At 41.4% G+C, this 72,089-nt stretch overlaps 3 protein-coding genes and 1 long non-coding RNA gene across 4 annotated transcripts in view; 2 read left to right on the top strand and 2 right to left on the bottom strand.

Annotated features, from left to right (window-relative positions):
- Positions 1-6,866, bottom strand: part of LOC307044565 (extracellular matrix organizing protein FRAS1-like) — a gene marked incomplete at its 3' end in the record, with an annotated part of 110,332 nt that extends 103,466 nt beyond the window's left edge. The window contains exon 1 of the mRNA XM_079689875.1: positions 6,182-6,866. Within this exon, the coding sequence (XP_079546001.1) occupies positions 6,182-6,269 (88 nt within the window). The 5' untranslated portion in view covers positions 6,270-6,866. The remainder of the gene's footprint in view (positions 1-6,181) is intronic.
- Positions 6,867-18,206: 11,340 nt separating this feature from the next.
- mrpl1 (mitochondrial ribosomal protein L1) lies at positions 18,207-32,406 on the bottom strand. Its single transcript, XM_079687621.1, has 9 exons — positions 32,259-32,406; positions 28,378-28,486; positions 27,958-28,225; positions 25,858-25,941; positions 25,438-25,509; positions 22,030-22,141; positions 21,754-21,854; positions 21,247-21,328; positions 18,207-18,362 (listed from the first exon to the last, which is right to left on the bottom strand). The coding sequence occupies exons 1-9, from the start codon at positions 32,287-32,289 to the stop codon at positions 18,259-18,261; spliced, it is 963 nt and encodes a 320-aa protein (XP_079543747.1). The 5' UTR covers positions 32,290-32,406; the 3' UTR covers positions 18,207-18,258.
- A 346-nt stretch (positions 32,407-32,752) lies between these two features.
- On the top strand, positions 32,753-55,827 carry cnot6l (CCR4-NOT transcription complex, subunit 6-like). The gene is made up of 12 exons (XM_079687620.1): positions 32,753-32,912; positions 35,404-35,525; positions 36,527-36,713; positions 38,279-38,364; positions 38,785-38,874; positions 39,047-39,115; positions 41,817-41,974; positions 43,108-43,262; positions 48,339-48,490; positions 51,495-51,722; positions 52,000-52,202; positions 52,906-55,827. Exons 2-12 carry the CDS (start codon positions 35,414-35,416, stop codon positions 53,125-53,127), a joined length of 1,662 nt encoding a protein of 553 aa, XP_079543746.1. The 5' UTR covers positions 32,753-32,912; positions 35,404-35,413; the 3' UTR covers positions 53,128-55,827.
- Positions 55,828-61,452: 5,625 nt separating this feature from the next.
- On the top strand, positions 61,453-66,175 carry LOC307043401. The gene is made up of 2 exons (XR_013809369.1): positions 61,453-63,866; positions 64,581-66,175. It is a non-coding gene; the product is annotated as an uncharacterized lncRNA (long non-coding RNA).
- The last annotated feature ends 5,914 nt before the right edge of the window (positions 66,176-72,089 follow it).

Here is a 72,089-nt window from a genome sequence, read left to right as displayed (position 1 = left end):
GGAGCTGTAATAATGGATATATTGCACATGTTTGCTGTAATTCATTATTATAATACATGGGCAGTATGATTGAATCTTGTACCGTAAATGTTGTATTAAATAAAGTTAATATTACCAACATTAGATTAACGTCCCTGTAGCTTCATATTGCACTAAGAAGCTTATTGCACTGTATATACTGCCGCCTCGTTAATATAAAATCCATCATAGTAACAAATAATTACCATGCTGTCATGAACGCGCGGTGCAATTACGTGTACACAAATTGACGTGCTTGATGTGAACAAGCATTTTGGTTTAAATTGCGCATGCGCTATGAGCGCACATACGGGTACTAGTGATGGGATTTATGGCTCTTTGAAGGGAGCCGGATCTTATGGCTCCGTTCCTTTCAAAGAGCCGTTCAAAAGAGCCGTTCAAAAGAGCCGTTTTTTTTGGCGGGGTTACTTGGTTTGTCTGTGAAATAATCACCAGGATAATGATTGACTGTATTGCCAGACCTAATGTCAATAATCTGCTTTGTAAACACGACACAAGGTGGCGCCATAATATCCATGTCATTCATGTCCGTGAATGTACTACTTTGAATTTACCCTCCGTATGTGTTAAGTAAATAAAGTTGCCTTGCCTTAAATGAAATTCACGCAACTCTTAATATTAGATACTGTGTTTTTAAGTGGCGATGGAGATCATTTGTTGACCCTGCTTTAAAGGATATTTTGCCTTTACAAATGGTGCGCTTTTTTGGTTGAAGTGCATCCAAATGCTGCTGCGTTTTCGCGTTTGGCTCATTTTCCATCCGAAAAACACGTCGTCTACCTGTCCTGTAGCCTACCACTTGTTATGACTTCTCTCTCTCGCGTATTCCGTTAAGACCCACCCCATCTCACTCCTCCTGCTGAAACCTACTAATCAGAGTAGGGGCGGGTCTTCACAGAATACGTTTGGGGAACAAAATCAAGCTTTTTAACAGGCGAGTGGATTTTGGCAGGCAGTGAGTGCGGACTAACAATTGAACGATAACAAGAACGGCTCTCACCAAGTACGACTCGGTTCCCCTCGTTCATACCAAAGAGCCGTTCAAAAGAATCGGCTCGTTCGCGACCGACACATCACTAACGGGTACTTCTCAGGCATGCTGGGTAATCTGTGACGTTTCGCTCTCTCAAAAATTGGGCCATTTTGTCATCCATGCGCCAATGAGCAACTCTCATAGGAATTAATGAGGCCCCGCCTTCCACGCTGTATCCAGTTCTTATTATACATCCATGGGTTGGGGCCGAGGGAACCGGGCAGAGTTTTTTGCCAGTCAACGTGTGTTAAAGTTGAAATCTTCTGGACAAAATGATAAAAGTGCCGGTCAAAGGTCTTCTTTGTTATTTATTGAGCTTTAAAACAAATGAATAACGAATCTATATAATATAATAATAAAATACATGGAGCCTCTCTTTTTCCTCACTCTCTTCGAACTGCGTCAGTGTCTGTCTCATGCAGCAGCTGATCCAGTAATGAGTGACCCGGCCGACAGTAAAAATAAACATATTTATAACTAGTTTAGGTAGTCTGAGAGGTAATTAAAATAGCTAAGGGTGATGATCTGACTTGAAGTGTGTGTTTTGCTCCGTTCACCGCTGCATCACAGCGGGAGGAGCTGCAGGTGAGCAGAGCTGCGTGTCTCCGTCCTGTCAGATTAGACTTCACTCGCGTTTATGTCCATATCGAGAGAAAGATAAATAATCGGAATTCACTGTGCAGTTTACTTTGACGCGGGGGTGAGCAGCAGAGGTGGGGAGGGGCGGGGCTATTGCCTCATCGTTATCAGAAAATGATCGTATAGGGTTTACACAAGGAGCCGTTGGACCTCCCAGAGCGTTGCGTATGCCGTTATATCCACCTTGGGACCCCGTTATCGTTTCCGCAGTTGTTCACTGTCATATTCGGTCGTCCTAGTGTGGCCGAATGGTCTATATGACACTAAACAGTAACGCAAACGACCGTTTTCGTCCTCGTGGGGCCGGGGCCTTAGCCGGGCCGGCTAAAATGATTGGTCGTGCTTTTTACAGCGCTACGGCTTCCACAGATGAATTTTTTTTTCACAAAGCTAGACTGAAGAAACCTGTAAAGGGGGAAAAGTACAGCTAGCACAATGGAGGTAAACATTTACTGTAATGTTTCAGATCCACAAAACATGAGTACAGCTTTACAGCGAGTCTGTTTGTAATGCTGCTGCTTCATGTTGTCATGCAAATTATAATCTGATTTATAAATCAGCTGCTGGAAGATCCACAGTAGTGAAAGCTTTTGTCAAAAGCCAATTAACACATTTAAGCAGCTTTAAGTTAAAGTGACATGAGTGATGAGCAACTGTAATTAAATTTGCAGTTTTAAAAAGATGTGTAATACAGAATTTGCTTCTGCAAGTACACAAGTAGGGATTTCTGGCACAAAATACCTACTTCCAAGGTGCATGGAAATACTTGGCAATACAAATAAAACACCTTAATTGACCTTTCGCAAAGCCACGCCCCCCCTTGGTTACTGTTGCTAGTCCGACAAGCTGAGAGCCAGATGCGTTAAACAAAGCCATAATGGAGGGTCTCCGTAACGTCGGAGTCGCCTTAACAGACTCATTTTGGAGCAATAACGCAGCAATATCCTCCAGGTCCCGACAAAAGGGGCTACAATACGCTATTGAGGGTTATATCCACAGTATAAACATTAGAAAAGAGGGAGGCACAACATCAATAGAGGCACTTGCATACAGGTCGCAGTGCAAGAGTGAAAAACCACATGAGCTGTATGTCAAATTTGACGGAATTATTATTATTATTATTATTATTTTTGGAATAAAACAATACAATCACAAGAGGCATTCAATGTTGTAGTTTGTCTAAAGTTAACTACCGTTTCCTTGGTGGCTTTCTGCATCCACCTTGTTGTTCCTTTGTGGGGGTCGGGGTGCCCACTTGTGCAGCAGGATTAGGGAAGTCGGCAGTAGGCTTTCCATTAACAAAATGCTACAAAGATTAAAGCAAAATATAAATGAATGATTGCCTGTTGGCTTTCTTGTTTGTACTTTGACCACAGGTAGACTAATAACGGAGCTCAGCTGTTCAGACATTGTTATGCATCAAGTGATATACGTGGTCAAAACGACCTATAAGCACACAGCTTACAGCTGTAGTTGTGTGACTTTAGCTAACGTTAGTTAGTGAAATTAGTTAATTAAATTAGTTAGTTAATTTGTGAATGTAATCTTTGCTAGCTAGCTAGCTACGTTAGCACGTATTTACCTTGGAGCAAACGTATTTGTGTTTGTTGATATTCGCCATATTCAGCTGGGCATGGGGCCTGCCGCATTTCTTTATCCACTGGCGGCATCTCGCCTCTCGGGTTTTGGGTTTAGGAAACGGGTAACATATCACCCCTCCCCTCTAAGCTTATGGGATATCTGCTATCCGATTTGCAAAGACCATAAGCACAACGCTTCACCATTTTCGCAATGAATTTGAACGCTAAGCTTGTCGGACTTCCAAAGGGAGCCGCGCACGTGATCGAATATGATTGGACAACGGGCATTTAGGGGCGTGGCTTTGCGAAAGGTCAATTGTGAGTCTTGGCGTCAAAATAAACCCTTTTTATACTACAATTGATTCACTTCTGTTCATAGTGTAGTTTAAAAGTACAACATCTTTGTCTAACTTAACATATATTTCAATTATTAGACACTTACGTTACTCTAAAAGAAGCCACATACAGTGTTGCAGTTCAAGTCTTCGTTTTTATGAAACCATCACCAAGAATTCAAAATGATAGCTTGAAACTGCAACATAACTCAGTCCTTTTTGGAGTGGCTATTCACATCTTTCATGTTTTGGTTCTGACATAGTCTGAAGAGAAGAACTTTAATTTTAGAGTTGTTCCCCTCAGACTTCCAAGAAATAGGCATCAAACAACACCAAAAACATGAGTCATTCTACAGGCCTGCACATATTTGACAATATTATTTATATTGGGAAAAACTCTACTCTTTCGAGAAACCTTCTCTTTTTAGCAAACACCAAATTTAAACCCGACAATACAGAACTGCTGCCTGACTCCAACTCACAGTAAGCACTCGTTCATTTAAAAAAAAAAATGCTAGGATATTTTCCTCTCTCGTATCATACAGGGTACATTTAACTGCTTATGATGTTGGGGAAGTGGCACCTTGCACCAAAAGAGTATGGTTACTTCGTATTGTAATAGAAGATTTGGCACCAAGCCCTAACTCACAATCAAGTTGACTCCAAAGGTGAGTGGATTGGATTGGTTAGGGATAATAATCCTGCAGATGCTCAGAGTTACATGTAAATAAGTCTAAACTGAAAGCCCAACATGACGTAAACGTGTCTTGACTCCAAACAGGAAGCGCTCTCTTCATCGCAGCATCCAACCTGTCCATCGAGCAGCATGCACTTCATGAAAGTTTGAATTTTACTGAAGTAAGTGATGCCAAGAAATTGGATGCATGCCGAGATGGATGAGAGAAGATGCTAATGGTTTTGGAAATGAATACAAAAAAGCCTGACATTTTGCCACAGCACGTGACCAGAAACACATTCACCTGCCGGATTTTGAGCATGCAACCCGACTCTTCCCCACAGGCACCCGACTGTGATGTTAACAAGCCCACGTTTGATTCAGTGAAACCTTGAATGGGGCAGTTCAGTAAAAGCTGCTTTAGATTCTGCTCCTCACAGTCTTGTGCATTATAACTCCCCTGATGGGAAAACTGTAGCTGTGCATGGGCAGAGCTTTTAGATGTGATGCAGAGTTATGAAAATGTCAATGGCACAGAGGGCCAGTAGCTGCAACACTTTTCAATATGTTTGGATATTTAAGAAAATGCACAACAGGCAGCTGCTGATTATCATCCGTAAAGCAGATTATTCTCACTCAGCTCTATGATTAGTTTTGGTTGATAATGCCTGTGTTTTTTTAGGCAAACAACTGAATTTATTCCATCATCTTTAAATTATACCTTCTCAAACTAACTGTGAAGCACTCGACTGCTATCCCATAAAGTATTGATGTCTAGGATCCATAAAACAGTTCATATAAATTGGGTTTCTTAGATTTAAAGCATGTCTTAACTACATCGAATATCACTGAAAGATTATTTAAACAGTAAATATTCTACTTTTTAACATTCAACTCAAAAGTGCAGATGTTTTTACCTGCTAATAACAAATGAATCGCTTGCAAAATAATACATCAGATTATTTTGAGTACAGGGTGCTGTTTTCAGGCCACTATGAACAGCTAAACTCTACTTGATGTAAAATAGAAGAGAACATTCTCTAACATGTGCTCATTTGAAACCCCTATTCAATTAAATTGTGGCTAGTGAAATGGTTCAAGTTGGGGTTTGCCAAATGTTTTCTTGAATGTTCAGTGTCTCTGAAGTTTGACTTCACTTCTGTCTCACTAAGAATGGATTAGCAGGTCAAGAGATGTAAAATATGACCTCAAATTTGATTTTAATAAGGAAAATAACTTTGCATACATACAACAGCTTATTGCAATGCTTCAGTGTCCTGACTACCAGAAATGTATTCACTGAAATGCTGATCTAACAACTTATACTGCATTAAACCATTTAAAACATTGTTTACTACTTTCTGGCTAATTTGACTACTCTGAGTATGGATGTGTCTTCTCAGCATCACTTGATGATGAATACATACAGGTGCTCCTTCGGAAATCCTATAACATGACTGACTGCTTGTGAGATTCGAATCTTTGATTTCACTACTTTTCTCTTTTGGGATACATTTCAAATGGTGAAGCTTGACTGGCAAACATTTAAATCTCTGCTCTGTACCCTGGGAAACCACAACCTGCTCAGGGGGTCCCAGCAGCTAGGGTCCTGGCCCACTCCAGGGGTCCTCCGGGGACTTCCAGGGTGTTCTGGCAAACTTCAGGAATAAATTACATTCACTGCTGCCAGGGTCAAATGAAACTGTTCCAAATAAAAAGGTAAATAAAGCCTGGACCGACTTGTGATTGAGTGCTGAAAAAGTGGCCCACATAGAAGTAAATGTGAATGTGGGGTGTCATGTCAGAGTGCATGGTGGTCCCTGATAACCCTTGACCTACATAACAACTGGTTTGGTGAAAAGAGAGCAAAAATACTAACCATTTATGCCCCGGGGGACGGTGAGGATCCCAGCCAGAGCTCCAGCCAATATCCACCATGAACCCATGGTCGCTGCCATAAAGGGCATTTAAATCCAAATCCAGTCAGGGGGGGGGGGGGGGGGGGGGGAACGCGCGAAGTGTGATGGTTTCTCTGTTTAGTTCGTGCAGTTCTCACTGTGCATTATTCATTTCGCGATGTAGCAGAAAACCAGCATGAGAGATCCAGGGATCGGTGGAGTCGGAGCGCACCGGGTCCGGCTCCACAGTGCTGCGCTCCGGGAAGGAATGCGGCGCAGTCCCGAAAACCTGGATAAGTATCCACCTCCTGCTTCTCCTTCTCCGCCTGCTCTCCGCTCAGCCGGTCGGGAACAAAACTCAAATAACTACCAGATGCAAGGTGCTTCGTCCTCTCCCCAGCACTAGAAGCAGCAGCCGGGACGCTTTTAAAATCCGAGGCGCATGACGAAGAGAGACGGGCGGACAGCGAGGGCTGCGCGGTGTCTGAAGTCACTTCTTGCAGTGCAGCGATCTTCTTGTGTTCCCCCCTTCACTCACTCTTCTTCTAGTGTTTTTTCTTCTTCTTCTTCTCCTTCTTCTTTTCTTGTTCGTCCTTCCCTCTCTCCAGGGGGACGTCCCACGTCTCCTCTGCTCCACCTCCACCACCACCACTCACCTCGCAGATAACATAATCTCACATGATGGGGGACTCTGCTCCTTGGGGATTAAAAGGGGGAAGGTTGTTGTTGTTGTTTTTATGAATAAGTGTGAAATGATCCGAATTCTTTATTTTAACCCTCAAAATCTGAGATTGACATAAATAATTAATCATCTGTGAAGTTTTTTCTCACTTTATGTACTCAATGTTGTCTTGATTTGGTCAATGGAACTTTAGGTTTTGTATCATTTTCTAAATATTATTATATATATTTTTGCCCTCATGTCAAAATAATTCATTTTTGTGACTCCATGCCTCTTAAAGTGATGTCATAAACAACTTTTTTTCACTTTAAATAAATATAAGGAGTTTTTGTAGTAACCTTTGTATCATAAAATGTATTACTTTTTAGGCAATGTTTTTTATACCAAAATCTTATTTTTGCATTTCTGCAATTAGTGGCTATAATGTGAGTCTCTAGGCAGTTATATAGCCTTAACATATTTTATTTATTATTGGTCCATTATATATTTATAAATATTCTTTTATGAAAGCAATGATTTTGAATTATGTGGTACTTATGCTGTGATGTATTGTCTTTGTTGTATTTGCAAAGGACCTTATAGTTATTCTATTCTCCTTTTTCTAAGGTGTGTAAAGTAAAAACATCTGTAGAAATGAAACATTTAGAGGGAAACCAATTAATATATATAACTGATTAAGGGCTTTTTATAACTTAATGAGTTATTAATAGTCAAATTTGGTCTGATGTGCTTAATTTCCAATTTATCTAATTTATTCATCCTATGATGTCGCTTCAATAATTTAAAATGTTTAAATATTGACTTTGTAATCACATAGACATCACTTTCATGCCCCCGGTGGCAGTTTATGGTTACTTTATCTTACCAAAGGCATTTATTGGTTACCATTAACATATTTTGTCAATAAACAATATTTTGCATTACTAAAAGCATAACTCGGGGGGTTGAAATATATTTTTATATTCAATTATACCAATCCTATCCTTGTCGGATTTTGTAGAGCGCTCCGAGTGAATATTAACAACACATTGCATACATAAAGAAATACAATATGATATCTGGTGGGATTATTTTTCATTTCTAGTAGCTGCAGGGTGTTTAATTCAGCTAATGTTTGTTTAATAAGTGTAGAGCATTATGGGAAGTGTGCAGTTTTCTGTCTGAGAGTGTATAATGTTTAATCAGAGGGAGTGCAGGCCTGAGATTCCTCAGTGTCACATGGCAGTAACTTGATCTCCCCTCGGCCCTTTTGTCCACTGCCAAAAAACTGGGATCAGGATCCGTTTTGCCTTTGAACAAGTTTTATTTTCTTTCCGCTGATTTAAAGCTGCCGCTGTCTGCAACCCTGAAACTATTTATAACCAGGACCACGGTCTGGGTAAACCTTGACCCCCTGTCTGGGAACCTGCCGAGTCAACGTGACCAGAAGTCAGTCAGAGTAATGAACTGTTATATCCGTCATCGTTTTGAAACTCCATGTGGAGTCCACTGAAGATTTAACTCACACTCAATTCTCACACCCAGGTCAAAAGGCCATGGTTTCACCTAACTATCTCTGCACTTATGAGCACAGAGCCACTTTAACAATCTATATTGCTATAGGGTCAACAAATATTCATAGATATATTTCTACTTTCCGTTGAATTTTCTTTATTTGCATAATGTAAATGGGCTTTTTAATTATCATGATAAGGAGGGTAAGGAAAACTAAAGTATTTCCTGAAAACGACCCCGGCTGAGTCCTAATGAACCCCGACTGTGAAGTGTTTTGTATAGTTAAGGGATTGCTTATAAGAAATTCTGCAAAACCCTTTCCTGTAGTGTTCTATAGGTTTGTGTGCATTTGGGAGGTCTGCAAAGGCTAAAATCCCAAAGTTCCCTTCAGAGAGAGTTTCTCTCCCAGACACTCCCCGCCTGCCTGAAACACCTACATTGGACTCCTTTGTTTTCTTCTGTAACATAGCGACGTCACAACGCAACACTCAGGATACTATTGGCTCGCGCTCCAACACATTGTATGTGATTTCGAAGCGGATTTCGAAGCGGATTTTGAAGCGGCCAGCTAACCAATTGGGCTCTGGTTTCAGACAGAGGGTGAAAAGAGGTGCTGCAGCACAGGCAGTATGAGAAAAATAAAGACCTTTTTGAACATTAAAGCAGGGAGACATCTCACAGTATAGAGGAACAAACTACAAATATGGAACTGAAAATGAATATTATATGTGCTCTTTAAGACCACCTTAGCTGCCCATTTCGAAACACATGATACCCATTTGGAAACACATGATACTGGTTTTTTTTGTTTACAAGGTCCAAAATCACGACTGCCTCAAAGGGCTTTGGAATACAGCCTCCATTTAAAAACCATCTAATGGAAAACACATAAATAGGGTTAAAAGTAAGAAACTTCAGGAGGAGCAACAGAGTGTGTAAACATCTTCAAGGACAAACAGACATGCAAAGAAGTCTGAAACAACAATAATAAAGAGACAATGGAGAATCAGAATGACAATACACAGCATAACAAACAACAGAAAACGTGTCAAAAGGAAACAATGGTTTCGTATATTTTAAGGTTACATTGTTTCTTCTTATAGTCTATTTTTCATTAGCCTGGTGCACACAGTGGCTGCTACATCAACATATAAATTAAAGGTCCCCTATTATACTGTTTTTCATCAATATATTATAGGTCTCAGATATATACAAACATGTCTCTGAAGTGTTTGGCTCCAAAAACCAAACAGATCATGCATTGTAGCATCCCATAAACCCCTCTGTTTCAGCCCTGTTTCAAAAGTGCTAATTCTCTGTCTTTTACTTTAGATGAAAATAAGGTGCCACTCCTCACGCCCCTCTGATAGATATTTGGTTAAAAAGAACACAATGGTGCTCTAGGAGGAGATTCCGGGGATAAGGTGGGGGGTACCTTGGTTGCAGTGGCGAGCCGTCAGGGCCCTCTAGGCCCTATGTGAGGGCCTAAGATATTCCAAAAACAATCCTTTTATATATTTTTTTAGTTACATTTTTCATTAGTTTTACCAAAATAACTTGATTTAATTGTATTTAAAATAACATTTCCAAAGAAATAAATCCTTCGAATCTGCCTGTTCAGTTTCTGTTGGAATGTGAAGGGTTAAATGCCGTCTCTGCTGCAGCTTTCACACCAGCGCTTTTCCCTTTCTAGCTCCGAGCTAGAGCTTTTCTAGTTCAGCTCCGGTTTCCCTTTTCTGCTCCCGCTTTGTTCACACCACTCAGAGCCGGGATGGTGCTGCCGATGCTGCGTCATGACGTCACCGTTTACATCGCTGATTTGCTCCCCAACGGCGCTCACAACAACAACAACAACAACAACGGGGGACTGCGTCGGGTCGATGATCGTGTTGCTTTTAAAGCAAAGCCAGATTAAATTAAATAACGACTTCTCCAACCTTATACTTTTCAACCTGTGCAGCCCATGTATGGATTCCATCCGATAGCTGCTATAATACAAAAACAAAATGTCTGCCTGCTCTCCACAATGATCAATAACAGCGAACGGATGGTCAAAGTAAGGCACAAATAAACAGAATCACACGAAGCCTGGTTAGTGTTGCCTGACTTTATAAAGTGTGTTTCTTTTATAAGTGTGTGGTTGCCTTCTAGTCACTTTGCTCAGCGCGACTGCTTGTAGGCAGGCATGACGAGACTCTTCAGTCGACCCATGTCGCCTCGATGTAACGGCTCGTCCACACAGCGGCGTGCGTTGACGCTTCACCATTCACTTTGAATGGGGTGACGTCACTTTTTGCCGAACTGCATTTTGGGAAGCGACGCGACGCGTTGATGGCGTTGCTTGCTTCAAAAGTTGAGCAATGTTCAACTTTTGACGCCTCGGCAGAAGCGTCAGCCAATGAAATCCCGTTTATGCAAATCTGCCAGTACAAGCGCCAGCCAATCAAACCGCGTGTATGCTGGGAGAGACTACGCAGGTCATTTCCTCATATTCCAAAAAATGGCGGAAGAATTCATTATAGTGGTAGTGAATCACCCGGTGCTGTACGATCAGTCTCTGTTCATCTACCGGGATACAAACCGGAGGAGCCAGGCATGGAGGGAGGTGGCAGAGACAGTGGGTGAAACTGGTAGGTTTTCGCCTGTTTGGGGATTTTATATCCAGTTTACTTCGTTTTAACATTGCTATTGCTTTGTATGTCGGGGCGGGAGATTCATGTGATTGGTTGTTGGTCGCGTTGCTCGCAAAAAATCCCCAAGCTTCAGATAGGCGCACGCCGCTGTGTGGTCGGGCCGTAAGAGACGTAAGCGCTCCGAAGCTCTTGCTTCTAGACCGAAAGCTTTTTGGAGCTGGAAGTGAACCGGATTCCGGAGCTAAGAGGCGGCGCCGCTGTGGTGTGAACAGGAAAAAACGGTACTTTTCAGGCTCTAGCTCCGAGCCGGCGCTGAAAACGCGTTTCACGCGTGTGAAAGGGGCATGATAGTTATGTGAAGACGGGAGAGCTTGTTGGTCCCTCTGTAGATTCACAGAGGGCCAGCTATAGTAACTCAATGAGAGAGTAATGTCAAATGACAGTACAATTGACCAATCATATCTTCCCTCTAAATGGGTGGGCTTTATTTTCGCGGACTTTATGACAAGTTCCGCCCGCTGTGAGGTTTATACATGTGTATAGATAGAGTGGTGCAGTGACGCGTCCTAAAACCCGGAAATAAACTGCGCTCGGATTCCCTCTACAAAAAAGCAATGGGATTTCTCCATAGGATCTTGGAAAATAGCTCAAAATAAGGTTTGTGGAAAACGAACCTGTTAGATAAATGCACATTTTGTTCAGCCGGATAATATCCACATGCCTACCCTGCTTTTATTATTTTCGAATCATAAATCTAATCGATAGATTTATGATGTCAGTGATAGTGATGACATCGTTGCGAAATTATTAACCGAGTCATTTTCAAGATTGAGTTACAATGATAAACTGGAGTGGCAAAGGATCAGCGGAATGACCTGCCATCAAGTACTTCATCCAAAAGGACAGGAGGATGGACTTTGTGTTTTAGTGATTTGATCATCAAAGGTAGGCCTAAGTCATTTTCAATGTGGGCCGCCGTGCCGACTTAATTCATTTGTAATTGTTACTTGGCTGTGGGTGCCCTGTCATGATAGGTGTTTATATAAATGGTGTTGTTTTGTGTGGTAGAGGGTCGCTGTCATTGATGCGTTTTGCACCCCGGGCCACTGTTTTGATATTCCGCTGAAGTATACGCACTGATGTAATAACTCTTCTTTTTTTCGAAGGGAAGGGGGGGTCAGAGGGCCTAGGTATAAAAGCCACGGCTCGCCACTGCTTGGTTGGTTATTGGCTAATGGTTACGGAGCCTACACACGGCGGCGTGCGTTGCCGCTTCAACGCTTCTGCCCATTCACTTTGAATGGGGTGACGTCACAATTTGCCGAACTGCATTGTGGGAGCAAAGCGTAGCTTCTGTCGCGGTGCTCGCTGCAAAAGTAGAGCAATGTTCTACTTTTGCCGCCTCAACGGAGGCGTCAGCCAATCTAATCATATGCCAGTACAAGCTCTAGCCAATCAAACCGCGTGCTTGTGTGTCTGGGGCGGGAGATTCATGTGATTGGTTGTTGGTCGAGTTTCAGCCCCCCCCGCCGGCAAGCGACAACGCATGCCGTCGTGTGTAGGAGCCGTTACGCAACCCAAAAAATCGTTATGACATCATAAAGTGGCCAAAATCTGATCAGCTCATTTTCAGACCGGTTTTTATATAAATGGATCAGGACAAAAAATGAGCCTATCTTTTTTCCTGAAACTTTCAGAATCTCTTTACACAGAGGGGACACGTGTTTATGTATAAAATACATGAAACAGTGGATTTTGCATAATAGGTGACCTTTAAAGTGGACCTATCATGCTATATTTGAATAATATAGTGTAGGACCATACCTATATAAGGCATATTTATACTTTTTATTTTTCAAAATACCAAACAGATCATGCATTTTAGCCATTCCTCATTTTGCTCAATTTAACACTGTCTTTGCATGGGCTGATTCTGTGAGAACAGCACCATCTACAGGCCTGGCATATGTAATAAAGCGTCTCCAGCGCTTTCGAACGGCAATGTCCGTGGCTGTCTCCTCCTGATTGGTGGAGTTGGACCAATAGCCGTAGCGCCACTTCTGTGACGTCCTAGAAGTGTTCAAATCTGGATCAGTCTGTATCAGATCCATTGCAGCCCCTTTTTAAGAGATTTGGGTATGGAGGAAAATAGAGAGGGTTGTGTTTTCTGACACTTGGTGAGTTCCCTGGAACAACGGGGACACATATTCATGTATAATATAGACGTACAAAAGTGCATTCTGCATGATAGGTCACCTTTAAATATTCATACCTTTTTATTCAAGATATGAATATTGGCTCAGAGAGCCGGGCACACTGATGAACTTTTCAAGGTGATTATTATAAAGGAATTCTTTAAAATACACATCAATAACCATGTTTTATTTCTACGGGATTGTTGTAAAATACTCTTAGGTTGCCATTGTTCATCTTTCCGAGGAATTCAGCTGCAACAGGTGGCAGGAATATATTCAGACATGGGTCAGCAGCACAGGCTTTGTTAATGCTGCCTCCTGGTGTTGAGATAACAGTACTGCATGTAATGCTGCTGTGAGTGCTCCAAGACATTACTCTGCCAGGATTTCCTTCCTTTCAGTAACAACGGCATTATGACGCAAAGTACATGTGGGGTTATTTCCAAGGGGGATCACCGTCAGTGTTGACATTTTTGGATGGGGGTTAAGGTAAGGGCTTAGTGCAGGCCACTCTCGTGCTTCCGCACCAAAGTGAGAAAAAAACAAGTTCTTGCTTATTGCAACCATAGAGCTTACAATAACACAATAAAACAGTGGAAAGGGAGCCGATAATTATCAGCTTTTAACCATTGAGCATGAGTTTCATGCTTGAACTCATGATCTCTTGCAGTAGCTCAGTCTGTATAGGGACTGATGCGGACGAGTCAACTATATTTATCAATCAAGCCTAATAAAACCAATCATCGAAATAAAATTCAAGACTGCCTCTCACGGACTTAAAAACTTTTATGTTAATCACGGCCAAAACTGAAGTGGTTGTACTCGGCCCAAAGAATCAACGAAAACATTTTTTAATCTAAAGATATACTAACTATGGATGGCATTAATCTGGCCAGTGAGACTGTAAGGAATCTTGGTATTATATTTGATCAGGATTTATCCTTTAACGCCCACATAATATCAATCTCAAGGACCGCCTACTTCCATCTACGCAACATTGCCAAAATTAGGCATATCTTGCCTCAAAACGATGCAGAGAAACTAGTCCATGCATTTGTTACTTCAAGGCTGGAATAGTGTAACTCTTTATTATCAGGATGTACCCAGAAGTCAGTTAAGTCGCTTCAGCTGATTCAAAATGCTGAAGCTTGTGTACTAACCAGAGTTAGGAAAAGGGACCACATTACTCCTGTTCTGGCTGCCTTACACTAGGCTTGTTTGAGATAAGCGAGACCTGCGCAGACCTGCGCAATTTCGATCAACGTCTTGATAGCGCGTTGCATGATGGTTAGTCATTTTGTCCGACTTGCTCTGGAGGCTCGCCTAGATGAGACGTTGAAATCTCGTGGGACAAAGACGCTCGCAGCCTTGAGAGCGAGGCACGGCGAGGCGGCGCAGTTCCTCTCCACGGGCTGCGGAAGCGAAATGCTTGATGGGAAACGACTCGCTGGTATCTCGAGCTGAGCGCTCATTGGTGGTTTTTACCACGTGCTCGTGATGAAACTCTCCAATTGGCTCGGCAAAAGTTTGTTGTTGTTTTGTGTTAGTTTTACGTCGCCCCCTCCATTCACATTTTTCATAATTGTTCCACAATGTTTATCATCATGAGATTAATATCTATATATGTTATACTATACTTGTACTGCTTACCGTTTTCATACTTTATATATCTTAGCATATTCATACACACTGTTCATACTGCTCACAGGCTGCTGTGTATATTCATACCCCTCACTGTTTATTCATCATTCAATTCATTCTATCTTTTATTCTGTAGATTGTGTACATTACTTTTCACTTTACTGCTTGTTGCACTCCTGGCTGGTTGGAAGCTAAACTGCATTTCGTTGTCTCAGTACCTGTAATATGTGCAATAACAATAAAGTTGAATCCAATCTTGAGCAGGAACAAATGTATTTACTTAGTACATATCTAACATTAACGATTAAACACATTTGTGCACTCTTTATAAATGCAAACCGAGTCAAGCCGACTCCGGAAGTGGCGGTATGCACCTTAAAGTTGTTTGCAATCCGCCCAAAAACCGAGAGAAGAAGAAGGCGAAGCCGACTCGGAGCTGTCCGACTTCAGGCGAGCTTTTTGAGACCTCCCCCGGCTGCGATCGGCTATTCTCGTCTACTTTCGAGGCAAGCCGCAACGCGTCTCAAAGAAGCCTACTGGCTCCCTATAAAGTCTACAAAGCCCTTAATGGGCAGGCGCTATCTTACCTTAAATAACTCATTATACCCTACTGTCCTACTAGGGCATTGCGTTCCAAGAATGCAGGGTTGTTGGTTGTTCCTAGAGTCTCTAAAAGTACAATGGGAGCCAGAGTCTTTTCTTATCAAGCTCCACCTTTGGGGAATCAGCTTCCAGTTTGTGTTTGGGCGGCAGACACCCTATCCCTTTTTAAGAGTGCGCTTAAGACCTTCCTTTTTGATAAAGATTATAGTTAGGGCTGATTAGATCAGCCCCTAGTTTAACTGCTATAGGCTTAGACTGTCGGGGGACACCTTACTTCTTCCTTCTGTCTGTCTCTACCTGTGTACTCTCGTGTTCCAAATAACCCAGCTTCCCCCAAATTTCTTTTTGGTGTCTATCTACGGCGGGATCCTGAGTCGTGGATGATCCTGTTGATGTGGCCCCGAGTCCTGGATCCTGAGTCGTGGCTGTGCCTGTTGCTGTGGTCCTGGATCTTGAGTCCTGGATCCTGAGTCCTGGATTTTGAGTCGTGGCTGAACCTGTTGCTGCGGTCCTGTGTCCTGGATCCTCTATCCTGAGTTCTGGATTTGAGTCCTGGACTTCGAGTCGTGGCTGAACCTGTCTCTACGGTCCTGCCTGACTCATACTACTTCCCTGATGGCTCCCACAGGATTGTTGACATCCTTGTGGATTCATCTTCTTATTATAGACACATGCATTTCCAAACATTTGGTCTACCTATGTTGCAAATGTATTATCTTTTCAATTTACACACGACATCTATTGCACGTCTGTCCGTCCTGGGAGAGGGATCCCTCCTCTGTTGCTCTCCCTGAGGTTTTTCCTATGTTTCCCTTTAAACTGGGGTTTTTATCTGGAAGTTTTTCCTTGTACGATGTGAGGGTGTAAGGACAGAGTGTGTCGTATTGTCATACTGATATTCTGTACAAACTGTGAAGTCCACTGAGACAAATGTAACATTTGTGATATTAGGCTATAAATAAACATTGATTGATTGATTGATTTGGGAACTAAAGGGTTGCTGGTTTAACTACATGTACAGTATAAGTAAGAACTTATATGGAAAGAAAACAAAAGGTCATGATGTCAAAACTGCGTGTGTAGTAAATACAAATATGACATTCTGTGCTACCAAACTTTCTATGGAAGAGTAAATGGACTGTGTGTATATAGCACTTTATCCATTCTTTATGACCCCTCAAAGCACTTTACGTTCTACCAGTAATCATGCACCCATTCACACCCCATTCATACAGAGCAGGGGTAGCCAACGCGGTGCCCGCGGGCACCAAGTCGCCCGCAGGGGGGAAATTGGTAGCCCGCGTGCATGTTCTAAAAATAGCACAAGTCACCATGGAGCTCCGTCTAAAAAAATTATTGAATACATTTTTAATTTTTAAAATGACCATATTGAATATAACATTTTAAAAGCACACATTTTGTATGTACATATGTAAGTGAAATGGAGATTTGGTGCGTGAAATTGAACTCTGACCCCAGATAGGTTCAGAGTTGAACTCCACGCACCAAATCTCCGTTCCATCTTTAGCTGAGACAAGCTAGCATGAGCAGCTACGATCATGGGCCTCATCACCACACCGCAAACACACTGCCACTGACGTTCAACCAGAAAACATCAGCAGTTAGCTGTTAGCAGTTAGCAAACAGAGATCACAGCTCCTCATATCTTTTCAGAAACTGGACAAAAGTTAAACAAGTACAAACTACAGACTGTCTGTGTCATGGCGAATACAGTCACTGGTTTATTTATGTCTGTAGGCCGTTGTTATGAGTGTGGAATGAGCATACAACGTTAGCTTAGCCTGGTCGACCCAATCTCCATTCAGAAAACAAGCATTTTAAAAGGTTTTTCGCCTGCCGTCTTGTCTGCAGACTTGTCAAGCATTAATTCATGGTTTTTACTAAACGGTATCAGTATGTTGTTACTTCGGCATCATTTAGAAACGTGTATTACAATTTAATCACGGTAAAATATGTTCATTTTGTTGTAGTTGTAGCTCCCGAGCCAGCGCGTCTTGTTTGAATGATGCGAGAAAACACAGCTGGCATCAGCGGTGAAACTCGAGCGATTAGAGCGAAGTCGCGTCCGGTGTGAACGCAGCATTACAACGACCCCTGATAGATCTCGCGAGAATGAGAAATATAGATACATTTTCATAACAAAACAATGGGGTTGCTATAGCAATGGTAAATCATTGTTAATAATTATTGTGAGGAATAATTAACATTAACATGTGGTCAGACAGTCCTTCACATACAGTAAATTAATATGTATTCTGATTATTATTAATAATAATATCATCATTAAAGGTGAACCGTGCAATTATGTTATTCAGGAAGTTTGTATCAAACAAGTAGCCCTTCGTATTACTCAGTACCCTTGAAGTAGCCCTCGGTGACAAAAAGGTTGGTGACCCCTGATACAGAGCAATGTGCCATATGCTCAAACAAGCTTACATTCACACCGTCAGCCATGCCATCAGGAGCAACACAGGGTCAAGTATCTTCCCAAGGATACACCGACTGCAACGGCTGGGATTAAACCCACAACCTTCCAATTGAAGGATGACCACAGTACCTAGCAGCCACAGTCGCCCGAACACAGAAACATTGTCACAACTCTATGACGTCCAGGTATTTTGTAAAACAATAACTGTAAAATATAATAATGGATTATTAATAAAAGTAACTTCACCTTGTAGGTTTTGTCCTCTTTGACTCTACAGGGATTTTCTTTTAATAAACAACAGATTCAAACTCAGGACAAATACTTTATTTAATAAAGTGAACATTTAGATTGTGAGAACAGCTTATTCCTCCTCCTGCTCTGTTGGTTTCTGTAAAAGGTCTTCACTCCTAAACCACAGAGCTTCACTGGTTTGACTGGCGATGATCGCCCGCTCGATGAAAGGTCCTGAGGGGAGGGAAAAGAAGAGGAAGAAGAGTGCTATCATTGTTTGGGGGAAAGGTCGGTGTATGAAAAAAACATTTTTGAGAATAGATTAAAACTATTTTCAAAATGCTGGAAGACATCATTAACACTATTAAAAAAATACAAATCAGACGGAAATAAAAAAATGAAAGGAACTTGAAATAATTCACTGAGGTTTGGTTCTGCAAAGCCCACCAACAATATTTTTTAAATTAGTTAATAATAATGAGGCCTCTGTCATTTCCTTTTTGGAGAAATTGATGAATATTTTCACTATAAAATAATATATTATATTTTCAACTTTTCATTAGAGGTTAGTTTGCCAATTTATTTTTCTTCTTTGCGGAAATATATTATCTCAAGAGAAATGTATTTGTCACACAAACATATCTGGAGGTGAATTTTCAAGAACATATTAAATAAGATAGAAAAAAATAGAAAAGCCCTTATTTTTATATATCAGGATATGACAATATAAAAAGTTAGGAAACCGCCTAAAATCTCTCACCCACATCCTGTCTCCTTTATTCAAAACCAAAGTCCCTGCAGTCTTAATTCTCCCACATATTTATTTTATTTACCTTCTTATGAATAGTTATTTGAGCATTGTTTCCCCTGCGTTTCATTTTTCCTGTAGCCAGGTCTTTATTTATCAGCATATGGTTGTGATTTTTGTCATGAATAATCCCTTTTAGCTTCACTCTTTTCTCGGTTTTAAGAATTTCTCATTCAAGTTTCCCCTTGTTTCTGCCCACGCTGCAGCGATTAGCTTCTGTGCAAAGGACTCTTTAAAAAGACATTAATGGAAATAAACTAAAACGTAAGTAGCAACATCTTCTGATCCTTGACCAATGGGTACAGAGGAAATTCAATTCTGACCAGAGTCCTTGTGCCTCGCTGTTCAGTCATTGAACTGCTGAACAGAGTAAAGAGGACTCTTTGCTGGCTCTGTTCGATGGCAAAAGCTGGATAATGAAAACCGCAAAGCTTGACGAGTCCCTGAGAGACGCTCACTGTGCAGCTCTGAGGCTTCAGCAGAGCGGTAACATTTCCAGGGGGGCAGGGATGAGGCCCACAGGAAACAACCCGGATAAAAAGGGACAATCTCTAGCTGACTGCGAGCACTTCAAACACAAGCTGCAGGTGGCTTTCTTTGGTCTCAAGTGAGAAGTGTAATTACTTTTATTTTAAGTTTTTATCTGCGGTCACCTTTGACTTCTTTGTTTGGCAAGTCAGCATGGAATCTCAAAAAAGGAAAATGTTTTTTAAAGAAGCCCTATTATGCTTTTTGGGGTTTTCCCTTTTATTTCCTGTGGTGTGTTATATAGGTTTTGGGGCATGTAAATGGTCTGCAAAGGCTAACATCCCAAAGTTCCTCCAGAGATAGTTTCTCTCTTCTCTCTTTGAGCAAAAAAGCCATTATTCAGTGGCTGGGTGAAAAGACAAATGCTTGAGTGTCAATATAGTCCTCATTATACAAGATTGTTAAACACCTGAACTTTTGAAAGAACATCCATAACATTCATCTGTTTGCAACTCATATACGTCAACATTCCAATTTCTGTATATAGACTATTCTGTACTGTTTCTATTATATTCTATTTGATTTAGCTGTTTTGTTGTGTTGCACTGTTGGAGGAGCCTGAGACCTAAGATTGTCATTGTCATAACTACACTGTAGCTCTGCACACATGACAATAAAAGCCTTGAAACAATAGAGATTCAAAATTAAAGCAAAATCAAAAAGTTGTTGAAATGAGAACTTCCAGGTCACAAAGGCCCAGCGGTTTTAAATTGTCCTCAATCAGTATTTTTGAAAGCTTTGCAGTTTACTTGCACTTTTCATGACTTTTTATTTAGTGAGCTCAGAATCAATTATTATGTAGATAATTTAAGCCTCTCTCTCTAATGGGGACCCATTAGCTGATGATTACACTGAGCATCTTATTATCGGAGTCAAAAGCAAAGCGAATGTGCAGGAGATCACAAATAAATTAACTCCTACAGATAATGCTGTCACTGAAGAGCACCGAGTGCATCATCAAAGGTCATTTTCACTCAATCATTGTAATAGAGTCATTCATTAGAGGTATACACATTTAAAAAGTTTTGGAGGCCTTTCACAATGAGTTTGGGCTGACAACCAAACTGAGACAACCTGAACATTTGTGAGTGCCAATCTGTTCCAGGTAGGATGTGGTGAATTTTGTAAAAGCAAACAAAACAACCAGATGATTTTATAACAGCAGATTTTAGCATTTCAAAGCTAAACGAGTAATAAGTCCATCTGCGGATTGGAAAGTCATTAAAAAGTGTGCAACAGCAACCACATTGTAATAAGTAGCCACCATTTTGGTACCGTTTCTAGAGGTAATTAAACATAACATGTGATTGATTTGCAGTTAACGCTTATAATGAGTTATTTCTTCATAAACATACACATAAGAAGCATTAAAGTGCTGCCTTAACTTCCGTCAGTTACAGAATTACCGCTATATGGGTCCAAGTTACTTGTCTGAGAAACATAACTACTCTCTGTTGATTTCTAAAAATTCAGTGTGAACAAAAACCAAACCAGAAACTCCGTATGGAGGATACTTTGGGATTTTAGCCTTGGCACAACACTAAAGGAAAGTGAAAACCTCAAAAGCATAATAGGGCATCTTTAAAACACTTGATTAAGAAAATAAAGACAGGCGGCATATCACATCTCCATCAGCTTTTCTCTTCAACAACCAAATACAAATCAATCAACAATGAGTCATTTTAGCCTGAAGAGCTGTCAAAATTGCATAAGAATTCCTCAGCTGCTGGTGATAGAAGGAAAGCAGACCTTTTATGTTTTGGCGTTTTTTTGTGAACTTACCCATATCAGCTGGTCGTTGGGAGCAGACATCCAACAGGACAGTTTCCAGGTTGGCTAAGATTTGTTCTTCGGTCATGTCAAGCTGTGCAGAGGAGAGGTTAATGAATTTAATAGATTTTAATTTTTGACCTTTCCATGTTCCTTTTCAAAAAATGCTGAATGGTTTTGAGATTTCCGCATTTGAATGTCACAGAGATGGTACAAAATTAATTTATAGAAAAAAACAATTAATTCACTCACTGTTTTAAAATATATTTTTTAATATCAGGCTATATTTAAAATAAAGCCCTTTGTAAGGGAAAATGTGATTTTATAGCTAAAAACACCTAAACAAGTCTTGAACGATTTTATGTTCCTGTTCAGAATAAAAACGTATACATATTTAAATCAGGATTTCTTTCTCGACGTTGCTCCCTTAAACATGCAAGATTTAAGATGTAATCTGCTTTTTGTCTGAACACCGAGTGTCCTCTTATTGGGGGGTTGTTGGCAGATAAATGTACATACCATCGCTATCTGGGTCCTGACGTAGCAGTCATTCTCCACCATGTACTCATGACCTGTTTTAAACAACTCCAGCATTTTGAGAATGTTGATGCCGACTGCGCCTGTGTGTCAACAGAGAGGGGCCATGAATATATTAGGACTTTAGACATTATGTTGTCAGCTTTATCTTAAAAGCAGGTTTCAAATCCTAAGACCTCTCCCCATTACAATCGTCCTGCACCACCCACCCCCACCCACCCCCACACACACACACACACACACACACACACACACTACCTCTCTTGCTCTTTGGAAACTTTTTCCTCAGTTTGTTTTTCAGCGGTACGAGCTTCTGCAGCATCTCTGGCACCGTTATGTAGAAGTCTGCTGAAATCTCATCATCTAAGATCTGAAAAATAAATCAATTTGATAGTATTAAACCGTAAAAAAATTAAAAAGGACACATTATGCTCAATTTAATGTTCATATTTTTATTTTGTGCTTCTACTGTGACATGTCTAAATGCTTTAACATTCAAAAAGCTCTTTATTTTTCTCATACTGCCTGTGCTGCAGCACCTCTTTTCACCCTCTGTCTGAAACCAGAGCCCAGTCTGCTCTGATTGGTTAGCTGGCTAGCTCTGTTGTGATTGGTCAAATGCTTAGATTGGCCCTCCTTAGACCAGGGGGGCCCACACTTTTTTGGCTGGTGAGCTACTTTTGAAATGACCAGCTCACCGAGGTCTACCAACCAAAAAATAAAATCACAAATTGCAAGGGTTGCTGAATAACACATTTTATTTATACATGGGATAACTACAATAGGGCTGCAACAAACGACTAATCTGATAATCGATTAATCTATCGATTAATGAAACGATTAATCGACTATTCGGACTATTACTGTATGCCTTGCACAATTTCTCAAACGCTCTTTTTTAGCCATCAACTTTTAGATTTAGCTTGAGGTTGTTTTAGGCTTGTGGAAGCTAACAATGAAGACAATAAAGATGAATACTTGATTCAAAAATACATATATTAAATTATCTTAACAAATTGTTAACAAAATTAACATTGCTTTTTATTTAAATAAAATAAATAATATTTCACATCAAAAGAAACAACAATGTTTTAACAAATCGTATTAAATAATCTGATGACAGAACTGTAAACAGAATAGATAAATAACAACATTTTATTACAAAATAAATAACTCAGTTACCTCTAATCATTAACCCATGTTTGTATAATTGAATTAACTCTGTGTTGCTGCTAGCATACATAACACCTGACGTGGAAACGTTACTCGTGGATGGGGCTACAGAGCTGCTAGAAAGACAGTCGAACCCGGTGCATTCCTCTGTCTGAATGTGGTGCACTTTAGCTAAATCTTTAGACAAATTGCTCGTGTTACCGCCCTTACATGCTAAACACTCTTGGCAACGAGCATTGTCCACCTCAAGACGGGTAACATGTAACCACACCTTGGAGCGCTTCTCTCCGCCATCTCCTGCGTGTGTGTAAACTGCCCCGCCCCCCTCGCACACAGACGGGAGAGAGTCTGGATTGGAAAGGTCGAAAATACACCGACCATAGAAACATTTGTTTGTCTTTTTGCATGTTAGAAACGAGTTGGCGACACTAAAGGCCCAGATACACCGGCCAGTCACCTGAGAAGTCGCCGACGCCGACTGTTGCGTTGCCGGACTCTCCTGCGTATTTGCCGACTTCGCGCACTGGAACACACCGCAAATCCGAGCCGAGCACGTATGAACTGCGAATGGGTGAGTGGCATTAACTGTCCTTACCAGCAGGCGGCGGTAGTGTGTATTCATCATTCAAAAGAGGCAACAACCGGAAGACAGAGAAGAAGAACAGACTCCGTGATATAAACAAACAACAAATAGCATTTTTCTTTCCATTTTCACTCTCGTCCATTGAAAACATGAACGAACAGGAGCAGGACGAACGGGAGGTACTGGAGCTAGCAGCCCTTGGACTCACGCTTGTGTAAAACAAGCAACGGTCCCTCCCTCACTTCCGTTAACGTTTCTCATGCACTGATTCGCTAGCTGAACAGCCAATCAGTGTTATCCCTTTGTCCGACTTCCGGTGGTGTTCCCGACGCCGATTCAACATGTTGAATCGGCAAGAAAAGGTGTCAGGTCGGCAGAAAAGACCCGACGGTGCGGCGCAAACCACTCCGAATAGGGCGTGCCCACGCTCATGTTCGGCCCAACTCCCATTTACTGCCGGTGTATCTGGGCCTTAAGACTGCGAGATAATGTTTTTGTAGCAATAATACATGACCTTTCTCTTTCTCAACTCGCTACTCGGAGGGAAGTCGCTGTCATATGCCTTGTGAACACTCCGATAATGCCTCTCAACGTTACCTTTCTTTGGCAGAGCGACGCTTGCTTTACAAATAAGGCAAATGACCTTTGAATGTGACATCACAAAAAAATATTCTTCCTCCCATTCTGGGTGGAAGTGGTATGTCTTTAGCTTTTTGCTCGGTCCCGCACTCATTTTGTTGTTAGTCTCTTTAACTTAATTTGAGTTTTCTCGGCACTTGACTGATTTTGTATCGCTTTGCATTCTGGGTTAACAGACTGGAAAGCGATAGGTCGCTTTTTCTGTCAATCAAGTAAACTCCTGAATTAAGTGGCAGGGAGGCCAAGGGAGGAGGGATCAAAACCTGTTTTGTCTATTTTAACGGAGCTGGATTTTTTTATTTTTATGAATGACTCGCGATCTACCAGCATTGCCCCGTACTGGGCACCTCTGCCCTAGACTATCATGTACAATGTGTTTTAGCGCTAGTCAATTGAAGCACAAGTGTTAAATATTGATGTCACTATAGGCGCATTCACACCGCAGTACTTTTCCCACTTTAGTTCAGATATAGTTCCGAAATGTTGCGTTCACACCAAAAAGAGCCGGAACTAAAATGAGTTCATCAGAACCTTTTTTTACCCCCTTTTCCATCCCTGCTAGAGAGCAGAGACTTTCGTGGGAGAAAAAGGTTCCTATGTCTGATTGGCTGGGCGGATTGCAAACCATGCCCCGTAAAACTCCCAAAAAGTTTTGTGAAGCCGCCATTTTATTATCCTCGCATTAGCATTAGCCCAGCGCACAAACGCAGAGAGACTAACTTATGGCAACATCAAATAAAACATGGGAGGGGTGGAGATGAGGAGGTGTCGGCGTTCAGGCGATTTACTCGGAAGGCTTCAGTAGAAGCTGCTGGGAGTCCCAGCAGCTTCTACTGAAGCCTTCCCCAACTCCGGGGACTTCCGGCCGGGGACTCCGGGTGGCAGTATACGCTCTGAAGTGGTTTGCGGCCTGCCAGTAAACCCAAAGCAGAAGAAGAAGAAGTTACGTCAGTGGCTTCACTTGCTTATCCTCCCTCAGGGACTTATTCCGGTGTGAACACGATCTGAACTAAAGAGTTCTCATGAACTAAGTTCTCATGAACTAAAGTGGGAAAAATGCTGCAGTGAAAGCGCCTTATGTTACTGAAGGAGTCCAATGGAAGCGGAGTCCAATGGAAGCGTTTCAGGCAGGGGTAGTGTGTGGGAGAGAAACTTTGGGACTTTGGGATTTTAGCATTTGCAGATAATTGACGAGCACAGAAACCTATATATCACACTACAAGAAAGGGAAAACCCCCAAAAGCATAAAGGGCCTCTTTAATTCCACTCACCGGCTGTATGAGCTCCACTCCTCCAGCGAACACTGCTCCGCTCTCCAGGGCAAATTGAGCTTGATTAGCATCCTGCAGGGAAAAACAGGTACTGTGTTATCCATTTAAATCCGATTGGGGTGTGCCAGTCTGGCAGACGCCACCAGTGTCATTCATTATGGTCGTTAACATGCAACAAATAAGTTACAACCCACAACCTGTGCTGCTCCACAGGAATATAAATCAAACCCTTCTTGTAGGTCTCTGTGATCAAAACACCCGAGCCCATTCATTACAGACAGACAGGACGACAAATAAAAAGCTGCTGCACATCGGCATCATGTTGAGACAATATTAAAGCAATTCATCAACAGCAAGCAATCAATTGGCTATGAAATTAAGATTCAGTAAGGCTGAAGGGGAAGAAAATAAAAGTCTTACTGCGGTGAAAACTAAAACTTTGTTCATCTCTGTCTTGAAGGGGTGCGGCAGGTGCACCGTGCTGACGAAGGCATCGACTTTTTTCTGTGAGGAGACAAAGAAAGTTATCACTGTTTTAAACGTTCAAATGGAGAGCTGTCAATCATAGAACAAAGAAGTAAAGTCCACATGCAGAAGAACACTTGTTATGCGTTGTTCTGCAGCAACAGACAGATGACGGCAAGGCTGTCGGAAAAGATATGTCTGGTGCTCTGTCTGCAGTCCTGGCGCACAAAGTGCTTAACAAACTAAGAGCTTTTCATTCTTTTGTTTGGGTTACACTGTTTTTGCTGATTAACCAAAATTGCTAATACTGCAGCCTGATTAAGTAAATACTGAGATTTGTGGAAGCCAAACATGTCGGCCTTCCTGCTCTGTTTTACGGCTCAAGCAACGTGGTTAAAATAAAGCAGCTCGGGACTTCTGGAAGACAATGGTATTGCACATTTGACCAAGTCAATTTATGTGGAAAGTCAGCTTTGTGTGCAGTCAACAGCAGACTCCGCCATGTTAAAGTGGCGACTCATCTTTGATCAAATATATCCATATTCATTGGAAAATCTACTGTTATTGTTAATTAAAGTGTATTCATGTATTTGGGTTCGAATTTGCACAAATATTGGCCTTATAACCTGGATTTACTTATTTGTTATTTGTATTTTTGCCTTGTTATTACCCAATTGACATAAGATTAGATCAAGTAAGGTAAACGTTTTCACTCTGAGAGGGCCTATAGTTTAACAGAAACACAAACTACATCCTCCAAAATAATAAATTCCTCTAAACAAAAGATTTGTATGACCTCATGAAGGGAGGATTCACTGGATAAGCAGGAAGGGGATCAGGCACCCCGAAACCAACAAGCTACCATATTAGACAGCCTTTATTGTAGTGGTTTAATCGTTTAAAAGCAAATATGTTTTGACATCTGTTGGTCCCATCAGGTCTTAATCCAAACAGGACTGTCAGTCTACTAATAAACGGCAAAGTGGGTGTATGTGAGTGAGTGCCTACCCAATTAATCAGCCAGGCTCCAGTTATAATCTAAAGCTGTGTCTACAAATTGGAACCCAATGCTAAGAAAATATGACCACCTGCAGCTCTGGACCTGATGTTAAAAATGGTTTGGCTATTTAAAGGATTTGCACTTCCTTTTATACAATCTGAAAACTCTCTCTCTAAAAAGTGACCAGCTTGAAGACCAATCAGAACTGTTGTTGTGAAACATAATGAGGTGGACTACAAGGTAATGGTGTGGTGAAAATGACAAACAGATGAGAATGCTGCGTGGGGTCTGGGTGCCGTGTTGGCGGGACGTTGCGGGGCTCGCTGCCCTGCCCTGTGGGGCTCGAGGAGCACACACACACACACACACTCACAGCCTGAGCTCCGTGTGTGTGTACGCACAGCACCGCAGCTGAGAGAAGATAAGGCTGTGTGTGTGTGTGTGTGTGTGTGTGTGTGTGTGTGTGTGTGTGTGTGTGTGTGTGTGTGTGTGTGTGTGTGTGTGTGTGTGTGTGTGTGTGTGTGTGTGTGTGTGTGTGTGTGTGTGTGTGTGTGTGTGTGTGTGTGTGTGTGTGTGTGTGTGTGTGTGTGTGTGTGTGTGTGTGTGTGTGTGTGTGTGTGTGTGTGTGTGTGTGTGTGTGTGTGTGCGCGCGCGCGTCAATATGCCCAGGAAGAAAAAAATGGAAAAAGAAAAATCTCCAACGAGGCGTTCTGGGGCAGCATGGACAGGTCTTTTCTGTGTTGGAGTTTTACTCGCTACAGGGTGTACTTTGAGGGTTTGTGACTCTGCAGACCGTTTACATGCAGAAAAAGCTACATAACACACAAGGGGACGGGTAATAACCGGAAAGGCATGACATGGGACCTTTAATAAAAACTGCGATACATAGGTGCATAGGGAGGTGCATCCGAATATTAGTTCTGAAAAAATAATGGTTGCACAAACAACTTCGTACCTAGTAAAGGCACCTTTTCCCGCCAAAAATCGAACTTTTATCCGGCATTACATTAACTCAGCTTCTGCAATGGACACAGCTTCAGTGACGTTGCCGTTACCTTTTTCTCCAGCTTCATGTTGAGCCTCAGATCGACGAAGATAGGCTGTTTGAGGGGGGTGAAGTCCAACCTCTGAAAGGTCTTCAGCATGTCGACGGACTCAGCTGCTCCGTAGGTGGTCCGCGGGTAGAACCTGGGAACATACACGTCATCCACAGGCGCCCACCCTGTGAAGCCGTAGGGCTTCTGGCTGTCCGAGTCATCGATGACCCTCCTTTCTTTCTTCACTTCCTTCTCTTTGTCCTCTTTTTGGTTTTTCCTCTGTGGCCTAATAAACAACAAGGAAGATGTTGAACTGAGTAGGTCACACATGCCAGCTTATCTGCTGAGTGCACAACATACTGGTTATAGTGGATATAAATTCATCTGAGATTAAGATACTAAGAGCAGATTTTCTTAAACTAAAGTTTGCAAACTCACTTGACAGCTGCAAAAGTCCTGACAGGCAGATTTCTTGGAGCGGTCGGTGATATACCTGTGAAGGCCGGACCTCCGGCTCTCAGCAGCTGCCTCTGACATCCTGCAAAAACTGGATGAAGGGAAAAAAGCTGCTAAAGAATAAAAGCATACAGACACAGGGTGCAGATGACAAAACCCAATGTAACACACTGAGATGCTGTGGGGAAGCAAATTAAACTGAATACCAGAGGTCAGATGTTTTTCTGTGATATAATAAAATATGTTTCAATGATAAGGAAAAAAACGTAATACTGTTAAAATACCACAAGAAAAGTATCTCTGTGAATCCGAAGCAGAATGCATCACATGTAAACATCGGAAAAATGTGCCATTATATGAGATATTTTATGATTATATAATGACATTTTCTCATGAGGACAGAAAGCTCACTCATATGCAAGATAAAAATGTGCTTTGCAAATTCCACCTAGTCTGTTCACTGGCACTAGTTATGTCAAGGGGCTGCCATCAAAATCACTTTCCCCAAATCTCACCGTCTATGTGAGAGTATAAATACTTCTGTTAATTATAAGCAATACATCTGAGGTACTGCCTGGTAGCCCCTTCACTAACAAGTGAATTAATATACATAGCATTGGTTATTTTCGTTTTTTCCCTCTATGTTGATTTTAGACATCTGACAGTTATATACACACACTTGATAATAAGCACATACACACAGTGGCGACTGGTCATTAGGGGCACAGCCCCACCTAGTGTCAGCAGAAAGTATTACAAATAATAATTACAAAAGAATGCAAAAAAAAAATACATCTTAAAATTAGGGCTGTCAAGCTAACTAATTATTTTAACGCGATTAACGCATGTGTATTTTTTGTCCTCGACTGCCCCGTAGTTTCAGATCGCATCGAGTTTAAAATACCATCTACAAGCTGATGCTGACAGCCCCGCTCCTGCCGTCCGCTTGTGGCATCCCACACTTCCACGCTCACCGGCAGGCACCGAATGGACATCGGGAGGACCGTGAGGGTGTGTGTATGTTTGGCGCGAGCGAGAGAGAGAGAGAGAACGGGCACACCTTACGTGGATTGTTGTTGTTAGCATCTGGTGCTAGCTAGCTGCGCTAACGGATATAAGGATCTGTTTCAATGAAAACAGAGGAGCGACATTTCGCCGAGCACTTGACTTTATCCAGGTAGCCAGACAGTGGGACATTGTATGAAAAGTCAGCACACTCAGCACGGATAACATGATTGCAGGGTCCAGGCAGCTCCCGTTCGAGCAAATGCCTTGAGTTGTCACACACACACACACACACACACACACACACACACACACACACACACACACACACACACACACACACACACACACACACACACACACACACACACACACACACACACACACACACACACACACACACACACACACACACACACACACACACACACACACACACACACACACACACACACATTATTGTTTTGTATAATAATATTCATGAGAATATATTTTTCATTGATCAAATGATAAACAAACATTTGCATAAAGCATTTTGTCCACTCATATGTGGATAAGAGTAAAAATATCCCTCTAAGGAACTTTTAGAACAGATAAATATGCGATTCATTTGCGATTAACTATGGACAATCATGCGATTAATCACGATTAAATATTTTAATCGACTGACAGCCCTACTTAAAATATATTTTACGATCATGTTTAATCATTTGATTCGTCTGTGTTCTTCTAATTAGTGTCTACAGTGTGCCAATTGAGCCGTTTTGAGTGATGTGGGTCAAAGTCAGAGAACAGGGTTACGTTGGTAAACTAACGTGTTGTTGTGATGACGTAATCAAAACGCGGCGACAAGCACGGCACGCGACCATGCTCGCGGCTGGCTCACAGCCAACATGTCTGCCGCTTGGAGATATTTCAAAATATCAGAGAAAGAGGCGCGGATTGCGATTTGTAAAACGTGTTCAGCTGACATTTCTTGAGGGGGTGTAACTGCAAAGACTTTCACCACTTCGGGATTACTCCACCACTTGAAATCAAAACACCCGGACAAATATGCGGAGTAAGATCAAATGACAAGCACTGACAGCGAGAGACTGTTCAGCGCTGCCTCTCATATGCTTGATGAGAAGAGGAACAGACTTATGGCTGATAAAGCAGAGAAGCTACTGTTCATTAAAAACAACCTCCCACTTTTCCTTAATAAGTAGACAAGGCTGGCTTATCATAAGCTTATCTAGTTCTACATGTCTACTCTATACCCACTTTCCTGAACAATTTTCATTGTGAGTTATAATTCACCATCTCAGGTTATCATTAGGGGGAAATGACAGCAGCACAGTGTTCAATTGTACTTTCGGTATCTAAATGATACAATGTTGTTTACATTGCTCATGAGGACAGACCACCTTATTTGCAGATTCTTGAAATTGTAATTTAATTTGTAATTGACTGTGGATTTTGTATCCAGTTTTCACTTTATGTATCTTTATACAATGTTTACTACTTTGCTTATGAGGACAGACAGCCTTATTTACAGATTCTTGAAATTCAATTGTAATTTCATTTGTAAATAATTACATTCATGTGGATTTATCCAGTTTGCACATTTGTATGCATGCACTTATTGGTGCATTTGTTGTTGTTGAAGGCCTGGCTGTTACAGTCTTTATTTACACTAGTTTGTTGTAGGCCTCCTGGCCTAGATGTTTATTTTAAAGCACCTTGGCTTTGTTCTGAATGCACTTTGTTGTAGTTATCCTACAGAGAAAAGAAAATGCAATTGACTTGGAATTAATGTACTGTATGCATTCAAAAGTGCTGAATAAATGTTTTATGGACCCATAAGTGATTATTATTATTTAAGTTAAGTTAAGTTAAGTTAAGTTAAGTTAAGTTAAGTTAAGTTAAGTTAAGTTAAGTTTTGCCATAATCATGTATTTTTCCATAATCAGGTAGCTGAACAACATTGGTAAAAAAATGTATACATTATATATATTTCTATTAATCATTTTCGGCCTTTCGGCATTCGGCCAACTGTTTCCTATTTTCGGTATCGGCCAAGAATTTCCCATTCGGTGCACCCCTAATCACAACCAATAACAAATCATTTCAACTTGTTTATTCTTATCTTACCTAGTTAGCATTATTTCTTTATGCATAATTTATTTCTCTCTCTCTCTCTCTCTCCTTCTTCTTCTTCTTCTCCTCCTCCTCCTCCTCCTCCTAAAATTACGTTTTTTGGGTATCCTTTTGTTGAACTATCTGTTTAAAATTAATCGAAGCATCAGACAAAAAAATGTTGTACATATAAAAACGCCACTACATACACACCATCCTAATAACATGTAAAGCTATGATATAACCATCAATCATCTTGATGTTTTAATTGGTCATATACTTATGATCAACTGAGCAATACTTTAATTTATCGATTTAAAAAAACCTCGTTAGAACTTCAGATTACCGCCCACCACAATGTATTTTGGTTCAAGGACGCGCTAAAGAACTGTTCATTTACTATGTTTGGAGAGCTGACTTGTTTGTTAGATGAATGCAAAATAAACAGAGAATGTCAACAATTCAGTGAGTAGTTTAAATGAATGTTGCACCGTGCGATTAATTATTTAGTACGCAAGGAGATTGTAAAACAAGTAAATACATGTGAGATCTGTACTGATCTGTAAATGAGTTAGAAGGCAGGCTAACAGGTCAGGCTGTAATGACTATTTAGCGCTTTAGGAGAAACAAGAAACCAAAAGGTAAGCCTGAAACAATAAGCATGTGTTCATCTTAGTAAACGCTTTCCCTGAATAGTAACTGTCGGTAGAAATGAAATAAATAACACAAAAACAACTGACCTTTCCACACTGTACGCGTGCAGGATGCCATGTCTGGGAATTCGGCTAGTCCGTGTGAAAACAGCGACTCGTGCTAAACAGTTCCGCCTGGGTACTTCTTCTTCTTCTCTCGGTTTTTGGCGGATTGCAAACAACGTTAAGGTGCATACCGCCATCTACTGTACATGAGTGTGAATCATCATATCATTCCATCTCGTAACTCGACGTATATCTATGATCTAATTAAAATAAAAAACATAAAATAAATCAAACAAAACCGCCTGGGTTGTCTTGTTGGATAAATGGATGCTGAGTTTTCCACTGGCCTCTGGATATTTAACTGCAATACATGTCTATATAAGACAACTGATATCATTTATAGTAATACTAATTAAAGAGTTTGTTAACACAAAAGCATATTGTATTTTATTTATTCATTTTATTACTATGTTTTATGAGTTTGAATATCATTTGTAGTAGCTTGACAGGTGACATTGCAGGGGAGAGGATCCGGGGGTTCATGTCGCGTGCGGACGAGCATGAGCGGAAGCAGCGTTTGTTGTTCTTCTTTCTGTTTCCGAGACGTTCAGGGTCTGATCGGCTTCAACAGCCGTGTCTGCATGTCTCTACCATTTATTCCCTCTGTAAATCGTTTTATACCGCTCCCGAATGAAGGTAAGACCAATTCAGACTTTATTTTATTGCTGTGGACACTATGTCGAGGTTGTCCTGGGATACATGTGACAGTTAAACCTGCTTCCCTTGAACCTTCATACCAACTCCGGCTACCCCCGCAGTCAGCCTCCGGGCATGAGTCGGGCGGCGTGCGCCCTGCTGCCGCTAGCCAAACAAATCCAGCGCCGTGCTTTGAGCTCATTGGGACTTTAACCTGTACGTACTCTGTTTAGAAGATATTTAATAGTTTAACGTTTCCAAATGTTTAATTTGGCATAACCAGAGCGCGTGTTTACCTCGCTGCCAGGTGTGACAGCTGGTGAGCGGTTGGCCGAACTTCACGTGAACGGGCCCCTGTCCATGCAGCGCTACGTGCTTGTCACTTTTGACATTACAGCTATGTTTGGATACTCAGCTGTTGGTGCGGTTGCCATCGCTATTTTCCATTTGCAACAGCTCCTGACATGTTAAAATAAATAACAGTTGGCAAAGCAGCAGATGCTGGGGTTTACCCAAATAAACTAAGTACCTTTACTCAAGTACTTACAAATGTTTTGTTACTTTGTCATTTTCCTCCACTACAATTCAGAGCTAGATGGTGTACTTTTGCTCCACTACATTTATTTTGCACCTTAAGTTACTTTACAGATTTGGATTATGATGTGAAATATAATCAACTCTTAAATAAGACTTTAGTTACACCTGCAGTAAATACACAAGCTACCCTGCAGTATACACAGTCATTAAAACTAGCATGCACCTCTACCAGCTTTGTCGACACTTTAATGCATTAATAATTATAATCTAAAATATATAATATGTTGATCTGAAATGCGCCATCTGCGTAACGAGTTTTACTTTTGGCACTTTAAGTATATTTTAATGCAAATACTTTTGTACTTTTACTTGAGTAACATTTTGAATGCAGGACTTTAGTTCTAACAGGGTATTCCTACTCTCTGGTATTTCTACTTTTTGTTAAGTACAATATCGGAGTACTTCTCCCATCTCTGCCATTTGGTGGTCTGTCTGCCCCCAGAGCCACAAATGTTTTTATCAACACTAGACATGGGAGGAAAGCCTTCTTTACATCTTGTATGCAAGTGACATGAGCCGTTGCCATGTCACTTGTGACCCATGAGTGTATAAGCAAGTTATGTAAGTCTTCTCCAAACCTCCAGAGTAACCTAATGGCAACTAACTGCATAATATCAGGCCCCCTTTGCCAACCTCTTAAGCTCATGCACTCTGTGTACAAGTCGGTGGATAATAAATAAAAAGTAATGCAATAGCACGTGCCCTTGAGCAATGCAGGCAGCAAACTGACAGCAGGGGAGTTTAAATAACGCTGGCTGGTTCCTGGTAATAGAGTAGATGTGCTAGGCTACATTAGGCATAAGGACGAAGTAAGAAATTATAACTTTTTTTGTCTTGAAAAAAAAACTTGATCTTGATAGGAAAACAAATCAGATAAAGGCTTTTATTCATTTTCAACAACAGCAAGTTTAGGAATCCTTGTTCCAAAGGCTTAGATACATACTTTTCTTGAAGTAAAGGGCTGTAGATAAGAGTCAAAATTATAATCAAACCTAGTTCCAATGAAGTTGAAGGTCAAAATAAAAGTGACTCCAGTTCTGTTGAAGGCCACAATGTGCATTCTTTAGTTGGTCGGATTTAATTCTTTATAGACCTTTCAAAAAATGTGTGACAAAAAACAACTGTGACGTAAAGGTCGAATTTCTTTCATTTGTCTGGTTAAGCTAGGCAATATGGTTTAATCAACATCACACTTTTACTGAGATCAAAGTAGTATTTACACATGGTAAAAAATCTAAACTGATGCCCAATCCACGGCAACATTGTAGAGCAAAATCTCTGCTCACATGTAAATAATACACTTGTAAGTTTAGATTAGAAGTACAACATCATACTACTCCTAATATCATACATTTATTAATCGTATTAGTAGTTTCTAAGTCAAAACTATTTGTTCTGATTCCAGTTTGTCCAATGAGAGGTTTAGCTGATAATCTTCTAAGTTGTATATCTCTGTCAATTTATTATGTTGGTCATTGAAGTGACGGCATTTCATATTTATGGACACACTTTATCAGTCAAATAAGCCAGACAAATTATTGTCAAATGAATCAATACAAAATTGTTAAAATTGATTTCCAAAACATAGCTGCCACTTTAATATGTTAACAACCACTTGTGTAATTGATACAGTATGAGAACACATTTTTTTATTTTTGTCTAAAAGCAAATGTTTTCATTAGTTATTAGCTATTACTATATTATTAGATTTTAAAATTAAATTGTTCAAAGGAATCTTAATTATTTCACTTGTTTTTTGTCATTAAGCTTTATAATATTATGTTACTGTGTTGAATCCCTTTCAATGTAGAGTGCCATCTCAGTGGAAGCTAATGTATGTTTTTCGCTGTCTTCCTTTAGATTGTAATATCTGTACATTTTGCTTGTTTTTCAGATTGATAGGTATGCCAAAGGAAAAATATGATCCTCCAGATCCCCGCAGATGTTACACCATCATGCCAGCGGAGGAGGTGGCCAATGGGAAGAAGTCTTACTGGGCCGAGCTCGAGATTTCTGGTCAGTCTTACTATGTTTCTCTGAAACTGCTCCCATACAAAGAAATCCCAATGTACTAACACAGACAAACCGAAGGAAGAGGTAGCTCCTACTTTAAGAATCTACTTTTCTTCGTGCTTGAATATCAAACAGTTGCATGCGCTTTTATTGTTATTAAGACACTTTTCATCCCACTCACTCTGTATTCATTGTCTTCAGATGCTGCATGTTTTTCAGTTTGTAGGATTTGGAAGATTGAAATGAGTGGTGTTGCAGGTCAATCAACTGAAAATAAGTTGAAATTACAGTCTACTTATCATTTGAGTGATTTATTAGCAAAATGACTTGTTTTTTCATTTTCTGATATTTTTCATTTTTGTTCAAATGATTAGAAGAAAATGTATCTTATCAGTTGCAGCCTACTGAGCGCAAACATTTTCTTACGAGGATGTTGTTGTTTAAATTATTCTTGGTTAAGATCATTTAAATTATTTTGACTCCCAAACCTTTTAAAAGGACCACAGTTCGTCCTGGTTTGGATGACAACAGCTGAATGAATGTAGAACAGGAAGAGGAATATTAATGGTTAACAAACTATTCTTGGTTGGTTAAAAGTCAAAAGCTTTATGTTATTTGAACTTTTATCTCATTAAATATGAATTACATATTAAATCGTTTTAATTCAGTATTTATATCTTCACTAAAGTAATTGTCCCTAGAGTTCTCTGCTATACAGTAGTCTGGTTTCAGTGTCTCACGATGCTCTTGGTTCTGTTTCACGTGGTTTTCCATGATTAAAACAAGTCTGTTTGGGCTGATCAACTGAATGTAGTTATTGTTTCTGCATGAAAATAAATGAAAGGGTTTGAGACTATACAGATACGCCGCAGTTCAGTCAATTTCAGTATGTTGAAGTGTGTTTAGTTCGATTGATCACACAGCTAAAAATCTGTGTTTCTTTTTGAATTTTGGAAATAATATCTACTTTTGAAGACAGTCCGTTCCCCTGTTTGCCTTTGCAGGACGGGTTAGGAGCCTGAGCCCCTCGTTATGGACCCTCACCCACCTGACGGCGCTGCACATCAACGACAACAACCTGAGCCGCATCCCCCCCGACATCTCCAATCTTTCCCACCTGGTGTTCCTGAACCTGTCGTCCAACAAGCTCCGCAGTCTGCCCGCTGAGCTGGGCAACATGGTCTCTCTCAGGTAGACATCACTGACATCTGACTGACACAAGGACCAACCAAGAGAAAATGTATATATATATCACGGAACATAAAAGTTAACCTGCCATTATGCTTTGTTGCAGAGCTTTGCAAAGGTCACCTATTATGCAAAATCCACTTTTTGATGAACATGTGTCCTCTCTGTGTATAGAGATTCTGAAAGTTTCAGGAACAAAGATTCACTCTCTTTTTTTCCTGATCCATTTATATAAAAACCTCTCTGAAAAGCTGATCAGATTTTGGCCACTTTGTGATCATAATGTTTTTTTGGCTTGTGTAACCATTAGCCAATCACCAACCAAGGTTACCCCCTATCTAAAGTAACAGACAGAGAATCAGCACTTTGGAAACAGGGCTGAAACAGAGGGGATTATGGGATGCTACAATGATCTGTTTGGTATTCCAGCCAAACACTTCAGAGACATGTTTTGTATATATCTGAGAACTATAATATATTGATGAAAAATAGTATAATAGGGGACCTTTTAAGAATAGCTGAATATTCTGCGATAGGGCTGGAAGATAAGGATGAAATCTCCGTATTCATTATGTCATTTTAAATATCAGTATGGGTTTATGATGTAACCTTTGTGGAAGTTCAACCCGATTTTGAAATACATTAAGATCTGTGTTTTTTTATCATATTAATTGAATACCTTACAAAGCAGGGTTCTTGATCATTATTATTAGGTAGTTATGAAGGTGTATTAGCTTCGGATAAACTTCAGGACAATAACAGTGGATTTCTCCACATTAATTACATACAGGCGGTTCTCTTAGTGGCTGAGATTAACATTAATCAAAAAATATTTGTCTTTTATGACCGACTTGTGTGAACACTAAATATATAAATGTCGTTTAACTATGTGCCCGCTCTATCAAGCAACCCTATTCTGTAATTATTCATTCATTTAGTTTTTTTGATTACAGATTTGAAAACATCGTTGCTTGCTTTAAAAGTAGCACAATTCATTATGTCAAACCTTGGAAAGTATCTAGATATCCCTGCCCTAATGCCAAAGGAACTGGCAACTGAATATGTGTCGCCGTTTGATGTCTATGTCTGGACCGCTGCGTAAAAAGGAGGGTTTCTGCCCCGTTACTTCTCTTCTTACTTCAATAAGAATAAAACACGGAGGACGGAGATCTCTTTTTCTCCCCCTCTTCTGACAGCCCAGCAGCTGATCTCAGAGCACGCTCCCCTCTCCTGCAGGGGGCGTGGTCATCTGCAGCTCACAGAATCAGCCCCCTGCAAAAACAGGGCTGGAAAGAGCAAATAGAGCTAAATGAGGCATGGCTAAAATGCAGGATCTGTTTGGTATTTTGAAAAAAAAACTATATTTATATACTTTATATAAGTATGGCCCTACAATATATTGTTCAAATATAGCATGATATGTCCCCTTTAACTGACAACTTAGGAAAATGTGATAGATATTTTGACAGCAGTGATGATATGTCAACGACAAGGAATTACTGCATTGTTAAGACAAAGTTGTGAAAGACAGAAATCAAAAAGGTAAATGATGTCTTGTTTTCTTGCAGGGAATTGCTTTTGAACAACAATCTTTTACGAGTTCTGCCTTATGAACTTGGGAGGCTTTTCCAGTTACAAACCTTGGGGCTAAAAGGTGAGGCTATTTGTATTATATTCAGTACATTGATTTGGACTAGTGCTGCACAGTTTGAAAAAATATCTAATTGCAATCATTTGGACTGATATTGCAATTGGGAATGATTCGTGACATTGTGTGATTGATGATTTTAGCATCATAGTTCTCATTGTCACTGAAATGTATTTAATGATAATTAATACAAAAATCTGTTTTGTTAAGTCTAAAGAACATGATTTGTAGACCAGGATGTCTCTGAAGCTTCAAATTACTTCATTCAATATCAAATGATATTTGAACACATAGTTAGCCAAATAGTATTCTTCCTGCAGTTTGAGTCCATATTAAAGTTTGGATAAAATGTAGATCGTCATTATTTCTTTACAGTACTTTCCTAGAATGTATTGTCAGGTAGTTTATGATATGATTGATTTGCAGGAAACCCTTTGTCCCAAGACATCCTCAATCTGTACCAGGAGTCGGACGGAACCAGGAAGCTTTTGAACTACATGCTCGACAATCTAGCAGGTAAACCGCTGCTCCTCCTCACCACCCGGCTACTAGAACGCATGCATATTTAACCTGCAGTTAATTGTAAACCTGAGCAGGTGTGAGATAGCTAGCAGGTACACCATTGTGTTTGTCACAGATAGTGAGCACTCATACCTCTCCCCCCCCCCCCCCCCCCCTCCTTCTACAGTGCACCCAGAGCAGCTCCCACAAAGACCGTGGATCACTCTGAAAGAGCGGGACCAGATGAGCCCCTCAGGTACGTTCAGTGGGGTTAAAGGGGCCCTACTATGCTTTTTGGGGTTTTCCATTTCCTGTCGTGTGTTATATAGGTTTTTTGCATGTAAATGGTCTGCAAAGGATAACATCTCTGAATCTCCCTCAGAGAGAGTTTCTCAAATAGAATAAAAACAAAAAGGTTTTTTAGACAAAATTACATTATTTAATTGTTAGTAGTAAAAGCCAGAAATGTTACAAACACTCCCTCATTTAGCTCAAAAAACAATCTTCCCTTGGTTGTGTTGGCTCTGTGATGTCAGGAATGTGCTCTGATGTTTACATAATTGACTCAACAAAAAACATATTCAAAGGCCTGTTATGGCAGGGATGTTAGATCGTATGGTTTCTTTGAGTTGCCAAGAAGGATGAAGCTCACTTGCATCCTTATTCTTTATCAAGAATAAAGCTTATAAAGCACATAAACACACTTTTAGAGCGGCTTTTAAAGTATTTTTAAAAAATAGTTTTACGTGTTGGGGCTGCTCCAGAATTTGAGTGGAACAAAAAATAAAGAGAAACATAATATTTGTGTCATACCTTCCTTATACCAGTGTTGTAGTCAAGTCACCAATTCACGAGTCCAAGTCACTCCCGAGTCACCACTCTTCGAGTCCGAGTCCAAGTCCGAGTCACCAAGGGAGAGTCGTAGTCGAGTCCGAGTCACCCAAGGAGTGTCCGAGTCGAGTCCGAGTCCGAGTCATCATTACCCGTGTTCGAGTCCGAGTCCAAGTCCGAGTCACCTAAGAAGAGTCCAAGTCAAGTCCGAGTCACACGTCTTCATGTATTAAACTTCGTGGATATATGTGTTGAAATGTAGCTGCTCCTCTACATTACTTTTATCCTGTCATGTTATACTAATCTGTCTATTGAACTGCTTACAATTCTTGTAATAGGTGCTATACAAATATAAAGCTTATTACTAATCAGGGCTCGACATTAAGGACTGCCCGATGGCCCGGGGCCATCTAGTATTTAGCTCGGGCAATGAAGCCTCACCTACTGGTTGCCCGATCGGGCAATCTATTATGCCAGTATCATGCAGCTCGCGGATCCAGTAATGAGTGACCCGACGGTAAAACTAAACATATCTATAACTAGTTTAGGTAGTTTGAGAGGTAATTAAAATAGTTACGTGTGATATTCTAACCTGATGTGTGTGTTTTGTCCGCTCACCGCTGCATGTGATCATGCAGCGCTGCGTGTCGACTCGTCAGCAGCAGCTGTTCTCTCTCTCCCGTCAGATTAGACTTCACTCACGTTTATGTCCATATCGATCAGATCCAGCTAGTTCTAGCTAATGATATGACTACCTGCTTATTAAAAGACACCTAAACAATAAGTGTCGCTATGCAACTGGGTGAGGCCACAAAGTATAGCGCAGCATTATGCCACAGGGCCATCTCCCAAAATCCTTAATGTCATGCACTGCTAATATTAATATTATTATTGTAAATGACCTTTAATATGTCTAACTACATTTAAAATGAGTTACCTTTTAGAGAAGTGATTATATTTGTAGGCCAATATTTTCCTATGGTAAAGTTTTCGTTTTGCACTTTTATTTTGATAGTAATAAGATCGGGACACTTATTTTGAAGGAACTTTTACCGGTTAAATCGGTTTACTGATAAAGATTTAGCCCCAGAAAGCACATGGCTACTTAGGATGCAAAATGACGTCATTCTGCATGTTAAGTAGCGATGTGCTTTCGTGTTATCAATTTATTGATTAGATCACGTTACTCTGATGATAGTGTTCATGACAGCCATGTCTGAACTCGATCCTTAGAGTAATGTGTTACGGAGCCTTCTCTTCAATATTATTTCCACATTTTGCGCTGCACTTTTCCAATGTGGAAGCAGAATGTGTGAAAGCATACACAGCACGATGCGGGGTGTGTCTCTAGACATCTCTAGACATCTCTAGACTGGAATAGCGGGCCCCAGTCCGTGAACTCACCTCACAGGTGCACACGCCAGGATAGAGGACATCAGACTCCTGAGAAAACTTGCTTGAGTCCGAGTCCAAGTCAGAGCTTCAATGTACAATTCGAGTCCGAGTCATCGTGGGGGGGAACATTCACGAGTCCGAGTCCAAGTCAGAGTGTCAATGTACAAGTCGATTCCGAGTCATCGTGGGGGGGAAAATTCACGAGTCCAAGTCAGCGCACGCGAGAATTCACGAGTCTGAGTCGCGTCAATCAGTGCGCGAGTCCGAGTCGAGTCACAAGTCCCGAACATCGGCACTCGAGTCCGAGTCCAGGACTCAAGTACTCCATCTCTGCCTTATACTACAGTATACTGTAGGTACCTAGTAATGTTCTTTTACACTTATTTTACTATTTTGTTTTATATATCATTTGTAAGTAATGAGCTGCAGCTTTTGCTTAATAAGCTTACCAGGCCATAAACAGACCTGCAACCATTCGAGTTGCAGGTCTGTTTATGGCCTAAAACATGTTTTGTGAGGTCACAGTGACCTTGACCTTTTGTCTTCTACATATTTATTAGGCCATCCTTGAGTCTAAGTGGATGTTTTCTGCTAATCTGAAAAAAATTCCCTCAAGGAATTTCTGAGATATCACGTTTAATAAGCAAAAAACTGAAGGACAGACAAGATAACTACATCTGTCTAGAGTCTAGATTCTAGACGATAGTCATTCTTTAAATGTTTTTCTACAGCTGCATTCACGGTCATGTGCTACAACGTTCTGTGCGACAAGTACGCCACCCGACAGCTGTACGGCTACTGTCCCTCCTGGGCCCTCAACTGGGAGTACCGGAAGAAAGGCATCATGGAGGAAATCACCAGCTGCGACGCTGACATCGTCAGCCTGCAGGTGAATGAAGCAGACGTTGCTTCAATGATTTTCCAGAGAAAAAGGAACAAATCAGATGATAATCTGATTTGTTTTGTGTTCAAAAAAGCAAAACTATGTGTCTTAGAAGAGCATGTTGAATGAGTTTGTTATTATTTTTCAATTCTATGTATTCATTCATTAGGTACCTGAGTAAGAGTTGGTCTGAGCTGCAACTATTGTATTATTTGATTTAAAAGAAGTATGAAAAAATATATGCATATGGAGAGATGCATTTTATTTACGCAAAGTGTGGCTGTGGCTGCGGGGGCTCCATTAAATATGCAGGAATGTTGTCATAAACATAAGTATTGTACACATTGCCACTAGAGGGGGTCAGGGGTTCACCAAACTCATACGAGTTAATGTTTTGGAATTATCTGACAAAAATTCTTAAAAATGAGAACCAAAAATCTGGACCTGCTGATGATGATGCTTCAGGAAAACACAAAAGGATCCCCAAAAGAATAAAGATTTATCAGTTACCTTGGATGTCTGGATAAAATTGGATTGCGATTCATCTAGTAGTTGTTAGAATATTTTAAAATGAAGGACCACACAACTTTTTAAAGTATAAATTCCTGCAAACTATTCAACTTGTTTTTGTCAACTCTAGTGATTAACTTTCCTTGAAACTATATTTGTTATAATCATTTCCACTGGTGGACATTTGTGAATATCAGAGATGATGCATTTCAGAAAATCAGAACAACATCATTCAATATATTATACAACTTCACTTTACAATAATTGATGCTATTTTGGTGCCAGATGTATTTGAAACCACATTATTTAGCTATTTAAAAATGCAATTCGTAAATGCAAAACTAATACTACTATTGTTATAAAAAAATAAAAATAAAAAAAACGACTTATTGAATGACGGAAACATGTTTTTTTTTAATGTTGAATATTCACGAGAAAAAGCTTGAGTTTACAAGTAGAATTAAAAACAAATTCAATAATCCTAAAACCATTTTGGTTCATTTGTGAAAAGGAAAATATGCCCCCCCCCTCCTGACTCCAGGCCGTTTATATTTGGCTAGTGCTCACTCCTCTACACATGCGTTTCATTGACTCTTTTAGGTGACATTTCTTGCCCTGTGTGTCTGCAGGAGGTGGAGACAGAGCAGTACTACACCATGTTCCTGGAAACACTAAAGGAGCGCGGCTATGATGGATACTTCTGCCCAAAGTCTCGTGCCAAACTGGTTTCTGAACAGGAGCGGAAACACGTGGACGGCTGCGCTGTGTTCTATAAGACCGAGAAGTGAGTTCACAGAATATGCTTTATTCAATATATGTATATAAATGGGTAGATTTTTGATATTCAAGATTTCTTTCTGCGTTAAATCCATTTTAAAATGACTCACCACATTTTTGGTCTGACTGGATACAGTCAGTTGTGTGAGAGGACTACTCAATTGTATGAATGGACTTTGGTTCTTGAAGTTAGATGAAAAGATACTACTGAGCAACTGTTCATGAGGTATAAAAGAAATCAGCAGCCATCCGTTAAAGAAACTGGAAATTTGAGTGCAGATTTAAAAAGAAACAGGTTCATGTATCAGTGTTACATGCACGATAATGCCCCTAAAAGCTGTAATTAAAGGCCCTTTGCAAACCATTTACATGCACAAAAACCTGTACATGTACAGTGGGGCAAAAAAGTATTTAGTCAGCCACCAATTGTGCAAGTTCTCCCACTTAAAAAGATGAGAGAGGCCTGTAATTTTCATCTTATGTATACCTCAACTATGAGAGACAAAATGAGAAAAAAAAATCCAGAAAATCACATTGTCTGACTTTTAAAGAATTTATTTGCAAATTATGGTGGAAAATAAGTATTTGGTCACCTACAAACAAACAAGATTTCTGGCTCTCACAGACCTGTAACTTCTTCTTTAAGAGCCTCCTCTGTCCTCCACTTGTTAACTGTATTAATGGCACCTGTTTGAACTCGTTATCAGTATAAAAGACACCTGTCCACAACCTCAAACAGTCACACTCCAAACTCCACTATGGCCAAGACCAAAGAGCTGTCAAAGGCCACCAGAAACAAAATTGTAGACCTGCACCAGGCTGGGAAGACTGAATCTGCAATAGGTAAGCAGCTTGGTGTGAAGAAATCAACTGTGGGAGCAATTATTAGAAAATGGAAAACATACAAGACCACTGATAATCTCCCTCGATCTGGGAATCCACGCAAGATCTCACCCCGTGGGGTCAAAATGATCACAAGAACGGTGAGCAAAAATCCCAGAACAACACGGGGGGACCTAGTCAATGACCTGCAGAGAGCTGGGACCAAAGTAACAAAGGCTACCATCAGTAACACACTACGCCGCCAGGGACTCAAATCCTGCAGTGCCAGACGTGTCCCCCTGCTTAAGCCAGTACATGTCCAGGCCCGTCTGAAGTTTGCTAGAGAGCATTTAGATGATCCAGAAGAGGATTGGGAGAATGTCATATGGTCAGATGAAACCAAAATAGAACTTTTTGGTAAAAACTCAACTAGACGTGTTTGGAGGAGAAAGAATGCTGAGTTGCATCCAAAGAACACCATACCTACTGTGAAACATGGGGGTGGAAACATCATGCTTTGTGGCTGTTTTTCTGCAAAGGGACAAGGACGACTGATCCGTGTAAAGGAAAGAATGAATGGGGCCATGTATCGTGAGATTTTGAGTGACAACCTCCTTCCATCAGCAAGGGCATTGAAGATGAAACGTGGCTGGGTCTTTCAGCATGACAATGATCCCAAACACACCGCCCGGGCAACGAAGGAGTGGCTTCGTAAGAAGCATTTCAAGGTCCTGGAGTGGCCTAGCCAGTCTCCAGATCTCAACCCCATAGAAAATCTTTGGAGGGAGTTGAAAGTCCGTGTTGCCCAGCGACAGCCTCAAAACATCACTGCTCTAGAGGAGATCTGCATTGAGGAATGGGCCAAAATACCAGCAACAGTGTGTGAAAACCTTGTGAAGACTTACAGAAAACGTTTGACCTCTGTCATTGCCAACAAAGGGTATATAACAAAGTATTAAGATGAACTTTTCCCCATCCCTTGATCTCATAAAAAGGAAATGGGAGGAGGAATTGGAGTTGGACATATCAGAGGTGGACTGGGGTAGGGCAGTGGATCTAATACATTCTTCTTCCATATGTGTTAGACATGGATTAATACAGTTTAAAGTGTTACACAGACTTCATTTCTCAAGGGACAAACTGGCAAGAATCTACCAGGGGACTGATCCGACTTGCCCTAGATGTAAACAGGTGCCAGCTAATTTATGCCACATGTTCTGGTCTTGTCCCAGGCTGAAAGATTTTTGGACCAAAATCTTTACAGCCTTCTCATCTATTTATAATAAAAATATAGAGCCTGGCCCTCTGACAGCCATCTTTGGTGTGGCACCAGAGGAAGCAGGACTAACAACTGCTCAGAAGAAAGCAATGGCATTCTCGTTATTGTTGGCCAGGAGGTTGATTTTATTTAACTGGATAAAGACAACACCACCATCTCATAAACGATGGACAGAGGAGGTAATGACACATCTTAAATTGGAGCACCTTAGATTTACATTGCAGGGCAACACTAAGAAGTTTTATAAGGTCTGGCAGCCTTTTATCGCCCATCTTGAACGGGAGCTTTCATCTGCTTCAACATAACTGGCAGCACCCCCCCCCCCACCCCCTCACCCCTCCTTTATTTTATTTTTTTTATTTTTTATTTTTTTTAATTTTATTTTCTCCTGTCGGACATTGTTGTTTATTTATGCATTTTAACCTAAGAATGCCTGTCTTGTTATTGTTCCTTTAGTTTAGACCTGTATTTAGGTGAGTATGTGATGTGTATTTTGAGTCTTGTTATTTTGTGTTGTACTGGATGTGTGTTTGTATACAAAAATCAATAAAAACACTTTGATTATTATTATTATTAAGATGAACTTTTGTCATTGACCAAATACTTATTTTCCACCATCATTTGCAAATAAATTCTTTAAAAATCAGACAATGTGATTTTCTGGATTTTTTTTTTTTTTCTCATTTTGTCTCTCATAGTTGAGGTATACCTAGGATGAAAATTACAGGCCTCTCATCTTTTTAAGTGGGAGAACTTGCACAATTGGTGTCTGACTAAATACTTTTTTGCCCCACTGTATTTACAATCTGCCTCTGCTCTTTAACAGGCAACTTGTTGCTTTAGCAAAGCTCTTCTCCAAACTCCACAATGGAAAAATAAGGTTATTCTGGGGTCAGCACTGTTTGAATTTTATCAGGGAAAATCTGCAGATTACTAAGGATTGACAGAACCTATGTCCATCCATCTTCTCCCGCTTATCCGTGGTCGGGTCGCGGAGGTAGCAGTTCCAGCAGAGAACCCCAAACTTTCTTTTCCCTGGCCACATCAACCAGCTCTGACTGGGGGATCCCAAGGCGCTCCCAGGCCAGCGAAGAGATATAATCCCTCCACCTGGTTCTAGGTCTACCCCTTGGTCTCTTCCCAGCTGGACGTGCCTGGAACACCTCCCTAGGGAGGCGCCCAGGTGGCATCCTAACTAGGTGCCCGAACCACCTCAACTGGCTCCTTTCGTCGCGAAGGAGGAGCGGTTCAACTCCGAGTCCCTCCCGGATGACCAAACTTCTCACCTTATCCCTAAGGGAGACACCAGCCACCCTGGGGAGAAAACCCATCTCGGCCGCTTGTACCCGCGATCTCGTTCTTTCGGTCATGACCCATCCTTCATGACCATAGGTGAGGGTAGGAACGAAAATGGCGCGGTAGATGGAGAGCTTTGCCTTCTGGCTCAGCTCCCTTTTCGTCACAACGTTGCGGTAAAGCGACTGCAGTACCGCTCCCACTGCTCCGATTCTCCGACCCATCTCACGCTCCATTGTTCCCTCACTCGAGAACAAGACCCAGAGATACTTGAACTCCTTCACTTGGGGTAAGGACTCATTCCCTACTTGGAGTGGACAGTCCATCGGTTTCCTGCTGAGAACCATGGCCTCAGATTTGGAGGTGCTGATCCTCATCCCAGCCGCTTCACACTCGGTTGCAAAACGATCCAGTGAGTGCTGAAGGTCGCAGACCGATGAAGCCGTCAGAACCACATCATCTGCAAAAAGCAGTGGTGCAATCCTTAGTCCACCGAACTGCAGACCCCCTCCCCCACGACTACGCCTCCAAATCCGATCCATGTATATTACAAACAGGATTGGTGACAAAGCGCAGCCCTGGCGGAGGCCAACCCTCACCTGAAATGGGTCCGACTTACTGCCGAGGACCCGGACACAGCTCTCGCTTTGGGAGTACAGAGATTGGATGGCCCTGAGTAGAGACCCCCTCACCCCATACTCCCGCAGCACCTCCCACAGTGACTCCCTGGGAACCCGGTCATACGCCTTCTCCAAGTCTACAAAACACATGTAGACTGGATAAGCGTACTCCCAGGCCCCCTCCAGGATCCTTGCGAGAGTAAAAATCTGATCCGTCGTTCCACGACCAGGATGGAATCCGCATTGTTCCTCCTCAATCTGAGGTTCGACAATCGGCCTGACCCTCCTTTCGACTACCTTAGAGTAAACTTTCCCGGGGAGGCTGAGTAGTGTGATGCCTCTGTAATTGGCACACACCCTCTGATCCCCCTTTTTAAAAAGGGGAACCACCACCCTGGTCTGCCACTCCTCCGGTACTGTTTCCGACTTCCACGCAACGTTGATGAGACGTGTCAACCATGACAGTCCCTCAACACCCAGAGCCTTCAGCATTTCTGGGCGGATCTCATCCACCCCCGGGGCTTTGACACTGTGAAGTTGTTTGACGACCTCAGTGACCTCCCCCCGGGAGATTGGTGTCGATCCCCCATCATACTCCAGCTCTGCCTCTAACATAGAGGGCGGAGTTGTCGGGTTCAGGAGTTCCTCAAAGTGCTCCTTCCAACGCCCTAACACTCCATCAGTTGAGGTCAACAACGTCCCATCCTTACCTAGGTAAAACCTCCTAAATCCCACCACTGAGTAGAAAGCAGAGGCCCCCCAAACAATGGACAAACTAGATGTATAGAGCCAAATTGCATTAATGTGGTTGAATAATGATCTCGGGTCTAGTTCTGAAAGTCTTTTTGGGCCAAAACTTTAACTTTGAATAACACATTTAGCGTTTTAATTTCTGACAAAAAAAACAGTTATTGTTGAAGGAAAAAGGGAACATTAATAAAACAGCTGATTTAATGCTTTCAAATGGTATTGTATAAAATAAAGCAAGCACATTTCACATCTGAAAGCAGGAGACTTTACACTGAATACTTTCAATATTAATGCTGCTTTATGGATACTCCTGCAGGTTTACTTTGCTCCAGAAACACACTGTGGAGTTCAACCAGGTGGCCATGGCCAACTCTGAGGGCTCCGAGGTCATGCTGAACCGCGTGATGACCAAAGACAACATCGGTGTGGCCGTCCTGCTCGAGGTCAACAAGGACATGTTCTCCGATGGTAAGAACCACTTTTAAAAAACAAAGAATTTGACATAAATAAACCTAGGCCACACTTTTTAGGCCTGCAAGTTGTCCAACTTCACAGAAACATCCCATTTTGCCCACCGGGAGAGTAAAGAAGTATTTTTTATGTTTACCAATTAATATGTCAAATATATATTTTGAATTTAACATGTCATAACAAGTTCACAGAGCTCAAGGAGACATCTTCATTGCTTTTCTTGTTCAACAGTCCACCACCCAAATATTTTTAACACAGACAATTACCGCAAATCCTGATCCTTATAACTGAATACACAAGTAATCAATACAGTTAATCCACTTTTTGACCCTCAGACATTTGTAGCTTAAAATTAAAAAGTTAAAAAGTGTTTTTGTTTTGTAACATTGATACAATGATCCAGGGTTTAGCTGTAGCAAAAGCAGTGTAACCAAAAATACATCTAAATGGTTGCAGTCACCTTATGATCAACAATCTGACAATATTTGTTCTAAATAAATTAAAGTAACATGGCAAAATCTGCAATGACTTTGCCACAACGTGTCAACGTCGACATTAAATGTCCTTCAATGGATTGATATGGTAAGAGAAATCACTGTTATATGTGTAAAGAATATTTATTTTAGTTGAATAAACATTTCATGTTTTTCATGCAAGCCTACCTGAATGCGAGCGCAGGCCCACAGTATATAAGGTGGCTACACTCCCCGACCGTCATCCTTTTTCTCTTCAGCGAGCAGCAACAACTGAAGCTAAACGTGAGAAGATAGATAGAAGAAAGTGAAAGAATGGACTCACCACTCCTCGAACATCGGCCTTGCCCTACATGCCCGGGCTTAATTGCGGGCACTGATCCCCACCGCTGGTGCTTTGAGTGTTTGGGGCCCGACCACGCGGTGGAGGGCAGCAAACATTCTCCGTCCTGCAGTGCCTGTCGTGCGCTCCCGCGGCTCAGACGCCAGCATCGCCTGGAACACTTCCAGGAGCATTATGTCTCGCCGGACGAGGCACAGGACCAGGTGGAGCTCAAGGTGGTCGAAATGGAGGACCAGGAGGTGGCCGAGGAGGTGCCGTCCGTGTTCGCCATTCCGACGAGCTGGGCGGCCCCGTTTGTCTAGGAGGAAGAAGACGAGGACTTCTCGTTGTCGGCGCTTCTGGGTCCGGCGTCCACGAGGGTCCACCGCGCAGATCTGCCCGTCAGGGGTTTTATGGCCCGGTTTAGCCAGCCCAGCCGGCCTTTGTTTCGCTCCCATTGCCAGATATCTGGCAGTGTGTGGGGGCAACATGGCGGCACCCGTGAGGACGAGGGCTCCGGTGGCAGGCATGGCAGATTTGCTCAGGGTGCAGGGCTGCACGGACACAGCGTGTCCCGGTGTGCCCCCCCTCGATTAGAGCCTGGCGGCCCATCTGCTCCCACAGGCAGCAGGTTGGGCGGAGGGGAGAAGACTGGCCAATAATCTGGGCGTGTTAGGGGTCTCGCTGGTCATCCCTCAGCAGGAAGACCGGAGTGATTATTCGGACCGCTGTATCGGGAACATTTATAATCTGGTCCATGTTGTAGCCGCCACAGCTGGCTGTGTGATGTCCCTGGCCACAGTGGGATCACGCCACGTTTGGTTAGGACTCAAGGCGCTCTCCAGGAAGGTGCGTGATGATCTCCTTGGAGCCCCCGTATCCACGGAAGGGCTCTTGGGATCGATCACCTCGGTCACGCAGCGCTTCAGCCGCTTGGAGGAGGAAAGAGCGCAGCTCAGCCGTATGCTGCATGTAGAGTACACGGCTGCCATTAGCCGCACTTAACAGCTGTTTTTTTTGTTTGGGGATGGTGTGGCTGGAAAAGCTCTCTCCAAGATGCGCCTGACAGGATGGCTCTGCGAGTGCATTACACATGCCTATGGAAGGGCGGGGAGAGCCCTCCCCCCTGGTGTCCGTGCACACTCTACACGGGCTGTGGCTGTGTCAACAGCCTTATTCAGCGGCGTGAGTGTAGAAGATATATGCACGGCGGCGTCTTGGTCTGCGCCAGGCCCCTTCATAAAGTTTTATCTCTTGGACATGTCTGGCTCCTTCTCGTCGTCTGTGCTTGCCGGGGCAACACATGACTGGTGAGAGGGGGGGGGCTGTGGGTCAGTCGGTATCTGACCCCCCCTGGACATAAAGCGCTTATGTTTTTTCCCATGCTCCTTAGGGATCCGGGAAACATGGTGCGCAGTAAGCCCCATACAGGGCTGGAGGACTCTCCCCACTATCGTACATGCATACTCTACACGAGGTGTGAGTGTGCCTTATCCAAGCTGCGGCCCCGACTTCTCCAAGGTTACAACCGGATGGGAAGAAGTGGGGGTGTGGTGGATGTTAGCCAAAGCCGGTCAGGGGCAGTGTGATGGGTCGATGTTGTTGGACGACAGGGCGGTTATGCATCGGGGCTCCACCCACTGTACCCATAGAGTCCAGTAGAGGGCGGAGCCTGTGTTATATATAACGGGGGGTTACGTATTGTAACCCTAGTTATATAAGAACAGGCGGAGCCGTCCACCTGGGGGCCCTGTCTTTCCTATGCCGCTCGCTGAAGAGGGTGTAGGAAGACTGTCGGGGGGCATAGCCGCCTTATATACTATGGGCCCGCGCGCGCATTCAGGTAGGCTCGCCCCGATTGGCCGGCTACGTTTATGTAACTCAGTAGGTGAATGCACGCATAGCATGATAGAGAGTAGTACCCATAGAGTACAGTAGCCTGTGCTTATATAACTAGGATTACAATACGTAAACCCCGTTCTTCCTTTTAATGGTTTTATTTTTACATTGAGAGTAATTCTGAGTTTCTAAAGTTGCATCAGCGCTCTGTGCTTTACTGTAACCAAACTCGCCATAATAAGACCATGTTAGGTTTTTTTGGGGGGTGTTTCTACATACAAATGTGAATGTTGAAAGTTGAATTTAATTCCACAGTTTTTTCACTCCTTAAAAGTCTTCATAATCCAATGTTCTCCTCTGTTTTCAGGCGTGAAGGTGCCACAGGAGAGGCAGCTGATCCTGGTGGCCAACGCCCACATGCACTGGGACCCCGAGTACTCGGATGTCAAGTTGATCCAAACCATGATGTTCCTGTCGGAGCTGAAGAGCATCGCTGAAAGGGCTTCGAGCTCCATGGCGACCGGCTCGCCCGCCTCCGACCCGTCCTCCATCCCCATCGTCCTGTGTGCTGACCTCAACTCGCTGCCCGACTCCGGTACGACTGTCACTCTTACACTTACAGGAACCTCGGTTCAGTATTGTTCTGCTTGGATATTACAAGTCTACGTTTTGTGTGAAAGTTACCAATTTGGACAACAAATCCAGAAATGTTTCCAGCATTGAGCGAGCAAGCTGCAGCTGCTAAACCGTCTGCAATATAATCCTTTGGGCAATCGTCCTCCGTCACAGTTTTTATCCAAATATATAGATATTTGCTTGATTACTGTGGTACTCCTTTTGAAATAAAAACGTTACTTTTTTCAATAAACCAGGTGTGGTGGAATTCCTGAGCAACGGAGGAGTGGCCGACAACCACAAGGACTTCAAGGAGCTACGCTACAATGAATGTCTGACCAACTTCAACTGCAATGGCAAGAATGGCAACTCAGACGGAAGCATCACACACAGCTTCCAGCTGAAGAGCGCCTACGACAGCAATCTGATGCCTTACACCAACTACACATATGACTTTAAGGTACCGTCTGCCTGAGAGCTTGAAAAGCTAATTGGATTTTCATTTTCCAATGTAGGCTGCACAGTGGTAGACTTCTAGATGTATTTCTCCTTTAGCCACAAGCGGCCATTGGTCTGGTAGATTCAGTTATGTTGAAAGTTCTGTTTTTGTTGAGTATTTTTGTTATGGGATGAAAAACCCTGAACATTGCTCTGTCTGAGCCATTACCTTCACTACAGTGCTATTTATTCAGTTAGTCTTGTGGTTACTGCTTTGGTTTCTAATGACGCATGCAGGCAACTGTCGCACATTCCTTTAAATTTCCTCGAGTTGTTTCATCAGTAGCAATGGACTTCCCCCTTATTCAAAACCTTAAACCAGGACTTCACTGATCACTAATTTACATTTATGATAATAAATGAAAAATCCAAACACATTTCTCTTTTACCATAAACCGAGGGCAGTGAGTGGAGATTGAATTTCCTTCACACAGATCAAGGCTAGCTATTTTCCCCTGTTAATATTAGCATCTTATTATTTGCATGCATTCTGAATAAGAGTACATCTATTAGTTCAAGAAAAATTCAAGAAAAAGCGTTTTATTGTGTGGTCTGAAGTATCTAAACTTTAGTATTCAGTCTCAGTGTACAGAGTCTTTTTCGTTACACATGGGAACATATTGCCCCCCCCCCCCTTAAACTCATATCACATGTTGTCTTTGCAGGGCGTGATCGACTACATCTTCTTCTCAAAGACCCACATGAGTGTCCTAGGCCTGATGGGGCCTCTGGACAGCCAGTGGCTCGTCGACAACAGCATCACCGGCTGCCCCCACCCCCACATCCCCTCGGACCACTTCTCCCTGCTGGCCCAGCTGGAGCTGCACCCCCCCCTGTACCACCCGCTCACCCCCCTCAACGGGCTGCACCTGCCGGTCCACAGGTAGTGCAGCCTGAGAGAGCCTCCCCTTCAGAACACTGCCCCCCTCCCCCTTCTGTACAGATTACTGCTCATGTTAAAACTCTGACACCATCCGACCCGAGACACACTTCTAAAGGAGTGAAGTATTTGCCCGTTTGTTGCTCCTCTTTGTGTTTTTGCACACTGTAAATGTTTGTTTTATCACATGTTCTCCTCTTGGAAAAGCTTCATACCAAATGTTGGTCTTGGGATGAGGTTGCTATGGTAACCCCCAATGTCAATTGTTTTTTTTGCCTTATATAATACCTGCTTGTAGATTCTGCTCCTACAACAAGAACCCTTTAACTTAAACTACCCACTTTTTAAAGAAGTACTCAACAAATGTCAACAGATTTGACATTTGACAGAAGTTTTTAGAGTAAAAACACAACATATTACTAATGCTGCACCACACGTATGATGTGTGGAAGTCACAGTATATAGAACGAGAACCTGCGATCACTCCTTAATAAACTGACATGTTTTTAACAAAAAGAGAAACACTATAAACTGAAAGTTGGAAATGTTTACAAGGAGGTGAAAGCTTTGTTTACAGCAGCCGTTTTTGTAAACAGAGGTCTATATATTTTTTAATGTGATCAGCAGAGAAATGCCAAAATACTTATTTCAATTAAATGTGGAGAAAATTCAAATGTACAATGTTAACAAGTACTGATTGGACATTTTTAAAGTACTATGGTGCTATGTGAATGCATATTAGTTTCTACATTCACTTCTAGGATGTTTTTCCCTTCTATAATACTTGAACCTCCCTTTTATCATTGCTAAATATTATAGTCGCAGAGGTATTATTTGCAAACAGTGAGTTCCTTGCAGTATGATGACGTAATACAATTTGTTCAGTCTAAGTTAGAGCTCAAATCCCAAATAATTATAAACATTGCAAACAAATTAGCCCCCTACTCTTTAACAAAAAATGTTTAAGACATTACATATATTTAAACACAATCCTGACCAACAATATACTTCATTCAAACACTTACTGTCTTAAAAGAGTCCCATATCCCCTCACCTGACTGGCCAAAGATTCCCCCTAAAATGTGTGACTTATGCGCTTTCCACAAAGAGAAACATTTGTTTCATTGTGCAAGAGAAAAGAAAAAAAAAACTTCCTGAGAAGGATCTTACAATTATTCGTGACCGGGAACCGAATGTATTTCCTAGAAGCTCACCATGAGATTGGTTGTTGCCAGATTTCTGTTGACGTTGTGTTTCTGTCAGATTATTATAACTAATAGCCCTTTTATCTAAATTGTAACTCAGGGCTATCCTATGCATCCAACATTACCTCTCAAACTGAACACTCAGAGTCCTGTCATAAGAGCAAAACCAAACAGGAAGCTATTGGTTTGAAATAGTTTATAAAGCACAGGTAATATATGTACTTGCATACATATATGTTGTCAAAAAGAATCTCACACTGCTGCTGCATTTTCTCAAGTTTTAAAAAATCATAACTTGGGACATTTTAATTACATATCCGAGTTTTCACAAGGTGCAAAAGAAATTCAGATAAATATATTTGATTGAATTTGAGATGATGGGATAAAGATAGCAGGGGTAGGACTGGGTATCAATACTGATGCAGTAACTTATTTTCAGTACCAATACAACAATTAGTTCAATATTTGAAGTAATTACCAAATGTTGAGTGTTGACTGGTGACATGTGGTAATTAGGGTTAGGGCAGGGCAGCAAACAAAAACAATCTTTCTTTTTCACTTTATTTAATTTCTTCCTGTACAATTGGAGTAAGACGCTTCTGCAATTTAAGCAGACAAGCACTTTGATTGAGACATGCAGCAGGTGGCAGCACTGGGACATGCAGGGCCTTGTCTTTGACAAACACCAGCAGAAAATGTTGGGACCATTCATCTCAAAACAATCAGACAAACCCTAAATAAAACTCAAGGCTTTTGATTTCAATCAGCAATAATTTGACTAAAGAATTGGTAAAAGTTAACAAATCAGGTCAGACATTTGATGCCAGCTTTCATTGATTAAAATGTCTCGATATCGATAGGTACAAAAGGAAGTATTGAGGTTTGATACCCAGCCCCACCCATGCAGAAGGACTCATCTCACACCGAGATGTCCTTTAAACTGTGATGTTTTGAAATGGAATTAGTTAAATAAGTCAAAAGAATTTGCTCATTTTGGGATAAATTATGTAACCTCAGCTTTATAGCGCAGACAGATGAGTTCACCCGGCGTGGACGGGCAGTATCAGCTTTACTTCATTTACACATGATTTGATGCTCACGCTTAAGGATACTCCTATACTTGGGAGCATTTCGAGGCCTATACTTCACTCCTAAACTCAACTGACCTTTTCTGGTTTTGTACAACAGCTGTTCATAAATGAAATTGCATTTCATAACGGGTGTCTTTCACATCTGTTAAGGTAATGTACCCTTCTCAGATTAAGGGGCACACAAATCAAAGATGTACCTGGTGTTAAACTTTGTTTTTCTTTGCTCCGTGTACTCGTGTGAATACCACCTCCATACTGTGGAGACAACACTGGTCTCTGTCAAACTTTGTTTTTAAACTACGGGCATTTTTTGTCTCAAACAAACATGCAGTCTCTCAATTGATACTTTGTAAAACTCAGTATTACCAAGTTTTTGAGAAAAAAAGATAAATGTTCTAGGTTTTAAAAGCAGTTTGTCTTGATGGTTTTTATTTCTCCACTACACATCTTAACTATCCACTCAAAGCTTTTCACGCTCTGAGATGATGCTCAATTATTCTCTCCTCTTTCACATCTGTCTTCACACACATCCGGAGCCACCTTTCCCACAATAATATCCAACTATCATTACCTAAAAGCATTTGCCCTGTATATTTCATGCCTTTAAACCGCAACTCACAAACAATGTGCATAGTTTGTACAATTTCTCCCAAAGCAGCACTGCCCACGAGACCAAAACACTCAGATTACCGTCCGTCCATCCATCCATCCATCCATCAACCAGACATCCATCCGTCCATCCATCCATCCATCCATCAACCAGACATCCATCAAATCAAAATCAAATCAAGTTTTATTTATATAGCACATTTATAAACGATTTTTGGTCGAGCCAAAGTGCTGTACATATAATAAAAATAGCCTACAGTAGAGACACTTTACAGCTAATACAACAGCACAGATTGTTCAGAATATCAGTATGAGAAAAACGACACCCTCTATCCTTAGACCCTCACATCGTACAACGAAAAACTTCCGGAGAAAACCCACAGTTTAAAGGGGGAAAAAAATGGGAGAAACCTCAGGGAGAGCAACAGAGGAGGGATCCCTCTCCCAGGACGGACAGACGTGCAATAGATGCCGCGTGCAAATCGAAGAGACAATACATTTTACAGCATAGGTAGTCCAAATGTTAGGAAATGCATGTGTCTGTAATAAGAAGATGAATCTAGGAAGATGTCAACTACAATCCTGTGGGAGCCTTCAGGGAAGCATCCATCAATCAGACATCCATCCGTCCATCCATCCATCCATCAACCAGACATCCATTCATCCGTCCCTTCGTCCATCTATCAACCAGACATCCGTCCATCCGTCCGTCCATGCGTCCATTCATTAAGCAGACATCCATCCGTCCCTTTGTCCACCCATCCATCAACCAGACATCTATCCATGCATGCACAGTGTTTCCCCTAGGATGGAGTCATAGCAGCGTTGTTAAGGCACGTGGGCCCAGCATAATGTGAGCGCGGAGCGCGTGGACATTTTTAGTGTGTGCGCGTGCGAAGTGCGCCCCGCCAATTTGTTTCTATGTGTCAGCCATGTGTCAGCACAAGAAAGGCTCTTGAGGCCTAGTACCAGGGCCGGTTCTAGACAATTTGCTGCCCTAGGTGAGATTTTAAGTGACATTTTATGTGTAAAGAATAAATGAAAAATCTCTACAAAAGACAAATACACTGCAAAAACAGAAACTTATTGACATAGGTAATAGACGTCAAAATGGCTTCAAATGTATTCAGTATTGTGAACATGTTTGAATTGGGGGGTGGACGTCAAATCCTCTAGGGGGATCCAGTAAAATGCTTCAATCTGGTGCACTTTGAGCACACAATTACTAGAGACCTGATGTAGGGGGTAAAACTCTAAAACGCCCATATGAAAAAGATTGGTTTACATTTTAATAATCAAATAAGTATATGAACATAACCAATAACCTACCATGGCCAATAACAAATAAATGTAGCTTATTTTATTTTTGTTGTTCATTCAAATCTTATTTTACCTAGTTAACATTTATTTATTTATGCATATTTTTGTATCCCTCCAACTTTAAATGATATTTTTGGTTAAGTATACATTGGAATGATTTCAAACCTGTTTTCATTTATCCTAATAATTATAAAGGAGTGCCTTGGAAATATGTGTTTACATAATTTGTGGTCAAAACGTTTGAGACCCACTGAGATAACTTAGACTAAAATTAACTATCTACATACTCAGAGAGTCCTTAACCTCAATGAGCCTCTCAGTCTGACAGGAGAGCTCTCCTCCACCCTGGTTATAGAAACATCTACATCTTATATCCGTTAGCGCAGCTAGCACCAGATTCTAATAACAACAGCGCCGGTACCAGTGCGCCCTCTCCCTTGCTCGCTCTCTCGCTACCACGCTCGCACTTTGGCTTTGAGCTGGGGGCGCCTGATAAGCCAACATCCCCCACTTTCATCACTTACAGCGCCCACCGTACAGGGCAAATTAAACGTGTAACCGGGGTGAAAAGGGTGTTACATTTACTTAATTATGAATGTTGTTACATCAAGGCCGAACATTTGGATGAGCGCCAACGGTCAAAAATGTTTTTTCCCTCCCAGAGCTACCAGCGCAGCGCCCCCCAGATCTGGCGCCCTAGGCGACCGCCTGTGTCGCCTATGCCAGTAACAAAAATACTACAAATCTACATAACAAACAATCAAAAATGAAAAAGGGTCGCCACTTATTATTATTTTAAGAAAAGACCTGGCTGGCGCCCCCTAGCAGCGGCACTCATATTTCAGCAGCGGCGCTGCGCCGCCACTATTTGTACATAGGGGAAACACTGCATGCATCCATCCATCTATCAATCCATCCATCAACCAGACATCCATCCGCCCATCCATGCATGCATGCATCAATCCATCCATGAACCAGACATCAATCAATCAATCAATCAATCAATGTTTATTTATAGAGCCCAATATCACAAATGTTACATTTGTCTCAGTGGACTTCACAGTTTGTACAGAATATCAGTATGACAATACGAGACCCTCTGTCCTTAGACCCTCACATCGTACAAGGAAAAACTTCCAGAGAAAACCAACAGTTTAAAGGGAAAAATGGGTGAAACCTCAGGGAGAGCAACAGAGGAGGGATCCCCCTCCCAGGATGGACAGACGTGCAATAGATGCTGTGTGTAAATTGAAAAGATAATACATTTGCAACAGAGGTAGTCCAAATGTTTGGAAATGCATGTGTGTATAATAGGAAGATGAATCCACGAGGATATCCATCCAGGACTTATGATCCAGGACCACAGCCACGACTCAAGGTCCAGGGCTCGCGATCCAGGACACAGGACCGCAGCAACAGGATCATCAATGACTCCGGATCCCGGCGTATATAGAGGAAGCGGGTTTAATCGGAACATGAGAGTACACAGGTATAGACAGAGAGAAGGAAGAAGTAAGACGTCCCCCTACAAACTAAGCCTATATCAGCAAAACTAGGGGCTGAATCTAATCAACCCTAACTATAAGCTTTATCAAAAAGGAATGTCTTAAGCGCACTCTTAAAAACGGAGAGGGTGTCTGCCGCCCGAACGCAAACTGGAAGCTGATTCCACAAATGTGGAGCTTGATAAGAAAAGGCTCTGGCTCCCATTGTACTTTTAGAGACTTTAGGAACAACCAACCACCCTGCATTCTTGGAACGCAATGCCCTAGTAGGACAGTAGGGTATAAAGGTAAGATGGCGCCTGCCCATTAAGGGCTTTGTAGGCGAGAAGAAGAATTTTAAATTATATCCTGTGTTCTATAGGGAGCCAGTGTAAGGCAGCCAGAACAGGAGTAATGTGGTCCCTTTTCCTAACTCTGGTTAGTACACGAGCTGCAGCATTTTGAATCAGCTGAAGCGACTTGACTGACTTCTTGGTACACCCTGATAATAAGGAGTTACAATAATCCAGCCTTGAAGTAAGAAAATGCATGGACTAGTTTTTCTGCATCGTTTTGAGGCAAGATATGCCTGATTTGAGCAATGTTACGTAGATGGAAGTAGGCGGTCCTTGAAATTGATTTTATGTGGGCGTTAAATAGAAAGCGCTCACGTAGTGAGGGTCGAAACTTTACGAGATACACAAAAAAGGCATAGACCTGACCGTGGCAAGAGACAAGAGCAAAGATCTGACCATGGCAATAGACAAAGACGAACTGACAAGGAACACTGGGAGACTGGGAATTTAATTTAAACACATGACAATAAGACACAGGTGGGAACAATCAGGGGCGGGGCTGACGCTGATGAGCACAGGAGACACAGAAGGGATGACAGGTGAAAACAATCAGGGCCGGGGCTGGTGCTGATGAGTCTGGAATGACAGGTAAATGGTGAGTGACAAAACAAAACAGGAAGTGGAAGACAATAAAACCAAAAAACAACATAAAATCTCAACATTTCTGTCGGTGCACAACAGTAGATTCTTCGGGCCAAGTACAACAACTTCAGTTTTGGTCGTGTTTAACATCAAAAAGTTTAAGGTCATCCAGGTTTTTAAGTCCTTGAGGCAGTCTTGAATTTTATTTAGATGATTAATTTCATCAGGCTTGATTGATAAATATAGTTGAGTATCATCCGCATAACAATGAAAATGTACAGAATGATTCCTTATAATATTGCCTAACGGAAGCATATTATAATGTGAACAAAATAGGTCCGAGCACTGAGCCCTGTGGCACTCCATGGCTAACTTTGGTTTGCGTGGAAGATTCATCGTTTACACGTACAAACTGAGAGCAATCAGATATATATGACCTAAACCAGCCTAAAGCAGTTTCCTGTATGCCAACTAAGTGCTCTAGTCTTTGCAATAAGATATCTTGGTCGATAGTATATAGTATATATTAGAATGTCATTTGTGACTTTAACCAGAGCTGTCTCTGTACTATGATGTGTTCTAAAGCCAGACTGAAAATCTTCAAATAAATCATTCTTTTTTAAGTAATCACACAACTGTTTTGCGACTGCTTTCTGAAGAATTTTTGAGAGGAACGGAAGATTAGAAATAGGTCTATAGTTGGCTAAAACCTCTGGATCGAGGTTGTGCTTTTTAAGAAGCGGTTTTATCACGGCTACTTTGAATGATTGTGGAACATAGCCTGATAATAAAGACATATTCGTAATATTTAATAAATAACTGCTAATTAATGGAAAAACTTCCTTCAACAGCTTAGTTGGAATTGGGTCTAAGATACATGTTGATGGTTTAGAAGGGAGAATCATTGAATTTAATTGTTCAAGGTTTATGGCTGAAAAGCATTCTAGTTTACTATGTAGTGCAACACTAGAACTTACGCCTCCGGGAGCCGTTGACAACACTATACTGGCCAAAGGCAAGAGGTCATTCATTTTGTTTCTAAGAGTAACAATTTTATCGTTAAAAAAGCACATAAAATCATTACTACTGAGTGCTATGGGAATAGAAGGCTCAATCGAGCTATAGCCGCATTCACACCGGAGTACTTTTCCCACTTTAGTTCTGATATAGTTCCGAAATGTTGCGTTCACACCAAAAAGAGCCGGAACTAAAATTAGTCCATGAGAACCTTTTTACCCCCTTTTCCGTCCCTGCTAGAGAGCAGGGACTCTCATGCGGCTCTCTTGTGAGAAAAGAGCTATATTTCTGATTGGCTGGGCGGATTGCAAACCACGCCCCGTAAAACTCAAAAAAAGTGTTGTGAAGCCACCATTTTATTATCCTCGCATTAGCATTAGCCCGGCGCAGAAACGCAGAGAGACTAATTTATGGCAACACAAAATAAAACATGGGAGCGGTGGAGATGAGGAGGTGTCGGCGTTCTGGCGATTTACTCGGAAGGCTTCAGCAGCGCCATATAGACTGAGAGTTACGTCATCTCCGTTCACTCCAATGGACCACTTTTTTACAGCAATGGCGGATCGTGGAGCCTCTCAATCGTTCCCCAGAAGTTAGCGCCAAGGCTAACAGAGCTGTAGAGTTGTAGCATAATAGCCCGTTCGTGACGGACTTTTAAAGGTAAGAAGAAGTTTAAAGATTTATATTGCGGATATTATCAGTACATCTGATTCAAATTAACATGTGTATTAAAGGATGTCAGTGGATTATCCCTAAATTAGTAGATTTAGGGAACGTTTACAGATAACAGATTAAGCTAGGATACCATACCATAGTACCGGCATACACTATACCATAGTGGTTGAATACACAGTATTAGGAAACCCTTTATACTTACTGGACATGTTATACTCATTACATACTGTATATAAAATATGACCAAGAATGTGAGACAACTTTATAGAAATTCATTTCACATCTGTTACTGATGCCATTTGTCATACTTTGTTAAACTCACAAATAATAAAGTTCCATAACTTCAGTTGGGAACAAAGACCACACCTTATCTCCCCAAGGCAATTTCCCATCCAATAGGTGTGCTATATAGGTGTGTATAACCCTTTCTCCTGTCTGTTACTCCCTCTTTCAGCACAAGAACCAGAGGGGGATTCAATGGAGCCTGAATACCTGCATTGAGACCCTCACCCTGCACCCTGAGTCTCAACTCTCAGTGTTTTTCAAGCCTTTCCCTGTTTTTTTGTATTAAACAAAACATTAAGCTTTCCCAATGGTGTAGTTTTTGTTTTGTGAAAAAGTGCAAATGCAGTGTTTGTATATAATAACCTCACATATCTTTTGCTGTTGGTCGTGAAATTGCTACTGCTGACTTGAGCCAGCCATTTTTTCCTCCGCTCTGTGTCAGTGGGGAAGCCGTACATTCGTACTCCTTTCTCGGAGCGATTTGAGCATCCCCAGGCAGCACAGCAAACCATGGTGGCGACTAGGAGGCAGCACAGCAAACCAGGACAACACGGAGGAAAAGGCACAGACAAACTGCATGATATGCTATTCAATGTTTATTGAATTCCATGTATTTGCAATGGATGTTCCTAAAACAACACATTTAACATCATCATCATGCTGCTGCTGCTGCTGCTGCTGCTGCTGCTGCTGCTGCTGCTGCTGCTGCTGCTGCTGCTGCTGCTGCTAGTCCTTTGATAGTCACCTGTCGGTCTCCTGTCCTTTCTGAAAGCCATAAAGATGACATTAGTCATTTAGATAACTTGTGTCCTCAATTACCATGGGATTACTGAAACTACCATGAATTTAAGAAAATGGTAGAAATTAATCTAATCTGAATTTTGAAGCATTCCTTTAGATCCCCTCCCTCTAAATATATCAAACATTAGAAAGTGATGCTCCTGACTACCATACAAGTTTAAGAAGATAATATTGGTTTTAAAGAATTCAAAGCTATAAATAAACCGCAACAGGCTCTTTAACCAAGGCACTGTTAGCCTAACATGTAAACTAGTTCACACTAATCCTAATATTATCAATTAATATTAGCAAATTCTATTTTATTTTTTAAAACATATTGATGTAAATACATACACATATCGATTTGTTGTATAAATATTGTAAATCAAAACCTTTATTCACTAATAATTACCAAAAATCGTAGTTCTATCTCCTGTTATCAATGCATTCACATTGCCCGCCATGAACTTCCGGGGAACGATCCTCGTCTGCATGAACCACGTGACGATAACCGTTTTTGGACTTCCGCTGTCGTAACTCTTCTATCTATATGGCGTTGGGCTTCAGTAGAAGCTGCTGGGAGTCCCAGCAGCTTCTACTGAAGCCAGCCCCCAACTCCGGGGACTTCCGGCCGGGGATTTTGGGCGGCAGTATGCCGTGAAGTTGTTTGCGGCCTGCCAATAGAGAGCCGCAGTGACGCGTCGTAAAACCCGGAAGTAAGTTAGCATTTTTAGCACTTCCGGTTCCTTCCTCAAAAAGCAATGCATTTTTTCCATAGGGTTTTGGAAAATAGCTCGAAATAAGGTCTGTGGTTGACACAAATTTAAGAGGTAATTGACGTTTTGTTCTACGACATTAAATACATCAGCAGTGACCCCACTAGGGATTTTTGAAGAGTTTACGTGTCTGAAAAACGATGGTTGTTACCGAATGGCTGAATAGGACTACAGAAATTGTCGAGGCCGTTGTACGTCATTACGCCGAACACGTAAACACTCCCGCTAAGTTTGTTTCCCCCTGTGTTCTGCTTAAAAGCAAGTACCTGCCTATCTTTAGTATCTGTATATCTATATCTGACCATTAGAATCTGTATTTTTGAAATTGTCGTTTTTAACACCGTAGTTTTACAAATTATAGAATAATTAATTACCAGTGTTTTCCAATTTTACCCGGCAGTTCGTTTCGTTGGCTAACGTTAGCTAAAGCTAGCGCTACTAGTTAGCTACGCAATGGTTTGTTGCTTTGCTCCGGGTTGCAGCCACAGGTCTTCGCATGAAACGTGCTTGTTCTATCGTTTCCCGGCCAATGTTTTCCAAAGGAGAGTCTGGATTCGTGCCATGAGGTAAGCTGACGTTACATTTTTGTCCATGTCACGGTGAAATGTAAATAATGGGTAGTGACTGTATCGCCGTTATAGAGATGGCGCTGCTGAAAAGACCGCAACACAAGTAAAGATAATGAATACATCCTATTAAAACCTGTGTGGCTTATATGATAAGTCTTATTAGTACAAGCAGCATAACGTTTCACCATGTAACTAAAGATTGTAGTCAGGGAAATCAGTTTGACATATTGAACTAATAACAAATCACCTCTGGCTGGCAGAGAACTCTCTGCTCCATAGCTTCTCTTGGACGTAAAATCACATGTACATTTTACATTTATATTCAATTTAATATTCCATCCCTCACATACTTTTGTATATATAATAACTTATATTTTGTTTTTCTTGTTATGCTGCTGCAACACAAACATTTCCCAAATTGGGATCAATACATTAATATCTTATCTTAATTAATTAAGAAATATAACTATTATAATTAGTGTACCAGCTGGCACCTATTTTCAATATGGATTAATCTACCATTTATTTCTTTAGTTCAATTTTCATCTATAAAAGTGTCAAAATAGTGAAAATGTTCACGAGACTTATCAAAGTGCAAGGTTATATCTTTAGATGTTTTGTTTTAGCCTATGTACTGTATGTCTTAATGCTCTTACAGTATATGTGACGGTGTGACTTCCATGCAACTATATTTTTATATCTTCCCAACAGACGAGCTGACAGAAAACCTAACACTCTAACAACCACAACATTGCAAAGGCGAGTAAATGTAAATTAAAAACAATTCACAATTTTATTATTTCTTCTTCTTTCTTGCAGTGAGGTGAAGCTGACCTTGCACTTGGTGCCAGTAAGGATGTTCCTCACGCAGGCTGAATGTTTCTCCTTCCTTACTGACAAAGAAGCCCTTGATTTGCAATGCTTCACTAATTGTCATTTCCCTTGCTCCGTAGGGACACTTTACCTCAAGCACAGCGGAAGACCCTACCAGACCATCTGGAGATGCCCCCAACATTCCTGATTGGGAGAGCCACAAATCTGACTCATGGACCTGCATCTGAGTTGCAGTGGTGAATGCCCTGACGCCCTCACATTCATTCATAGTCCCCCACTGGACAGACAAAACACCATCAAGGGCCTGTTGTTGCCTTAGCACCCTGGCAATAAAGGAAGCAGTCACACGCTTTGACCTCAGGACAGCTCCAAAGTTGCTGGCAGTCAACCTTCCTTTCCTGAACAAATGCCAGTTTGGGCTGGTTCGCTGACCAGTGGTAGCCACCTGAATTGCCCTCTGTTGCTCTTCAGACAATGCCATGCTTGCCACAATTGCCTCAGGTCCCTGATGCCCAACAGATTTGATAATTTCAGGAACAGTAAGTGTTTCCAAGCTGTAGTGTTCCTCTTCTGGCTCGGGGGAGAGATGCCAAGAAATTCCTGAGAACCTGCCCCCGAGTCTGTCCCTCAGCCAGTCACGATCTTCGGAGGTAGGCTCTCTTGTCAGCGGGTTAAATAAGTTATTGGTTTCAACAGTCACATTAAAACAGTTACTAAATCAGCTTACTATCACCTAAAGAACATATCTAGGATTAAAAGACTAAAGTCACAGCAGGATTCGGAAAAACGTGTCCATGCTTTTATCTTCAGTAGACTGGACTACTGCAATGGTGTCTTCACAGGTCTCACTAAAAAATCTATTAGAAAGCTGCAGCTGATTCAAGACACCGCTGCTCGAGTCCTCACTAACACTAAGAAAGTGGATCACATCACTCCAGTTCTGAAGTCTTTACACTGGCTTCCTGTGTGTCAAAGAATAGATTTCAAAAATACTGCTGCTGTTTATAAAGCACTGAATGGTTTAGGACCAAAATGCATTTCTGACCTCCTGCTAAATGATGAACCATCCAGATCTCTCAGGTCTTCAGGGACTGGTCAGCTTTCTGTCCCCAGAGTCAGAACTAAACACGGTAAAGCAGCGTACAGTTATTATGCTCCAAATATCTGGAACAAACTCCCAGAAACCTGCAGGTCCGCTGCAACTTACTACTTTTAAATCCAGGCTGAAGACTTTTCTTTTTGTCGCTGCTCTTAATTGAACTATTAATATCTTAGACTGCACTGTAACTTTTATCCATGTATTTTTTCTTTTAATGTTTATTTTATTAGCTTTTCTTTTTAATGACTGATTTTAAATGCCATTTTCTTAATGTCTTTCATTTTTTGTAAAGCACTTTGAATTGCCTTGTGTTGAAAAGTGCTATATAAATAAACTTGCCTTGCCTAATAAAGATTTCATGTGACACATACAATTGATTTGTTGATGGGAATTAATGTGAATAAATTAACTCGGTCTTAAAAGGTTAACGGTACTCTTGCTATCACTACTCACCGACACTATAAACCTTGTCCCTCATGCTAGCCCTGACAACACCGGTAAGCACACCTTCATCTAGGCTGCACTGTAACGTGTCCTGACTTGTAGTGGTTCTCTCCTCTGTCTACACCAGGGGTATTCAACTAGATTAGGAAGGGGGCCACAATTGTAAAATGTCTTGAAGGCGAGGGCCACAAGACTGACAATGAAAATGAACAAATGCCATTGTTATTGTACAACCAACCATGCAATAATAAATTATTATTATTATTATTATTGATATTGTTATTATTATTGTAGTAGTAGTAAAATAGGCAACCAAAATAGTAATGTAGGCTACTGTGGCAGATTTGTGGTCTGCTGCGGAATATAAGGAGGGAGAGCGAGACGCAGTCGGGTAAACGGATATTTATTTCACACAAGGTTCCCGAGGTGGCTAAAACAGAACAATCCCTCAACGGGCAAATGATAACTGGCAGGGGTCTGGATTCTCGTCCTGGCGTAACGTTCGTCTTTCCGTCTGTCCGCCAGTCTCCTACTGAGAGAACAAAAACAAACGTGGTTAAATACCACCGCATTCCTATCATTTTAATCCACTTGACAGCTACGTCAATCCCAGGCAATTAGCCGCTCCGCCCCCTGCTTTACAACCTGCCGCTAAACCACGCCCGCCCCCCCATACCACAGCTACTTTATTCTAATGAATCCATATAGATTTGTGTATTATAACACCAAAATGCTGGGTGGCAACAAATACCAGAAAACAATGCTAGGCCTAGGATAGCAAATGCGATCAGTAAGAGGCAGAGGAGGCCTAGAAGTCCGAGATTAACAAAGATGCAAGCATAGGCAGCGTCCCATCATTACAAAATAAATGAAAATAGAAGCTACCTGACAAATCAGTGTGAGAAGTTGCATTTCCGAGCCATAGCCAGTTTGCTGAATTCAGGTCGGTGCGAGGTCAGAGCAAGCTGCATGCACTGGTTGAGATGTTCATCCGTGAGTCGATTGCGATGTTGATTCTTTATCAAGTTCATTGTCGAAAATCCGGACTCGCATATGTAAGTAGATCCAAACATGGTTAACAGGTAGATAGCCAGTCTCCGGCAGTGATGAAACTGATGAGTAGAATGAGCCCAAAACTCGCACAGTCCCTCTTCTCCGAATTTTGCTTTCAGCACATCAGAGCTCTGAATTTGCACCAACTCCAGCTGGAATGCAGCCTCGTCAATACCGGGCATCACGGCTTTCGCCTCGGCTGGACAGGACCCGGAAACATCGACCGCAAATGGATTGCGCACAAATAAAAGAACCTGTTTTGGAATCTTGAAGTCGTTGAATCGCTCTGTGAAGTTTTCAGCCAAGCTTTTGTTAAAATGTGTTCTTTATTCTCGCGTCCAGGAGAGAAGCTTTAAAATGAGACTAAATGGAGTCTCTGAAAAGATTCAAATGGGATACTTTAATTAAAAAAGGCGCGGTAGTGTTACAGACAGAATATTGTTCCGTCAGACAAACAGCTGTGGTCCGGTTCTCCTGAGCAAGAAAGACAGCGGATCTCTCCCCCGGCGCTGCTATATATATCCTCTGCTGGCTCCTCCCCGCCAGCCGGCTCACCTCGTCTCCAATGTCCGTTATTGCATTTAAACAGAGGATAGGTTCTTTTCACATTCAATATATGCTTAACACGCCGTTTCTCCTCATATTCTCTTTCATCACTTTCCATTTAACACATTCTAAACGCTGTAATCAATACTCTAAACAATACTTCTCGGCTCGTTTGGTTGCCGGTCATTCCGGATGTTGTCACATGCTACTCGTCTGTAAACAATAATGTATTCAAATAAACTGTACCTTCATTTAATATTCAGCATGGTAATATCTCGACATCTATCGTTGTAGTGTTAAATCAGTAGGTTTCGGTTTTCACCACACCAAGTCATTTCGCTCCTCAATTCACCTCTTTAGGAAATCGTATATTAGCCACATGCTACATGCTAACCGTAGATGAAGGATTTTCAGAATAAAAGCTTAACTGCTTGTGCACAAGAATTTCTGGTTTTTCACTATAAAAGAGCGTTTAAACTGACGGTATGTTTAAGCTACATTATACCATCAAAACATTGATTTTAATTTCTAACAGTCCCTCCTTACACACCTAAAAGGTGTGTATAATACTGAAATCAATGAGTTCTTCATCTGAACTTTGCATATTACATATCTCATATTAACAAACATACAATCAAATGGAATGGTTTCACAGCCGGCTTTACAAAAATACAAAATAAATTCTTGTCTGTGTTCAAACATAAAAGTTGTCCCTTGTGCATAACTTCTAGTGTTTACATTCAATATCATTCTTCAAAATAGCAGCAATGGCTTGGTATCAGAACATTTCTTCCTCCCTCCTTTCACAGAAACCGTTCTCATACCACGCTCAGTGTTAAGGCACTTGTTTTTACAAAGTGAAAAGAAACAAACCATTTTAGAATAGCAATGATTTATACAACATGAAATCTACCATATTAGAATAGTATAAAGTAATAAAGTCAAATAAAATGGACTATCTTAGAATAGTGTAAAATTAATTGGAATAATAAAAATATTAAAAATATGCTATCTTGGAATAGTATGAAGTAAATTGAAATGGATTCACTCCATTTCAATTTTGCTCACTTCTTCACATGATTTCATCATTTAAAGAATCACATCGGCTGGACATTCATTGATCAATCTCATCTCCGAACATCCATATCATTTAAACTAACTCATCATTGTCATCCACATCTGTATACGGGGTGGGTCGTCTTGTTCTGCTAGCATTTGTAACTGTCTCCTCCTGAGAAATTTACCCTCCCTCCTTTCATACCATTTAAGGTATGAAAGTAATATGTTCTCTAGAAGGGGCCGTTGTGCGTTCTACTCTGGGGTACGGCATTCTAGACAGTCATTTCTGGGAGAAGATTTTGGTCAGTTACAACAGTTGTAGAGTTTCATCAATGCAGTGATAAAGTCCCTGAAATGGTGTGAAAACCGGTGGAATATCAATAACTCATTATACCAATTTATTTTCAATTCTGGTCTACTTAAATAACTATGCTAACCCCTTTTACAGTGTGTGGAACCTTGGGTGCCCGAGCATGTGATAATTACTCCCTCCTTTAACAAGGATTTTAAAAACAGAAGTCATTTCATTAATGGTTTGCAGTTTAATTCAGGAATTTACACCTATGGCAGATATGTTTCTCCTTTAAATAACATCTCTAAATGTCAGGTCATCTGGTGAATGGATGACCTTTAGGAGCTGGTGGCGCTTGTCTTTTAAAACTCATACTCTGGTGCCGTGCGCTCCCTCTGAAGCTGCAAGTAAGATTTAAAACATCTGCAGGGTGGGTTGAGCGACCCCTTCTCCCTAAACGATGTTTGTTGTAACAAATATGTACCATCACAATGAGTGATCCAAGGCCCCGCATGTATTACTCCCAACTACATTAGTTTTTTTTTTTAATTAAACTTTGCTTTCGCTCTTTGCCCAGTGTCATTTTAAAACTCTACATCTTGGACGAAAAACAAATGTTATTTCCACCTTAATCTTCCCTCCTGAGGTAATAACCATGCTACAATGGAGAAATCAATACTCTAGATTGGAACACCATCTTTGGCTTGGTACTAGCTCTACCTTTAACATTTTCCATACAAATAAAGATTTGTCTGCTTTTATAGAGTGGTTACTAAAACCATTCCTTTAAACTGTAGGTCTATACTGTAACAAATTAAATCTTACCCAAATTCACACATGAATAAAAAAAACTCTTAAAGAATAATTTGTTCATATGATGAAAAGATTGAATAATCTGTTCTACCCTCAGTGTGTTTTTAGGGTTATTTAATAGTTTCCTCTTTTTTCTTTATAAATTCACCAATTGATTAATTCATGGCTGATAAATCTTTTTCTTTACGTATTTCTCGTTGGTGAATAAGTGTGTTTATGTGTAAACTCACTCACTCCCGTTTTCCTTCTCTCCCCCTCTGGTTGTCAAGCCACGACCCCCTCACATTCTGCCGGACCATGCCAACTCCTCCGTTCTTTCCTCTCCTCCGTCCACCTTCTCCTCAGTCCATCTGCTCTTGGATCCTTCCGCTGTAACTCTCTTCAGTGTCCCATCTGCTTTGCTTTTCATCTCCTCCTTTACAGTCTCTACTTTGTTGCATGGAGGGCGTATTCCGCTCTCATGTCCCACACTCTGCTCTTGTGCCCAAATCTTGTGGCTCAGCTTGGAACTTCATGTCCTGTGGGGGACCGATGAGAGTGTGCCTTTTTATGTCACCTGGTTTTGGTTCTTGGTGCCTCAGGTGGAGATAGTTCTGGATGCAGCGTTGGAGTTGTTGGTTCAGCTCTGGTTCTCTGTCTGTTCGATGGAGGAGGAGGAGTCTTCCGTGGTGAGGTCTTTTGTCTGCTTGGACGATGGGGTCGTAGCGTTCTGACAGGCGGAGAGAGAGAGAGAGAGAGAGAGATCTCGGGAGGCATTACGTATAGTTACATTCTAACACACTGAGGTAAAATAAATCCAACCTTTTCCACTCTATTTTCCTAACCATACTATCCATCTTAGTTGTTAAATGCCATCTAAACACAATTCATGTCTACTAATAATTTTACCATATCCCTAAACATTGCCTTCACCCACTGTAACATGTTTATTCCAATTAACTCTTTCAGGAAACCATTTTCTTCTATAAATTTAAATACCTAGATGTTTCAAGCACCACATATTTCACACACTATAAAAGAACGTCTTCATATTTTCTCCATCACTTTAAATCTCACTGTTATTTAGAACCATAGTAACTTTGGTGACTGGACATATCTGCAATGTCGCCACTATCTGCTGGGGAATCTTGTTCATAGAGTTTGTACGTACAAAGCTGTACTTGTGGGTTAGTAGCCTGTTTCAACTGTAATCATTTTCAATAATTGTGCTCAGGTCACCGGTCGGTTGTTCATAAACTTAACAGGGGGTGTTTCTGGTACAGACTAAAACATGGATCCAGTGTATTTAGAGATTCCCCTAATCTGTAAATCCCCATCACTTACATATCCCAATCACTTAAACCCATCTCATCATTTGATACAAGAACTGCATATAGGGGGGGTGAATCATCTTGATTATAACCGCCTCTTGTTTGGGAACGAGTATTTCTAACTCCTCCTCTTGTTGCTCAGCTGATCTTTTGGCTCTGGGGATAAGTGAAAGTCTCTGAAACACAGCTGGAGTCTTGTTAGTGATGTGGGCATTCTCTATGAGTGAACTAATGGTTCCATGTCTTACACAATATTGTACTACCCATCCAACCAACAAGGTGCCAAGTGTAATGAGCACAATCAACAATGCTATTCCGACTCTTATCCCTAGGGGACCCCACAATTGGTTTGGCTTTGTTCTCATCATCTCTATTTTAAACCTGGTTGTGTCTGTTACAGAATTTAAATAATGAGTACAAAAATAACATAACAAATTGGACTCTTTTTACAGATGTAAAACAAAAAATAGGTATTCACATTAATGTACAATCTATAAAAATCTATAGACAATTTGTCTTTTGAGCTGTTTCTATCTTTATCTTATTTCTATTTATTGTTTTGTTCCAGCTCTGCCAAATCAGTCCTAACTCCCAATAATGTTCTGGAAGTTGCCAGTGAAGGGTGACAATGTGTGAGGTGGTGTCAATTTGCTCCTTTTTCTTTACCTTTAAACCGGAGCGCGTGTGAAGTTTGTTACAACCTTTCACGCTTCCGTCCACCGGGGATGAGCCCACTGTCTTTTGTGAACTTTCACCCTCACCCAATCACC

This window comes from Notothenia rossii (genome assembly GCF_949606895.1).
Source record: "Notothenia rossii genome assembly, chromosome: 6".
NCBI classification, from domain to species: Eukaryota; Metazoa; Chordata; class Actinopteri; order Perciformes; family Nototheniidae; genus Notothenia; species Notothenia rossii.
This window is presented reverse-complemented; position numbering and strand designations above follow the sequence as displayed.

Excerpts from the sequence above, each read along its gene's own strand:
- cnot6l (XM_079687620.1), top strand. The coding sequence starts at position 35,414 with ATGCCAAAGGAAAAATATGATCCTCCAGATCCCCGCAGATGTTACACC. Across the intron at positions 36,714-38,278 it reads GGCAACATGGTCTCTCTCAG|GGAATTGCTTTTGAACAACA; the intron begins GTAGACATCACT and ends GTTTTCTTGCAG. Across the intron at positions 41,975-43,107 it reads CTGACATCGTCAGCCTGCAG|GAGGTGGAGACAGAGCAGTA; the intron begins GTGAATGAAGCA and ends GTGTGTCTGCAG.
- mrpl1 (XM_079687621.1), bottom strand. The coding sequence starts at position 32,289 with ATGGCATCCTGCACGCGTACAGTGTGGAAAG. Across the intron at positions 28,226-28,377 it reads AGGACTTTTGCAGCTGTCAA|GCCACAGAGGAAAAACCAAA; the intron begins GTGAGTTTGCAA and ends GTTGTTTATTAG. Across the intron at positions 18,363-21,246 it reads CCAACGACCAGCTGATATGG|GACCTTTCATCGAGCGGGCG; the intron begins GTAAGTTCACAA and ends CCCTCCCCTCAG.